Source organism: Saccostrea echinata, unplaced genomic scaffold (genome assembly GCF_033153115.1).
Source record: "Saccostrea echinata isolate AGI-Se365-2 ecotype Australia unplaced genomic scaffold, CSIRO_AGI_Sech_v1 ptg000002l, whole genome shotgun sequence".
Taxonomy (NCBI): Eukaryota; Metazoa; Mollusca; class Bivalvia; order Ostreida; family Ostreidae; genus Saccostrea; species Saccostrea echinata.
The window spans coordinates 31,015,969-31,088,057 of record NW_026889751.1 but is presented as its reverse complement, the minus strand read 5'-3'; the positions used below and the strand labels follow the sequence as shown (position 1 = coordinate 31,088,057).

The 72,089-nt window shown below is 33.3% G+C and overlaps 3 protein-coding genes across 6 annotated transcripts in view; 1 reads left to right on the top strand and 2 right to left on the bottom strand.

Annotated features, from left to right (window-relative positions):
• The first annotated feature begins 7,416 nt into the window (after positions 1-7,416).
• Positions 7,417-8,754, top strand: LOC133202633 (cholecystokinin receptor type A-like). The gene has a single exon (XM_061338489.1). The coding sequence runs from the start codon at positions 7,606-7,608 to the stop codon at positions 8,722-8,724; it is 1,119 nt and encodes a 372-aa protein (XP_061194473.1). The 5' UTR covers positions 7,417-7,605; the 3' UTR covers positions 8,725-8,754.
• Positions 8,755-33,088: 24,334 nt separating this feature from the next.
• LOC133177478 (solute carrier organic anion transporter family member 2B1-like) lies at positions 33,089-65,174 on the bottom strand. 4 transcript variants are annotated; one of them, XM_061312496.1, is made up of 10 exons: positions 65,117-65,174; positions 50,978-51,635; positions 50,240-50,326; positions 49,733-49,933; positions 41,241-41,405; positions 37,223-37,397; positions 36,882-37,032; positions 35,865-36,022; positions 35,031-35,095; positions 33,089-34,016 (listed from the first exon to the last, which is right to left on the bottom strand). In XM_061312496.1, the coding sequence occupies exons 2-10, from the start codon at positions 51,612-51,614 to the stop codon at positions 33,688-33,690; spliced, it is 1,968 nt and encodes a 655-aa protein (XP_061168480.1). In that variant the 5' UTR covers positions 51,615-51,635; positions 65,117-65,174; the 3' UTR covers positions 33,089-33,687. The 4 variants fall into 4 exon arrangements, with proteins under 4 accessions (XP_061168480.1, XP_061168479.1, XP_061168481.1 ...); XM_061312495.1 differs by lacking the exon at positions 65,117-65,174 and adding an exon at positions 60,218-60,283; XM_061312497.1 differs by lacking the exon at positions 65,117-65,174 and adding an exon at positions 60,050-60,138.
• A 5,268-nt stretch (positions 65,175-70,442) lies between these two features.
• The window catches only part of LOC133177524 (solute carrier organic anion transporter family member 2B1-like), an 8,576-nt gene continuing 6,929 nt past the window's right edge, over positions 70,443-72,089 (bottom strand). The window contains exons 9-10 of the mRNA XM_061312499.1: positions 71,632-71,696; positions 70,443-71,326 (exon numbers count right to left, since the gene is read on the bottom strand). Of these exons, the coding sequence (XP_061168483.1) occupies positions 70,998-71,326; positions 71,632-71,696 (394 nt within the window). The 3' untranslated portion in view covers positions 70,443-70,997. The remainder of the gene's footprint in view (positions 71,327-71,631; positions 71,697-72,089) is intronic.

Below are 72,089 nucleotides of genomic sequence, written 5' to 3'. Positions count from 1 at the left end.
TCATATTTTATATTTGATTGGTTACATTTAAGACAATACTTAGATATTGAGTCATTTGACAAAAAGAAAATCTGTAAATCGATACGGTATTTGATAAGTGTCATACTGCTACATCATCCCTACAAAGAACAAGCATAAGTCAACAGCTCTATTAAATTTTTTTGGTTTGATTTTTGGTTAAAACATTTTAAATGATGTATATCAAAAATACTCGTAGAAGTTACTTAAAACAAATATATGTTCCAAAGCAATATCCTTGCCTACCTTTGTTATGAATATTACGTGTGGAGCACTTTATCATTTTGAAACATAGGATAATCTTTTAATTAGGTTCTTTCTTTATTTTTCTGTATCCCTAATCTCATTTGCCTTATTGACATTGTTTTTCAGTACATTGTCTCTGGAAATGTCAAGAATTATAATTATTGATTTAGAGAAGATATTTGTGTTTGCCAAGTGGCAGTCAAGTTGTTTGGAGCACTGTCATTATGTAAAAGAGCACATAATTTTGTAGTGTTATAAGTGCTGGAATTTTTAAAAGCGGAATTAAACTGATGTTTGATATTTGAATTATATTAAATGCAGATTGAAATTTACATACATGATTGAACATTGAAAATGGCATGAGTGGTCTTGCACCTTCGACATCCGCTGTCTGAAATAGGTCAATCGTTTCCATCTTCCATTTTCTGAATCCCTAGTTACGTCTGCTCTGTTGACATTGCTTTTTTCATATCTCTGAAAATGTCAGGAGCTTAATTGATCGATTAGGTGCTTGTAAGTCACAGTCAAGTTTTTTTTAAAACATTTTTTATTATGAATGAAACACAATATCTTATGGGTGAATTAGAATGTTTTACTTATTTTTCATTGAAATCTCATATGAGAGAGGGACATTACAATATTTTTTTTTTTTAAACTATTTATATTTAGTTTAATGTTGCTTGTGAAACTAGGTAATCAAGTTTATAGAAGTCCATGATGTTCTTTCCCAAAGAAATCTTAAAAACCGTATGGTTCTAGATTTATGTAACAGTAATATGTACTTTATATAGACTAGTATTCCTTAAAGGCAACATTGTTATATTTTCTGAAAGCAATTCCAAGTTAAAATAATGAATTCCATACAAATATGAACTGTCGTCAAAAACTGGCTTTTGGAATCGCTAAATGTTAACAATGAGCGAGGAAATGAATGAAAATAATTTGAAAGTATTTCGTATGTATGAAGAAACAGGACATTTTATTCAAAGGAGTTGTTTTGTTACTATATTGAAGAAGAACTTATTCAGCAATGTACCTCTATCACCTGTATACGGGGTTTATATTTCTCAATTGATTCGATACACAAGAGCATGCTCTACGTATTACCAATTTCTAAAAAGAGGTAGGTTGTTGACGGACGAGTTGATGAAACAAGAATATAGTCGATACAATGACCTTGCCATCAAATAAAATCTTTCATTAAGTCAAATGCTGACTGAAGTTTTTCTTACTAATTGTTATGCATTTATTTACACACTGAATTGTCGACGGATTCTCCAGTTATTTCCCGATCATGACAAGGAGCACAAGACGGGTGTGATCAGTCGGCAGGAAATGCTCACTCCTCCATGGCAACTAATCCCATCTCTGAAGTTTTAGAGGTCCGTGTTTGCTTTGCTCTTATTTTGTAATAACCGTTTACGGTAGCCCAGTCGGTAGAGCGCTCGCTCCGTGATCGGGAGGTCGAAAGTTCTGATCTCGGCCGCGACTGACCTAAGTCGATAAAAAAAACTGTTCCTTCGCCATGCGCTCGGCACTTTGAAGTGAAAGTTGCGGGTCATTTGGATGAGACCTTAAAATCCGAGGCCTCGTGTCACGGTAGGTGTTGGCACGATAAAGATCCCTCACTGTTCAATGGCCCTGAGTGCTGAGTAAAGGTCAAAATTTGAAGCCCTTCACCGGTATATGGCGACGTCTCTATATGAGTGAAAAACTCTCGAATGGGACGTAAAACAACATACAATCAATCAATCAATATTTTGTAATGTTTAATTGACTTTTGAGCTTGAATACTGTTCGTTATTCCCATATATTTCATTTTCAAGATAACAAAACGATTATAACATTTTAAACTAGATCGTGATCTCTACACATTTCCTCATTCTTGACAACCATTATGTGATTTATTTGTTTGAGATAGTTCAACATCTCAGTGAGAACTCGTTTATGACCTTCTTAATATCAATAATGATTATGAATCAAATATGCTAAATTTGATATTGAACTCTAGATACCCCTGCTGCATATGGGAACAGTTGACAGGTTGTTTGATAAAGAAAAACAGGATTGAATGTGTTCCTTCATGGAAATGATAACAAATGATAACAATGCCTCATTAATCAAAGCAATTCCAAGTTTTTTCCCCTATGTTTTATGTCTGCGGACGGATTGCTTTTCAGGTAGAAAATTGAAGACAAACACACACACATACACACAAAATGTCCAGACATACAAACTCACAAGGTTTTTACATTTATCTTGATAGACTTATCGTTCTTATTTTAGATTCCTTTAAGGAGGGATTCTTCTCTAATTCTACTCATATTTCTTGTATTTAAAAATTAATGAAATTTTCATAGATTCAAGAAGACAATATGACTAAGTGATGGTATCAATTAGATTAAATTTGACCTTTTTATTTTAGAAAGAAGGTCAGGTCAAGGTCATTATCTTTTCCCTTGACATTTAGAGTAAAAAATTACTGTTGCTAATCATGTGATGCCTACTCCTATTTTAAAAGATAAATGTTTTTCTTTTTGCACAAAAAGATGTTACCATATCGGGTCTGTCAGATGATTCTACCAAATTAATTGACATTATCTAACTTAAATAGATATTGGCTTATCCGGATTTCCTCTGTTTTTCTTAATTTTTTAGGATATATTAGTTATTTTTATATACTTCTTACATTTAAATATTTCTTATTTTTACATATGGTAAAGTAGTTTTATAAATATACAAAATGATACAAAAACAAAAAGCTTTGACCGTTTAGTAAAAGAGAAAAACACTTTTTACTGATTTTTTGCTCAAATCTGTTTTAAGTTTGGAGGCCTTTAAAAGCTTACAAGATTGTAGTTTGTTTAGAAAATCATTTTTATTTGCTATGTTTAAAACTTTGGGGCATTATTATTAATTTTAGTTACATATCATAATTTTCTTCGAGTCTTTGATTGTTTAAAAATAATTAACCACATGTAATGTTCTGTAAGTGATTTTGATAGGCAGAAAAGGAGATATTTTCATACGCCGCAGTTGCGCCAAAAATATAGTCCTTTATGGATGTCAAACTCAGTTTACCATTTCTATTTAAAATTGTACAGTCATGATGAGTAAAGAAAAATATGATCTTTAAAATACATTACAGCTAAGTTTATAAGACATACAAGCAAATATACTTGGAATATTTCGTCTAGTCAGAAACCAGACAAGAATCCCTCATTAAAGTTCTGGGTGAAAGATTGATATTCTTATATATTATATATAGATCTACTATTAATTCTTCTACTTCCTCTAAGTGGCCTCCTTCTTCGAATTAAATATTCTGTCATATATGTGTGCGCATGTGAAAAATAATTTTTTAAAAAACATTTGTCTTTGTGAAATTAGTTCTTCCTGGTCACTTTAGATTTAAAGATCTCAAGTGATTTTGCGGCTGCAGTATCTCGTGGTAGGTTGTTACATTCTTTAATGGTGTTACAAAAGAATAACCACTTCCCTCAGTCTTTAGTTGCAGATAGTATGGCAAAAGAATGTTGTTTTGTGTACCACGATCTTCATACAGGCTTTTTGAAGTGGTCCTCTGGTCTGATGGCTACTTTGTTGATAATTATCTTATACATCATGATTAGTCGTGGATCTTTCCTTCTTCTTTTTAAGAATTCTATATGTTTAAACATTTCTCCCACGCGAAATTATATTTTTTTTTATATTTCTGTAATTTCCTATTACCAAACGTGCCTCACTAGCACATTAAGTTACTGAGAATACAGACTTGAACTGTTTATTTAGGATATTTGCCATTTTTGCAGGGTTGGCCTCAAGTTATCAATTTCGTTTTACTGACGAGACACCCCCTTTAGCTGTGCTGGCTTTTTCGTTTGGAGCGAGTATGCCCTTCATGTATGACCAATATGCTCTTCTGGATTGTCTCTAAATTTGGTATTTCAATTCTTTATATTTCTTGAAGCCGTCTTTATGGTATGTTTTCTTCTTTCGCTTGTAGGTCCTATCACGTCTCAAGATAACTCTATTCATATCCCCTGTTATCCATGGCAATTTATCCTTTTGTCTTGCTAATCTAGTTGGAATGTTTGTATCTATGGTTTTCTCTAAATCGCATCTTTTTCCATAACTTCCCTATACCTCCCCCTTTTCATCCTCATCTTTGATTTTTTCATAGAGGTCTTAGTTCCCTCTGCCATGATTGTCCTATTTGCCTTTTTATAGTATAGTATGGTATCTTTCTGGATATCTACTTCTTTTATCTATTCATTTTCATATCTGTATCTATTCCCATGTGTTGTTTCTATCTGATGAACCCTTTTTGAAATGTTTGTCTAAATAAGTGCAAAATTGCCTTTTGAATCCTTTATCATCCAGTATAACTACTAGATGGTTTTGATTTTTCGTAGGCTGTGTTCCAGATCTTAAAATTTTCCTTTCCAGTTCCATCCTGGGAAATTGAAATCAACCCCAATATAGGATCTGCAAGTTTGGGCTATAAGCACGTTGAACTGATGTTTAAAAAGCTGTTAAGTTTTCATATGTTTTGGGATTGTAGAATGCGTAAATTCTGACATCTTTCAGTCCACTTGCTCAATAATGGCCAATACAATCTCCCCATTTGTGTCCAATGCCGGCATCTCTAAGCTCAGGAATTTGTTATGAATAGCAATGTGCACACCTCTACCCACATGGTTCGTTCTATCTTTTCTATATATTATATATTTTGTAGGAAAAATGGCACATTTTTTACATTAAATTAAGTATAAAAACAAGGCCTAACAATTGGTATGAAACTCGGCAGCCAAAGTACGACCCATTGATAGGTTGTATTTGCTAACAAGGTCATTATAACGAGCATAGAATTTATGAAATGCTGACTTTAAAAGAGGTTGTTGAGATCCCTGTAACATTATTTTATCTGTCAGTAGCCTGTCTCGATTTAAAAATTGATTGTACTCAAAGCATGGTTTTGATTTAAGGAATAGCTGTCTTATTTTTTGGATTCATGATGTGATCAATCGAGTGGCTTGTGTGATAATTTGCATAAACGCCGAAGGCGTTTATGCATAAAATTATCACGCAAGCCAATCGATTGATCATCGTCATGAATCCAAAAAATAAGACAGTTATTCCTTATATTTACATGCTCCTGATTCTGCAAATTCCCGTGTTAATAACCCCGCTTCTGTCTCTATTTGTCCCGCCCCGCACGTGATTTTTTTTAACCGCACCTATCGATGAACCAGTAGATTTATATAGAAATAAAGTTTTTTTTACAATTTGTAATTTTATCTCGGACAAAGACATTGGAAATGTAAATATTATTGAATAAGTTCGGAGATGTTGATACCATATGCAGGTGATAGCGGAATGCAGCTGCATAAATAAGGAAAGTTGAAGACATCTAGTTTGTCATATAATTTAGTTGTTAGTTTGCCCTTATTGTCTTTTGTCATTTACAAATTCCAAATATGAAACAGATTGTGCGAGATAAAAATATACTTTTTACCATTTGATCTTATTTTAACAATGGGAGATACTGTAGCACTCATTCTGAATTAATCTATGTATCTACCCATGTAACTCTTACATGTAGATACACTTGTTTGTGACAAGCACAGCTATAACATTCATGATACATGTAGGTAAAAGGATGAATGTGTTACATTTTCCATTATATAAAGAAACCATTCATCCATGTTATCAAATTTAGAAGTAAGCATGCGAGTTTGGTGTGATTATGAGGGGAAAAAAGATGTTCACTTATTGTATTGATATATTGGGCTTTTGGTATCTGATTCGTTTCATGGACAAAATTACTACAAAATAGAATATATTTTAAAAAGAAGTATTAAAAAATGATTTCAGCAATTGTATTTAAAATGTTGTGTATAAGCTTAACTGGCTTTGAATATAGTTTAACCTTTAATTATGTCTTTATGAGTGTTTTTTTTTTTTTTTTTTTTTTTTTTTTTTTTTTTTTTTTTTTTTTTTTCCCCCAATTTTGGTTTGTGCCTTTAGTTTGTATATTAATATTCAGGTTTTGTTATTTATGATTGATTTATTCTCTGGTGTCTTTTTTATACCGTTATTTTGAAAATTCTTTGTAGTGATTTATTACACGATTATTTTTGCATGGATTTGTAGAACAATTAATTTAGTAAAGAGTTCATTTATAGTCATTTCAATAGAGATTCTTAACAGTAACTTTTTGTACAAATTTTAATGTACGTTATAAATTTATTTTGGTTGTAATTCATTTTCTTAGGTATATTAAATGCAAGTTTACAAAAGTAACTGATGGGTTACTGCATTTACATAGAACCTGAAGAAATACGCGAATAGTTATTTGCCAAGCTGAACCTCACGATCCACGTCGGCAACATTGACTACATCATACTTATGTACCTGGAAAAAGGGCGCATGTAAAACCAAGCTAGATGTTGGTGACATATGTTAGTACATTCATAAATCAGATAAAGTAATGTTAATGCTTCAATCACAAACTGTGTGTAAACATCCCATAAAAAGCAGTCACAATAGATAATATTTGTCTAAAGCAGTCGTAATTTGAGGATTTTATTTATATGACCATCAAATATGAATGAGTTAGATAATCTATTGATTCTTGTATTAAACCCAATCAAGGATTCATCGATTACGAAAATTTATTGATGAAATAGGATGATGAGACTTAGTTCTCTTATCGCTGGGCAATAAAATTTGAATGCCTCCTCTATAGCTGGAACAAGTAAACACGAGGGATAAAAATTAAATGATCAATCTGATCGATGAGAGTGTATTAACAGACAAGGCTTAACTTTTCAATTTTAATCATTTTCCATTGTTCAGAAAAATTGGTCGAGGAATTCGTGTGTTAGCAGCCTGTGATATTGATTTTTCCACTCAGAGTTTTGGGGTTACCAAAGGCCTCTCAGTAATAAAATCGGGCATTGGATGCATCAGCTGCAAGAGATATGGTACGGAAACTGCCAGTATGATATATTTCGCCCATGAAACGGTTTTAAGGATATGTTAATTTTGCAAAGTGGTGAGCTTTGGAGAACTTTATTTCAAAAAGGAGTTTGTAGTCTAAATATTGCTTTAATATTTGTGAGTGGAGGTGCTTTACTCCCGGAAGATATGTGTATCAATCATAAATGCCGTCTGTTTCCAAGTCGAGTTATTTATGCAAAAATGCATGTCATCTGTGGTGAAAATTAAAGGATATTTGTAATCAGTAAACAATTTCATCGTTTATTTTTTTGTGTGTGTGTGTGTGTATAGTGAATACCTCTGACATTTACCACTAAAAAAAAAAAAACTTTGAAAATGGCCGATAATGCTACGTCACCAGTGTCACTGGATTACGTCATCTACCACAAACTCATGGAAAACATTGCCGCAATTGTGTATACGTCTGTGCTTTTAGTGATAGGTGTTCCAGGAAACTGTTTCGTATGTTATATCTACTTTAGATGGAAAGAAAAGAATTCATCTAAAATTTTCATTTTATCTCTAGCTATAGTTGATCTTTTTAACTGCCTTATTACCATGCCAACAGAACTGGCAATGATGACAAACCCGATGAATTTTGATTTCAACATCATTTGTAAGCTTTCTCGGTTTTTCACTTATTTGTGTAACACAATTGCAGCCTTGATCATGATCGTTATCGCTGTGGACAGGTATCAAAGGATCTGCCACCCTAGCAAAACCAACATGACTATCCGCCACGCTAAAATAGCAGTAGGTGTTTGTTTCATTATTTCTGTGCTTACCACTTGGCCTGCTCTTGTCATGTATGGAACGTCATTAACTGTACTTGGATCAAATGCCTTCGCTAAAAATTGTTATGTAGAAAACGAATTCCTTTCTTCTCCATTTGTGCTATCTTATTTTGCATTCCATACTATTGCAACAATTACAATCTTCATTATAATTTCTGTCTTGTATATATTCATCGGATTGGCAGTTTACAAAAGATGGAAGTTTCGAAGGCAGTTTCTCTCTAGTTCTAAGAATCTTCTTGTGCGCATGTCAAGAACAAATAACTCTCGTGACGAACTCAACACTCCGGGTAGTATGACCTGCTTAGATTCTGTATCAGGGACAAGAAATACAGTAGTGAGGAGGAACGATTTCCGTTCGCCCAAAAAACAAAACATAAAACTAGAAAAAACGACCTTTATGTTATTTCTTGTGACCTTGACTTATATATTAAGCTTTATTCCTTTCTTAACCCTGGCTATCCATCGTTCAATTCATCCAGGGGAGTGGGAACACATCTCTCACGCGGGTGAAGTCGTGTATCAGGTATTCATTAGGTCGTACCTTCTTAATTCCTGTGTTAATCCAATTATTTATTCGTTCTTTAATTCTCTCTTTAGAAGAGAGTGCAAGAAAATGTGTTGCAAGAGGCTTCATGTTGTTTCATTTTCGTTGTCATGACAATGCGTAAAAATCTGATTGTTTATCTGAAATTGCTTTTATGTTTTTACGATTTTGTAAACTTTGATTTCATGTCAAATGTGTGTATTAAAAGTTAATAAATATATTCTTTTTAAACTGACGTCATTATCTTACTTGAAAAAAAAAAACTCATTCGGTAGTTTTCTTGTGTGTCATTGTGTCTTTTCAGGATTTAAATACGTAACTGATCCATTTTTTTATCATAAGTTTCTTTTCTTTCTTTTGCATGATAATAAAATTTTACTTTAGCTGCGATTTTCTAACTTTTCCATTAATTAATTTTATGTTCCGAATGGTTCAAATTATGAAACTGAAATTATTTTAAATACAAAAAGGAAAAATCACAATTGTTAACAAAATTAATTGTATCTTTGCCCCCCTTGTATAAATAATATCAAAAAGTGCTTGGGTGTTTCAAAAGTGAGTTGACACAGGACAGGATATGATGGTCCTCCATATGTCGTACTTTAAATGAGTGAAACAGGAACTTATTCAAATATAGTTTATTTTATTGAACGGCAACTTATAAATCATATGTTTCTGTAAATGTCCCCTCTGATTGATTTCTGGCGTTATCACTAATTACAATGGACAACCTCTCTGAGTTTAATATGTACATTTCCATATTGTGTTAAGAAATAACAAAATTTTCTTTGGTTTTTAAAAAGAAAACATTCTATATCATCCTTCTACTAGAGTACAAAGATTAAAATTTTCCCTCGTGACATGATAAATTAGACCAAGGTATGTGACAAATTATCATTTAAAAAAGTGTTATTTTCTTCACCCCAATAGCAAAATATAGGTATTTTGAATAATGATATTTTGATGTATTCCAATCTCAATCTGTAAAGGATTTCTTCAAACCACGATGTAGGAAAAAACTCAGGAAAGGTTATTCATTGCTACGCAAGAATTATTGCCAATGTAACAAAGAGTATAAAAAATAAAGAAATCTGAGACCAAGGCAGACACGATCCCCTTGAAACGCCAGGAGGGGGAATTGTTATGTAGGAGTAAGCATTCATATCTACTGGACACTCCCATAGTGGACCCTTTGAATGTCTGTACACACTGCCGTGGAAATATGTGAGAGTATTGTAAAAAAAAAATTGAAAAATGGACATGTCATTACCTAAAGTAGTGATGAATACAGGATCGATTTCATTCGTATATAATATATAAGTATATGATCTATGGCCACGCGACTTATGCAGCTTAAAAACGTAGATGACTTTGCTCTATCAATTTTGCAAACCCTGACCTGCGCAAAAATATATCATAAATTAATATGTTCAAATTTGTCCATCAGCTCATAACAATCTGCATGTACCAAAAAAACCATCGACATTCTGTTCAGAGAAGCTATAAAGTCATTGTTAACAAAATGATGGAAGAGTTCCCCTCAGGCAAGGAAGCCATCAACCATGCAACTCATGGAGAACTTCTGGGGATAAGATCTCACTACCTCCATTTTTTATCTAATTTCCCAGGAGTAATTGAGAAGTCCCACATCGATTCTTGAGGTTATATGTCAGTTAGAGGTCAACGCATTGAATTAATAAAACAGTAAAATGGATGTGCTAAGGCACATTGTATTTTCATACTTTTGCAAATTATTTCGATGTAGGTCAGTGTTTTCTTTTTTGCTTAATGTAACTTTAATAACTAATATGTATAATACATAATTTAAAGAAATTAGAAGCACTCATTATTTAAAGTTTTCAAGTAATTTTTTTTAAATTCATCTTTACAGATTCTAATTAAACAGATACAAGGCCAAATATGCAAAGTTTAGTTTAAGGTTTGAAATATTAATAATATTTGTAGCTATCCAAAAATCTACGGTAATGTCAACAATTTTTGTGGCCTAAAATTTTCGTGGTATGAAGAAAAAAAGTTCTTTGTGATTGAAAGAAAAACATTATACAATAGTCTGAAATAGCAACATGATACAGTAGATACAGTAGTCTGAAATAGCAACATGATACAGTAGATACAGTAATCTGAAATAGCAACATGATACAGTAAATACAGTAGTCTGAAATAGCAACATGATACAGTAGAAACAGTAGTCTGAAATTGCAACATGATACAGTAGATACAATAGTCTGAAATAGCAACATGATACAGTAGAAACAGTAGTCTGAAATAGCAACATAATATAGTAGTTACAATAGTCTGAAATGGCAACATGATACAGTAGATACAGTAGCCTGAAATAGCAACATGATACAGTAGTTACAATAGTCTGAAATAGCAACATGATACAGTAGTTACAATAGTCTGAAATGGCAACATTCCGCGGAAGACGTGAATTCGTCGGTCTTCATACCACGAAAACAACGAAAGCTAACGCACACAAAAATAAGCATTCTGAGAGTATTGCATTAGCAATACTAGTCCCCTACCGGCAAGTGTTATCTGGTTCACGTTAAAAATGTGAAAATTCCATAATTCCTTAAAAAAATCAATGAAGCGGAACAAAATGCAAACTTGATCTATAACTCATCAGGGTAAAGTAACATACCAAAAATCAGCTCAATATCTGCAAGCGTTTAGAAAAAAATTGCAGAAAACCCTGAAAATTTGAAAGGCCGTAATTCCGTCAAAAATCATTGAAGCGGAACGAAATGCAAACTTGATCTGTAACTCATCAAGATACACTCACATACCAAAAATCAGTTCAATATCTGAAAGCGTTAAGACAAAAATGCGGAAAACCAATCGGGACAGACTGACAGACAGACAGAGGGACAGACAGACAGACGGACAGACAGACAGACAGACTGACTGACTGATGGACACACTCAGAGGAAACCTATAGTCCCCTCCGGTTTCACAGGTAGGTGACTAATAAGTCAATTATCAGTAAATCAAATATGGACAGTGGAGTTTTCTGGAGTTACTAGTATGCCTTATTAAGGTATTGATAATGCATACATAATGCATACATACGTTTAAAATAACCATTGACTTTTGAAATATTTATGAAATACAAAAAAAAAGTATTCACCTGAATTTGAGAATTGTGTCGTTATCATTCAATTATTGATGATGAAGGTATATCTAAATATCGTCAACATTTTCATATTTCGCCTAGCTTATTATATTTCCTTAAAAAAAAATAATATGATTCAATATTGATTGAACAAAATTACAACTTAAATATTCTTTTCTTTTGTTCCATCAGTTTGCAAAAGAAAAGCTACATCTTATTCCATGTTTTCTCCGAGTTGCCATTATGAGTCATAAATATCCACAAAGTATGTAATCAAGAACTCAGACTAATCATTCAAATCAAATCTGTTATTATATAATATCAAAATTACTGACTGTGAAGATGTTTGCTATCAGAAGCAGTCATTTAGGAAAACATTCCGACGTTATGTCAGTGATGTGTATTCCTGATGGAAGACTAATAAACCATGATATATGGTGCATTTTAAAACAAGGAAAAGCAATTAAATATCAAGGGGAAAATGAATATTTACTCGTGCCTTACTTTTTATATAGTATAATATATAGTAAATTAGAATCGTGTCATTGATTTTATATTTTATCATTCTGATAATGACACTGTCAAATTTTGCAGATAAAGGACTATCTTACGTAATTTTCTTGCATTATAATTCATACCAATTGTTAGACCTTTGTTTTTATACTAAGTTTGACTACGGAATGTTCCTTCTACCCGATCAGTACATAGGGCTCATGGTGGGTGTGAGCGGTCGACGGGGATGCTTACCCCTCCAACCACGTTATCCAATCTCTGAAATTTCTGGGGGTCTGTTCTTTATGTTCTGTTCACAGATTGATATTGTTTAGGTTTTCTGAGATCTGTTACTGTTTGCTATCTTCACCTTTTACATTTTTCAGTATTTCATTTCATTTCATTTTACATTCTTTAAAAATATCTCTCTCTGTAAGCAGACAAACTAAATACATGGCCATGGTTAACATAAGTAAGGCTGTCTCTTACAAAAATTCTGAAATTCATGGCCTCTGGGTCAGGGACTTTGGTGTTGAGGTAGGGCTCTATTGATAATATAACGAAAAGGTATTAATTCTTTGAAAAAAAATCTTCTTCTCTGCATCTGGGTAGTAAGCAGAGAAACTAAATGTATGGTACATTTTTTTGTTTCGAAACAAATTTTAATTTTTAAGAAATATTATTAGACTTCTTTAAGGTAAAATTCACATTCACATTTATATTTTATTTTTTTGTGTGCAAGATCAATAGAGAATACAAGAAAGCCATTATAATAGCATGTTACACAATTTCGATTATAAATATTAATGATCGTTCTCTGCATTGTAATTAAGGGCATTGCAATATGTCTCCCCACGGATAACTATTGTTATAACAATGGAGACATTTGTCCATTATCAAGGAGAAAATTAATGTTGTTCCACGTAGGTTTTTATCAATAATTTTTCAACAATATCCCAAACGTTCTAATAGACGTTCTAATGAGATAGGAAATCATTAGGGGGTAATTGTACCTAAATCAAGAATGAAAATATTAGATCCCTTGTTAGAGGAAGAAAGATATTCAAACGATTCGAGAATATTTAATAAAATACAATCTCTGCACTTACATTATTAACAGTTATACGATATTTTCAACCATATTGTCTACTTTATTTATCAGGAAATCAGTAGATTTCTCCGAGTTGCTTATTTTTATCGAATTTTCATTTTTATGAGACTTCAAGGAACGCCATGATGATATACATGTATATTGACATTTTGTAATCATGCCATTGGACAAAAAAATTAAGTTTGTTTTTTCAATATGGCATGTAAATACTAAATCAAAAAAAAAAAAAAAAAAAAAAAAAAAAAAAAAAAAAAAAGAGGGAAAAAATGAATCAGTGTTTTACATATGTATGATACTCAAGCAGAGTAAACCTGAACTTCAATATTCTTTTATTGACGTCTAATAAGAATGCCCATGCGTTCGCTTGATAATGATTAACCGGTTAAGATCAATGAATACCCAAAATCTGGAGAAAGTGGGGGTCTGATCAGACTTTTTTGTTTTTTGCTAATTCTAGGTTCAAATTATTTTTAAATATGGTAACATTGATAATATACTTTGTACCTATTAACAGTCTAATCATTTATTATAGTTGATCAGTTATACCATTTTGTTGTTTCGTTTTCAATCTACCTTACTCAAGCAATAGATGTTGACATGATTTTTTCAAGCTAAATTTACACTTGGTTATTGGATTTTAAGTATTCCAGATCATAATTATTCAATATTAATAAAGCGCTGATAAGGACCTGTTTGAACGGTTCTCTTAATCGGTCATCCGCTTACGGCATTATGAAAAAAAAGATTATTATTAAGCAAATCATCAGATGAAAGATCGTTTACTTATTAAGACCTGATCATTGCTTAGACGTTGTGTTTACTTATTAAGATCTGATCATTGCTTAGACGTTTTGTTTACTTATTAAGACCAGGTCATTGCTTAGACGTTGTGTTTACTCATTGTTTAGACGTTGTGTTTACTCATTGCTTAGACGTTGTGTTTACTTATTAAGATCTGATCATTGCTTAGACGTTGTGTTTACTTATTAAGATCTGATCATTGCTTAGACGTTGTGTTTACTTATTAAGATCTGATCATTGCTTAGACGTTGTGTTTACTTATTAAGATCTGATCATTGCTTAGACGTTGTGTTTACTTATTAAGACCTGATCATTGCTTAGACGTTGTGTTTACTCATTGCTTAGACGTTGTGTTTACTTATTAAGATCTGATCATTGCTTAGTTGTTGTGTTTACTTACTAAGATCTGATCATTGCTTAGACGTTGTGTTTACTTATTAAGACCTGATCATTGCTTAGACGTTGTGTTTACTTATTAAGATCTGATCATTGCTTAGACGTTGTGTTTTCTCATTGTTTAGACGTTGTGTTTACTTACTAAGACCTGATCATTGCTTAGACGTTGTGTTTACTCATTGCTTAGACGTTGTGTTTACTTATTAAGATCTGATCATTGCTTAGACGTTGTGTTTACTTATTAAGACCTGATCATTGCTTAGACGTTGTGTTTACTTATTAAGACCTGATCATTGCTTAGACGTTGTGTTTACTTATTAAGACCTGGTCATTGCTTAGACGTTGTGTCATCTTCTATTTTGTTTTATACGCATTATATAACTATGAAGTGGTAGATAGTTACATGGACTATTTAAAGAATGGAGAATTGTATCTATACTGTCAATTAACATACATTTTCTTCATGCTTTTACATTATCTTCTATAGAATTTATTGGAACTTATTATATCAGTCTACTTTTGGTAATGAAACATCGAATTTCAAATCATCATGCCTCTTATCTCTCATTTTAATAAGAACACGTTAAGTCCATTTTAAGGTAACTGAATGCATGAAGTGATTCCACACATAAGGCTACCGGAATATTACAAACTTGTTCCATTTCCCAATTTCTGCATTTTTATATTGATTTTCATAATAGTGTCCTCATTTGGAGATGCATATACTATTTCCTAACATCAATATCGAATGAAATGTTTAAGTGTTAAAAATACTTTGACTTTGTGAAAACAATTCACCTTCTTTGTAAAATGAATGCAACATTGAATAACTGTAGATAAAAAAGGAACTGAAATTTTCAGCTCACGTGCTTCATGAAATATGCAGGCGTGAAGCGTCGGTTGTTCATGTCCACATCAATTCTCAAAAATTAAATTCAGTGGTAATATAATATTACGATAATTACTGTCATTCATTATTTATTAATCTAAATACATTCACTATAACCTAACAAGATTTACTATTAGATAGGGCAAATTAAAAGAAAAAAATACCGGATCGCATCAGGGGATGCTGTGGGATTCGAACCCATTTAATTAAGTACCCAAAACTCAATTTTCAACCAATGAAACGAAGTATCCCCTTGACTAAGCCGGCATAGACACTCTGTGTGTATAATAATATACATAACATACAGAAGAGTGACGTCAGAGGATAGGGTATTTAAATTCCTCTACTGAACAGGAAAGAATTAAATATAGACTGTTCCGGGTTACTTTTATCACTGTATCGCATTGATGCTTATTATTGACATAAATGACTGATCAAATAAGTATTATTTTATGTGGTGGATCTACTTGAAGTTCGTGAGTGGACAGCATCAGATTACCTGTGGTAACCTCTTATGTTCACACTACTCCTTTGTATCTATCATATACACACAACCTATCTTATTTATTGCACTGCCGTACACTGGTGTACTATGACTTCCATAATAAACGATGTCTATGCCTATAAATCTTCTGTAAAACCGACAAAGGCAAATCTGTATATTCAATAAAAATATGCTGACATTATGTTATAAGCGCCACAGTTAAGGCGCGCAATGGAAATTTTGGCGATTTTTTAAGGTAAAAAATACATTCTTTACAAGGATGGGTCATTCTTTCAGTACTTTACTAATATCGAAAAAGTGTAATATGGTTAAAAACTACATGTTGAGGTTAAAAACTACATGTTGATGACGATAAGGAATTTTTATTTAGACTCGTCAAATGATGTTGCAGTCAGGTGAATTTTAGCAAATTATACTTGCAGTATTGAGGTCATATTTAAACTCCAATATTGCGAGGGCATAACCAAGTTAAAAATTTAAGTTTAATTATATTCTCAACACTCTTCATAGTTATAGTTCATGAATTACTGCAAACCTATAAATATTTTCTAAAATTACGTTTGTAAGACTCCATACTTTGAATATTTTTCTGGTCAGCCGCATGAAATATAGAAAGAATGAATTCGTTTTCAAGATTGCATCAGGTTTGCAGCACTTTTCAAATATATTAATAATTTCTGAGTTTATGTGTTAACGCTTGACATGATCCATCGAGGGTTTTTAGAGGTCTTTTTAACCAGATTATTTTGCAAATGACCAATGACACGATATATACATTTGCAAGTTTTATTGTAAAAGCAGCTGGTTATGATTTCAAAAAGCCTGGACTTTAATTTATCAAGGGGAATGGTTGAATAAAGTGTTGAAAAGTCGTACGTTTTGATATTATTGATTTTGATAAAATTTTGTGATTTCAAAATTGTTTTAGAAGTTCCTTGCAGTTTATATGTATCCACACCTGATTAACACCACTTCTAGAATTATGTTGTATACCCTTGAAGTTTTTCCTTTTTTCTGTTCATATTTTAGTTAGGAGTAAATAAAGAGGCTTGGTAAAACATTTACTGGAATCCTCTTGCTTTCTTTGCTATTTATGTTGTTTAGGTATCCATATAAGTATGAAAATTCAAATTAAATTTGTGTGTTGGGAATATCAAAATATTTAAAACTGACATACGATTTTGAAGAATTCCCTTCTTAGAAAGTGATCTCTGAGTGTAAGTTGGATTACCACTTACAGAAATAATTCAAATTCCTCTAGTCGCCTGCGTGGCGCAGTGGTTAGATCGTCTGCTCTAGAGTCGCGAGGTAAGGAGTTGATCCTTACGTCGCGGGTTCGAATCCCACTGTGGGACGTGGAGACCGGTCCTTCGGATGAGACCGTATAAACCGAGGTCCCGTGTCGCAGTAGGTGTTGGCACGAAAAAGACCCCTCACCGCTCAATGGCCGTAAGTGCCGAGCATAGGACAAAATTTGCAGCTCTCCACCGGCAAGTGGTGGCGTCTCCATATGAGTGAAAAATTCTCGAGAGGGACGTTAAACAACAAACAAACAAACAAAAAACCAAATTCCTCTAAAATACAATATTAGAATAATGAGTCTTATAAAGAGAGGCACTGCTGTTACCTGCTTCGTCAGAAGGGACAGTACATACTGATTGTGTTACATAATTCTCGTTTTTACTTCTGAATTACTAAGGACAGAATGATAGATAGATGGTTTTCATATCGCTCCGCAATCGTTTAATGTTCAACATCTATATGATACATTTAATTATATCAGTTTTCAACTTCTACATATGAAATTGCAATCAAATGTGTCATTTTCTTTATGTTGTCAAGTGTTTCTCACTTCTGTCTCTTAAACAATAATTTCAAAGAAAAGAACAACTTGCTTGTTACATTGTGTTATATAGTTATCTAAAAATATCTTTATTTAGCATCAAATTAGTTTCAAGGCTTTGACACAGTATAATCATATAGATTTAATTTTACAAATACATATATGGAAGAGTCAAAATCAATAACTAAATGTCTGTTTTCATTCCCCTGGAGTGCAATTTATCAACATTGAATTCATTATATTCAGTTCAAAAGTTCAACATCGAAGGAAAGTCAAATTTTTTCATTAAATAATGATTACGGTTTATATTGATAAGGTTTTCATGTTCACTCCTGTGGGTTCTGCCGTAAAACAGTTGGCAGATGGCAGATGATATGTCATGCAGCCAGAAAATGAGACCTTTGAGGCTCTTTTGTTGGTTAGCGATAGGGATCTTTGAGGCTTTTTTGTAGGTTTGCGTTAAGAAAATTTAGTGATGAGTATACTCGTCTGGTATATAACTTACTTTGAAAACTAACAATATGTATGCCGTTAGAATTTTTAAAAACATTCAAATTTCAAATTATTTTTATTATAGATTCAATAATATAGTATTGTCTTTGAATAGTGACTTTCTGGTAAATCATTGTTAGACAAACATTTTTATTTTCAATGTCAACTTTTATGTCTAGTAAACATGGAACAACTTGTAATATATTAGTCCGATAAATAGTGACTTTATTTCATTTCTTAAAATACTCGCGAAAATGTTTGTCTTTCGAGGAAGATATTTACTCAGGATATCTAGAACAATTAATTTTAATTTGAACAGATCCTTGTTATTTCTTTATTTTTTACTTCTTGTGAAGAATCTTGACGTTAGCCCTTCACAGAGAGGCTGATATGACAATTCTGCATAGCGGATTAGAGATAACCATGTCATGTGGTGTTAGAGATTAGAGATATATATCCATGTCATGTGGTGTCAGAGATTAGAGATAAGAATATCACCTGGTGTTAGAGATTAGAGATAACCATATCACCTGATGTTAGAGATTAGAGATACTGTAAATCAACTTTTATTCTCGTGCGAGAAATTTTCTCGAGGTTCGCAAGAGCCTTGTCATCGCGAAAATTTCTTGCCGCGAAACGATCCTTAAAGTATCTCTTTCTATCAAAAAAAGATTTTTAAAAAAGGCTTGATCGCGAAAATTAATCGTCGCGAACTAGTTTATCCCAGGTAAATCGCGAAATAAAGTCGTCGCGAATAAAAGTTGGTTTACAGTAACTTTATCACCTGGTGTTAGAGATTAGAGATAATCATATTACCTTGTGTTAGAGATTAGTGATAACTTTATCATCTGGTGTTAGAGATTAGTGATAACCATATCAGCTGGTGTTAGAGATTAGAGATAACCATATCACCTGGTGTTGGACATTAAAGGTAACTTTATCACCTGGTGTTAGACATTAAAGATAACTTTATTACCTGGTGTTAGAGATTTGAGATACAGTACAGGCAATGCGGATCCCGTATTAGACCGCGTCCAATCGGCGGTGTGTTAATCCTTTCCGCGTTACACCGTCGCGGTACTACCTGCGATCGTGTTTACACCGCGGCGGGGCCAGCTACCGTTTTTCTTCAGCTTAGAGTTGTTACCTGTAAAGTATTTTCGATTTTTAATCGCGACGAAAAAAAAAGGGGGGGGGTAATTTATTAAACATCATGGCCTACATTATAGCATGAATACCATTAAATGAATTTTTTATTTAATCTTAAGTAATAACAAATTGTATAATAATTATTTATTTCTTATGTTTTTTATCAATAGTCTCTCAAAATTAGTTATTTCTCCAATTTAAAAAAAAAAAAAGCATATATAGCTAGTGCGTGCGGTAAAATTGGATGAAATATCGTCTGCTCATTTACCGTATATATTTATTTAAAATCAATAATTCCAACATAAATTATCTTGAAATTGCTAAATAATCCACCTTATAACAGTAGCATTAGATTTTTTTAATGCCATCGTTTCCTAATGCATTAAAATGCGGGATCCACGATTAGCCTGTGCAGTTGCGTTCTCAGTTACATGTAGCTAATGCGTTTATTTTTCTGCGAGATTCGATCACAGTCTTTGGTTTCTTTAAAAAAATATGCATTTGTATATATATATATATATATATATATATATATATATATATATATATATATATATATATATATATATATATATATATATATATATATATATATATATATATATATATCGGATATTATTAGAATGAAAAACGATGATAGAGATGCTAACAGTATTAAACACGTGTACATTTAGGAATATGTTGCACCATTAACCAGTTAACTGCTAATATTATGCGCTAAACATGTAAGACTGTAAATTAAAGTAATATCAATATATCATTTTTTTTTATTGTTTTTATTGTTGTTTACAAAATCATAACATCCTATCTATTCAGGATAATTTCATAGATAGTTTTTCCATTTTCTTTCTTTTTGAAATTAATATGATCATGCTCATCAGTATTTTCATTTACACGCATCGTCAAATCGGAAAGACCCTCTTTTATCAGCTGATTTGGGGCCCTAAAATAATTTGAACATACAACACACAAGAAAACATTTAGCATTTTCAGAGACAAAATGTGTCATAGCGATAGGCTACGAATTTTCAGGTGTCTGTGTAACTGGCCAATACCCTAACGAGATACCTGTAATACCTTCATATTGCGTAATCTTACATCGCGAAGCAATATTGGCGATCTAATAAATGTCTTGGAAGCAGTTAGTTTAGTAAAATAGTGTCTGTGGCTGTCACTATTTCAGTGTTTTTCAGAAACTCGATCGAAGAATTAGTCAAAGTCCACAATGGACAAACAACTGATAAATCGGCTACAGTATATTATCTGTTCACAGAAACGACATATTGAAACTGAAAAAAAAATAATCCAGAAGCAATTCATTTCATTGAAATTCTATCATGAAAATTTTGTTATAATCGATGGACTCGATAAATCAATAAACTGACTGAAGGAAAAACGATGCACGTGCCGCAACATTCTGTACGGGGTTTTTTTAATTTTACATTCTACTTGCATAATACATGTACATGCCAGGGATGGGGTAATTGAAAAAAGTAATTGTAATTGACCGTAATTAATTACATTTTTTGAAGTAATTGGAAGTAATTTGTAATTGAACATTTTTTCAATTACTTGTAATTGTAATTTAATTAATTACACTGAAAAAATACCATGTAATTTCAATTACTTTTTCAATTACATTCAATTACTTTATATAATACACATTCATGATATATTGTCACCACTTCCTCCCCATTTTACAGTCTTTTATTTTATTGTAAAACATATTCTCAGTCCTTCAATTATACAAAATCTTAAGTTAATGTTTACAAGCAAATAAATGATTGGCTTGATAATAATAATCTAGTTTCCTTTAAATCATTATGTAAAATTTGAATTTTTTATTTTATGTTTGTCAAATTTTGTATCCCCCTTCTTAGGTCAGCTATTCAGCTATGAAACACACATTTATTATATTTCAATATTTGTTGTTGGTCGGTAATAAAGAAAAAGAATGTGTGTGTCATTAAGTAAGTTCTCTTTTGTTGGAAAAGATAATTGCCGTCCAAATTACAGCTATAAATTGCAATCAAAACAAATCAACTCCTCTAAAGAGGTATTCATTCCGTGATTTAGAAGACAAAGCCATTGGAGATAATTATTTCAATTAAAACTGCTCCGCTAGCTTTAGAAAAGAAAATCTTGCAATTTGTTAATTATTTGAACGTCTAAACAGATTTTTAGTGAATAAATTTTGTATCTGAAAAAGTTATGTTCTGTACAAGTATTATTTATGAAGTAAAAATTTTCACCATTAATAGCAATTTAGGATGTTCGGGTTAATTTCAAAAGAAATATTTAATTAGAGGGGTTCCAGTTGCGACTCATTTTACTCTATTAAAATACCCACTTTTAATCAAATATCATAAGCCATGCAATTAATGTACATGTAGGTTTTGTGTGGAGGAAACTGCATCAAACTGATCTTGGATAGCTCTTTAATGTTTTGTAAATAAACCACAAAGATAAACAATGCCTATATAGCATATTATTTCTTGTATTGTTTGTGCAGAGGCTGAGTTTATATACAATGGATGATGTTCCGTATATTCATTGACAAGGATTATAAAAATTTCAAAAAAATTAAAAATGTAATTTGTAATTTAATTAATTACTTTTGCAAAGTAATTGTAATTTAATTAATTACACATCTTAGAAAGCCTGTAATTTAATTGTAATTTAATTGGAGAAAAAGTCAAAGTAATTGTAATTTAATTAATTACTTTTTAAAGTAATTGACCCCGTCCCTGGTACATGCACATGTACATATATATATTAAACAGAAACATAAATACCAAGCCCGTCGGCATTTAAAAAAAAAAATAGTAATAAAACATAATTTGGTTTGATTTATTTTATTTCATTTAAACTCTATTAATTTGTTTTAAAAGTATTATTTATCTTTTTCCTTTTAATATCCACTCAGCGTAAAAATAAAAAAAAATAGCAAGTATATATTGACTCGCATAACTTTCATGGTTGTAGTTTCATTTGAAAATGAAGAAATAATGAAACATTAAATGGACTGGTGTGTTGTATGGCTAGACAACGCCTTGCACATGCAGAGAAATTTACCCCAGGTACTCTAGGACAGGTGTGAAACCCCTAGGGCACGCCGTTTCCTGCTCTTGCTCTGCTAATCCCTATACACAGGAAATGATCGCGACTAATACTCAATACACAAAGAAACAGAATATATTCAAGTAAACTTGGCATTTGATTTTTTATCTTGAGTATTATTGAGAACAATAAGTTTTAGTGATATACCCCCCCCCCCCTCCGTTTTAATTGTTTTGTGAAGTTCATCACCATGCAAATTCCATCTTCTGTAATTGGAAAATTGATTATATTAAAAACAAACCACTGTTTACAAAAGAAGTAAATATCGAGGGGAAAAAATTGTTATATTTTATTGATATCTTTTATAACGTTCACGCGCCCACTCACTGCAAACGCTCACCATCGAATATTACAGCTTTCCGGTCATTCGACAAGGGAAAGGAATCAGGGAAATGCACATTAATACAGTAAAGTGAAATTATTTAAATGAATTATACTCTTTTAAATTTGGTAAAAATACAAAAACATGAACAGTATATAGATGTATTTTTTTCCTGGAATGCTGAAAACTGTTAATCGGAACTCGCACTGACTATTGTTTAGCACGTGTATGTGACATTGCAGTTCGCATATAATTTGAAAAGAGAAGTTATTAGAACTTATATTCCCGACATTAAAATTTGTCACGTTAAACTCTCAAATGACACAGCTTATAAATAGTTTTCTTGATACTATTTAAAACAAAAGATTTAGTATTGATATATAACTTAACAAAAATAAATAATAATAAATAAAATAAAAACGATTAAATATATTCTGCTTTACAATTTTTTTTTTTTTTTTTTTTTTTTTTTTTTTTTTTTTTTTTTAAATATACATGTATTTATTTTCAATATCATACAACAAAATATCGAGGCAAAACTTCCGCAGAAGCCCTCTGTATATACCTCACCTGGGGTGCCAGGAGCTCCCTGGATCGGTATTTTTTCAATATTTAATATACAAAATTATAAATATTAGATCAAGAAAAATATATGTATATATATCATTTTTAACATTTCATTTCTATACATATGTTTTTGTAAATAAAATGAATATTGTAGATGAAACATCTATATTGTACAAAACACAAAGAAAATCATATTTGGTCAGCTAACTTTTTTTTTTTAAAGAAGGTAATTTGATTTAACCTTTGCTAATAAATAATACTGATATAATGATGATTTAAAAAAAAAAGACAATGCATATACATTTACATTTTCATTTTATAATCTACATTTCATTTCATACTTGTATATTTTGTAACCTACAATTGATATGAAATTATTATTATTATTTTTTTTTTATAGTGACATAATATTTATATAGATAGATATTTATACATGTATGTTGCAAGGGGAACACTTAAAGTATTGTCCAACACACCCCTTAGCAACATGTATATATAGAGGGCCAGTTCACCCTCTTATACTTCATACAAAGATTATATTATAATGTATATAAATATAAATACATATGTATATATCAAAAATGGGAAAAAAGAATGGCAATTATTACAAGTTTAATGCTAAGGATTGCATAATATGAAAATTGCATGTGATACTTCGAGATCGTTTGGTCACTAGAAAAAAATTCATAAGAGCATTTTTCAAAAAAATAAGCATGTCTTCATTTGTAATGTTATTTTGCAGAATTCTACATTTTATATTTAAACATTTTACAAGCAATAAAGGATATGACATTATTCAAAACGAAAGTATTTTGGTTAATCCCATGACTGAAACCCACAACAATATTTCTCCAACTAATATCTATACCTATGACTTCAGAGACTCTGTTCCATATTGATTTAACTTGTCTGCAATCAAAGATCAAGTGCTTAGAATTCTCTTCACAACGACATACAGAACAGTATTTATCAATATCTTTATTCCATTTACTAAGATAGAGATTATTTGGTAACAAGTTATGTAATAATTTGTAATTAAACTCGGCAACATTTTTATCAAGAATTTTTTTTAATTTTTTCATCATATACTTTTTGCCATTGATTTGAAAAGTTAATATCAGATTCTTTTGACTTTTGTTGTAATAAAATTTTGTAGAAGAATTTTGATGTTTTTTCTTCAATATTTTCTTTTTTATTTTGAAATTTAAAGGAAAATGAATTCCATGCGTTGTTAATATTGATATATGGAATATTACACGAATTAATATCATGCCATTTACTAAAGATTGTTTTAATAACTAAGTACTCACAAAGATAGTTTTGCGTTTTATTAAGTTTTTTCTGAATTTCTGTGAGAGGTTTGAGACCGTTTTCATCAAAAAGATCTTTTACATATTTGTATCCACTTTCGATCCAATTCTTAAAAAAAAAATCATTTTACCTTTATATTTAAAGTCCTTGTTAAACCATATATTTTCACGTAAGAATTGGTCTGATACATTTATTTCATTTCGTGTTTTACACTGATTAAACGCACAAAGAACTTCCTTGTAAAAGCGAGGTAACTTATAAAGTATATTAAAGTCTGCAATATCAGTAATATTTGATCGCACTAAGTAGGGTATATCAAGTCCTTGTTGCGCTAAACATGCATTTAAAAGTTCTTTCAAGCTACTTTCATTATTTATAATTTTGGAAACCGCTTTTAATGCCTTTACTTTCGTTTCAAAGTCAATACTTCCTATTCCTCCATTATTAACTTCGCGAATGAGTGTATTTCGTTTAATACGTTCACGATTTCCCCAAAGAAATGAAAATATCAATCTGTTTAATTTTTTAAGAAAATTTCCATCAGGATTATCTAAAACACTAGCTGTGTATATGAGTTTTGATAAAATTAATGAATTTATTATCTGACATTTTCCAAAAATAGTAAGTTTTCGGTTTCTCCAAGAGTCTAGTATCTTTTCAAACTCTTTAAGTTTACTCAGCCAATTCTTTTCATTACAATCAATTTGATCGTTTCCAATATATATGCCTAAGCATCTAATTGTTTGACTGTTAATTTTGGTTTTACAAATGTATGATTCCTGTTTAAATCTTTCTTTCAGTCGTCCTAAAACGATGCATTCAGTTTTTGATATGTTCAGTTTTGTACCAGAAACTTTACCAAAATTTTCTATTATTTTTAATGCATTTTCTAGCGACGCTTTATCTCGTAGAGGAAATGTGCTGTCGTCAGCATGTTGAATACATTTGATTTCATTTTCAAGTGAGTCGATACTAAAACCTTTTACTTCTTCCGTAGAGTTAATTTTCAAAGAAAGCACTTCCATAACAAAGAGGAATAGCAGTGCTGAAACAGGACAGCCCTGTCTAATTCCTCTTTTCATTGAACATTGTCTGGAGAGCCATCCATTGTTTTTTATGTAAAATTATGGATTTTTATATAATATTTTAATCCATGTTATGAAATTGTGTCCAAAGTTATATTTTTTAAGAGTATTAAATAAAAAATCCCATTCCATTGAATCAAATGCCTTTTGAAAGTCTGCAAAAAGTAGAATTCCTTCCTTATTATTATTTTCACAATATTCTAAAATATCTAATATCAGTCTAGCATTAGCGCCGATGAACCGACCTTTAATGTATCCTGTCTGATTTTTGTTTATCAAGTTATCTATAACAAGTTTTAATCTTTCCGCAAACACAAAAGCTATAATTTTGTAATCGGTATTAGTAAGACTAATTGGTCGATAATTTTCAAGTTTATCTAAAGCATCTTTTTTATGTATTAGAGAAAGTACAGAGCATTTCTGTGTTTTTGATAGTTCACCTTTTTCGAAAGATGCTATTAAAGCATTATAAAAATACTTATTTACGTGTTTCCAAAACATTTTGTAAAATTCTACTGGTAAACCGTCGATTCCGGGAGATTTATTTTGTTTCATTCGATATACTGCTTCTGTGCATTCTTTTAGAGATGGAAATTGGTCGCAATTAATTTTTTCCTCCTCTGTAATTCTGTTTACAAAGTCAATATTATTTAAGTAACTATCAATGTCTTCATTTGAAATATCCACACTTGAGAAAAGATTTTCATAAAATAAACAAAGTTGATTTAATATGTCATCAGTTTTATTGTAAATCTGGTCGCCTTTTCTTATTGTATTAATAACATTATGTGATTGATGCTTATTTTCAAGCCTGAGAAAATAAGAGGTATTCTTTTCACCTTCATCAATCCATTTAGCCCTCGATCGTATTTGTGCACCTTTAGATTTATATTCATACAGTTTGTCTAATTCGTCTTCTAAATCTTTTTTATGAATCATGTTGATTTGTGTATAGTGACTATTTTCTATCCTTTCGATATCCTTTTCAATACTTTGTATTCTGTTTTTCAAAGATTTATTTTTTTGGGTGCATAATTGAATACTCATATTCTTTATACGGTGTTTTATTAATTCCCATTTAGTGTGGGCGTTATTCTCATTTTCTATATCTTTGGGAAGTTGGGTGAAAAAGTCATTTATCAAAGAACAGTAATCAGGGTCTTGTAGAACAGAGGTATTTAATTTCCAAAAGCCCTTTCCCCTCTCATTAGATGATACGGGACATTTAAAAATTAATGAAAGATGATCGCTCATTCTACATTTAGATACACTTGGTGCTTTACGTAAATATATATTCTTAGGAGTAAAACAAAAAATTTTACTAATAAAAACATAATCTATTCTACTTTTAGGCAAGTCGCTACCGTCACACCACGTTAAACCTGCTTTATCTGATTTCAAGTCTGACCACAAATCATACATATTGAATCTCTGTATTAAATCTTTAAAAACTTTCACACTTCTATCTTTTTCATTACAAACTTTACAGTTAAGGTCTCCAACAAGCATGATATTTTCATCATTTAATGTGTATTGGGAAACCCACTTCATAACTTTTTTGAAAAATTCTTCTCTTTGATTTTCTGAGTTTGGAGCATATACATTAATAAGAGAGATAACTCTTTTCTCATATTCAATATTCAGCAGTAAAATTCTGCTATCAGCAGATTTATGAACATTAAGAATTTTAAACGAAAATTTTTTACTAAATAATATTGAGACACCTTTACTATGTGACGAATCTGAAAAATTATGATAAGAGGAGCCATGCCACCTTGAGTCATATATATTAATTCGATCTTTAACAAAATGGGTTTCTTGTAAAAAAATAATATTACATTTAATATCATTAAGCCATTCATATAATATTAATCTTTTATCATAATTATTCAAACCTCTACAGTTAAATGATAGGAGCTTAATGTTTGCCATTATCTGGATAGTTACCTCTTAAGGTAGCTGTCTAGACCTTGTTGACTTGATTTATTGGTGGAGCCTGCTCTCCTTGGGCGAGACCATGTGCGTCCTGGAGCTTTACGTAGCTTTTCAGCAACTTTAAGCATGATCTTACCCATATTATTTTGACCTGGCCATGCCTCTGGTTTAGTGTGATGGGTCTGAGTGGCGTTTAAACCGGTTCCCCAGAATTGATCGTACACAGAATGGGCATAGATAGTATCTGCAGTGGAGGAAGTGAGAAGATCCTTCATTTCATTACATTGTTGTAACTTTTCTACAATAATTTCCTCCATGACGGAGGGGGCATCCTTCTGCCACGAATCAGATGTACGAATAGCTTTTCCAATAAACTTACATTCTAGTGGAGACTTAGCCTGGCGAATACGTTCCGCTGCCACAAGATCACCGGAACGCATTGCCTTAGTGAGTTGGAAAGCCTGCTCAGCTGATTTGAAATGCTCTCCAAATACTTTCAGGTCACAGGGGTAGAAGTTAGAAAGGATATTTTGTTCCCCATCGAAGGCTGCCACTTTTGAGTTGTTTTCAATGAACTGCGGGCAAACCTCATCGCCTGGTTTGTGGCCTTCATTTTTACAGACTGAGCACCGGGGTCCATTTTGGCACGCCTTGAAAAAATGACCGGTTTCCCAACAGTTTGTACAAGTAGAAGGCGGTTTTTCTACGAATTGCCCACGGTGGAAAATCTTGCACTTGAGACCTGCACAATAGCTGAAGCGTGGAAGAGCTTTGTTGGGTCCCAGAGGTTCTATATATACAAATCTGTTGCCATTGAGGACGCTTGTCATTTTGTTATTTTTAGGGTTCCTAATTTTTTCATATTTAAGATCACTTTTAGGATGGGCCCCAAGCTTATGAAGCATTTCATAGATGGCAGTGTCATCTACAGATAGCGGAACACCGCAAATAGTAATTTTTAATGTTTCGCTTTCTGGATCCTCTAGCCCCGCGGAATATGGGTTTGAGTCATAAACTTGAATGTGCTGATTATTTAAATCAAAGCCTTCTATGAGTACTTTGTCTCTGCTTTCCTTATCACTGACATAAATTCTCCATAGGTCACGGTCTAATTGTACGCATTTGACCATGTCGCCTACACAATGCATGACTGCTTCTAATAAATCAAAATTTGTAATTCTTTCATTGGATAATTTTGGCAATTCACTGTCTTTAGGATATACAGGTTTCAGTAGTTGTGCCATTTTTTCTAACTCAGGGTGCTGCACAAGGTATTACCGTTACAATACCCCGAATGCTTAGTGAAGCTAAGTGAATAGGTACTCACTGATCAGATATTCACAATAGTCAGGATCCATGCTTTACAATTTTTGTTTGTTTGTTCATTATTTTCACCTTACTGTTGCAAAATAAAATAAAATACTTTCATAAATATACATACACTGCGGGTTTTGAATTTTTTTTTTTAAAGAGGGAATTTCGCAAAATTCCTGTTCGGGGAGACAACTCCCGTTTGTTTACAATATGATTTAACGGCGGCGGGGATAGGTAGGTGATGAATTTCCCGCGGAGGGAACGCGGTTTACCTGTCTCACCTGCAGGCCAAATCCCGCGTTGTGTTTATACCGCGACGGGGCGCGGGAAATACGGGATCCGCGTTGCCTGTACTGTAACCATATCACCTGGTGTTAAAGATTAGAGATAACCATATCACCTGGTGTTAGAGATTAGAGATAACCATATCACCTGGTGTTATGGGGACCTCCTGTATTTCTTTGTGAAGACTGATAACTCCTGCACAGCTATCTTCTTCATTATAATAATACAATATGTCGTAAGATTTAAAAAAATGAAGCATGTTACATGTTTATTTATTTGAATAAAAATAATATCAATTATATTGTTGTATGTGTCCATGTACAGTTCAGTATTATAGCGCTTATTTGGATTTTTCAGGTTTTTAGCATACAATTTTCACCTGAAAATCGTTTAGTAATACTGAAATGAGTGAAATATGTGGAGATAACGAACAGTATTCGAGCTAAAAAGTCCATTAAACATTACAAAATAGAAGCAGAGCAAACACGGAACTCTGAGACTTCAGAGGTTGGATCAGGTGCCATGGAGGAGTGAGCATCCCCTGACGACCGGTTACACCCGACGTGTGCTCCTTATCTTGATCGGGAAATAACGGAAAAATCCGTCGACAAATCAGTGTGTAAACAATGGCCTAACAATTAGTATGAAAAAAGTCAGTCAGCATTTGACTTCATGAAACATTGTATTTGCTGACAAGGTCATTGTATCGACCATTGAACTTATTAAATGATGACTTTAGACGAGACTGCTGATATTATTGTTTCATCAACTTGTTTGTCAATAATTTACCTCGTTTTAGAAATTGTTCATACGTAGAGCATGCTCTTGCATATCGAATCAACTGAGAGATATAAACCCCGTATGTAGGTGATAAGGGTATATTGCTTCATAAGTAAGGGAAGTTGGCGATTGAAAAGTTAAAGTCATTACGTTTATCATAAAGCTTTGTTGTTAGATTACAATTAACGTCTTTTTCTTTATAAAGTTTGACTTTCTAACAAACTTTGGTTGGTCACATATGGTGGCCAAAATTCCTGACTGGTAATACCCCCAAGAGGATTCAGGATTGCTAGTTTTTAGGAGACGATATAACTCATCGTATTTGAACCAGCCTTGACATCTAGTGTCAGCTTTTCTGATTTTTTGCATATATTTTAAAATTTTATTTGGGCCCTTGATCGGTACTTCTCAAACATAATACTCATGTAAATCATGAAAGTATTGGTTCATTTTTCGATTGTCAGGTATGAACCATTACTGAAATTTGAACTGAAAATTCAGAACTTCTATCTCTGATTTCAAGCTCGCCTTCACCCCTCCCCCAACTATTGTTAATTTCTTTTGCTGATTTCAACAACAAACCTAAATAAACAAATTGACCATCCCAAACTTTTTGCTTTAGTTTCAAAGCCATATACTGACCTACATTATCGAAGCAACTAACTTCTGGTTCAGGAGTTAACTTTAAAAAGATTTACATCTGAATAAAAATCTGAGCGTTCAAATTTACCAATGTTGGCTGACCTAAACTCCCCCAAGTCCTGCACAGCATCAATCTCGCTCTCAGAGGGTTTCTGGGCATGGAGGAGGGAGGTGACCAACTCTTACGTCAGCTCCTCCAGACCTTTGCTGTCTGGTGTAATGGCAAGTCTTTTTTATGTCCTCTGCCCCTGGCTGGAAATACCCTTCCCCTTGGCATCTCTCTTTCTCTTTGTTGGCATTGGATCAGTATAGATCGTATACCTGCTGTTATTGTTTCCACTTCAGTGGGATATAAGGAGGAGGAGGAAGTTGCAGTACTAGTTAACTCCTCCTGATGCTGACTTCCTTAAAACTAGTTAGCTTAAACAAAGTTGAGTTCTTTTGTATAATTTTTCACTTAATTAAATGAAATTATCTCACATTCATTTCAATTATCTATTTTATTTGCTATTTCACAATCTACGAGGTAGCCCGGTAGAATCGTGGACAACGCATTTTAAAAGGAAATAAATAGACGCACTTAGCTATAATTTTCAGCAAATGTTTATATGTCATATTTGAGTACCACATTCTTTTTTATTTTAGAAAATGTAGACAAAAATAAAAATTTTATTATACTTATCTGATTTTATAGCTTAATTATATACTGCTGTCAAAAAGTTAAGGTTATCTAGTGCTTACGTGTGAAAATGCAAGTGATATAAAGAAAATGTGAAAGCCCGGACTTCTACTTCGAAACCTTTTACATTGAAAGCAACCGAGAATCATCTGTTAATTCCATCACAAGAATTTCCTTTTTTGTTCTGTTATACTTTTGTATTTAATATATATTATGCATTTTCATTTAATATCATTTACGCATTCGTGAATTTCATTAAACCATGTTACCGGGAATCATATGATAGTGACGTGAATCCTGTTTTATCTTCACAATTGTTTTTTCCTCTTTACTAAAAGATTAGAATTAGCATATTTTAAAATAGTGAAAAAAAAATTTAAAGCAGTTTTCACAAAATTTTACCAAAATCAACAATATAAAAACTTACAACTATTCAACTTTGTATACAAATATTCCCCACGATAAATTTAAGTCCAGGTTTTCTGACATCGTTGACAGCTGCTTTTTCAATAAAAATAGAACTCGAAAATTTATAATTACTTACCTTGTCATTGTTCATTTGCAAAATTACTTTGTTAAAAAAACAATCTAATTGTACACACAAGAACTCTTAAGTTGACATTAAAACGATGCTCGAGTTTCTGATTGACAATATCTATGTGGTTTTTGGAGACCAGGTCTTCCAACAATCTATTGGAATTCCCATGGGTACCATAGCAGACATATTTTTGTATTCATATGAAGCAGAATTTGTTCAAAACCTTTTACGTGAAAAGGGGAAAACACTTGTGGCCTTCAACTCGACATTTAGATATATCGACGACGTATTGTCAATTTACAATGGTTATTTCCATACTTATGTCAACACGATATGTCCCGGTGAGCTTGAGATAAAAGATACCACAGAGTCTGACACATCTGTTTATATTTGGATATTTTACTAGAAAAAGACATTAATGGCAATCTTACAACAAAGCTTTATGATAAATGTGATGACTTTTACTTTTCAATCGTCAACTTCCCTTAATTATGCAGCAATATACCCTTATCACCTACATATGGGATTTATATCTCTCAGTTAATTCGATACGCCAGAGCATGCTCTACATATGAACAATTTCTAGAACGATGTAAGTTATTGACAAACAAGTTGATGAAACAAGAATATCAGCAGTCTCGTTTAAAGTCATCATTTCGTAAGTTCTATGGTCGATACAATGACCTTGTCAGCAAATACAATTTATCATTAAGTCAAATGCTGACTGACGTTTTTCATACAAATTGTTATGCCATTATTTACACACTGGATTGTTGACGGATTTTTCCGTTATTTCCCGATCTTGACAAGGAGTACACGGCGGGTGTGACCGGTCGTCAGGGGATGCTCACTCCTCCATGGCCCTGATTCCACCTCTGAGGTCTTAGAGGTCTGTGTTTGCTCTGCTCCTATTTTGTAGTGTTTAATGGACTTTTGAGCTCGAATACTGTTCGTTATCTCCACATATTTCATTTATGTAACAAACTTTTTTTTTATTTTCCACATTGTCCCTAGTCTGATGAATGTAAACAGAAAAACTAGTTTTTTTTGTTTAATAATTGTTTATAAAAATAACCATTTGTAAAATAAATAATTATTAATAATAATACTTATATGTTTCTGATATAGTCTATTCAAGTATAAAAATACAAACATGTGCGCGATGAATTACACATTAAAAGAGTCTCTAATTCTAACATTGAATAATTACATATGCATAGATTTTCTTCACCATATTGTTAATAGTATGCTTTTATAACTGATTATTGAATATCGAAGAAAAGGTATTATAACATTTTCTTTGATTTGATATTTTAGTATATAAACATTTTAACATACTCTCTAAACGCTAAGAATTTTCTCATACAAAATACTAATAAATGAAAAAAAGAAATGATAAAATTCCGAAAATGCGTTTGCAAATATTAATCTCCCAACAAATGATGACAATTCACAACAGCAGGTTAGAGAAGTCTTCTTCACGTTTAATTACTAAGTAATTACAATAATATTTATAATGTTATATATATTCTCCTGTCAATTTATTTTTTAGTGTTTGGTTATCTCTTGATAAAAAAGTTCGTTTTGATAAACATATAAGGCTACATGTATACCACCTCAATAAATGCATATTGTTCTAGAAAAAATGAAGTTTTAAACTGACCAAAGTAAGAAACGAAATATTCCTATGATTTTCTATTTTTCACGATGGGATCACTTATTTCGAATTTCGCCTGAGCTTTTTCTGCCCCGACCATCAGTTCCTCTTTCTCCGGAATGAAATTTTTCTCGTCATCCTCCGTACTCCAGTCTGTTCTGTTTCTAGAAATCCATATAGCAGCCCCAATCAGCACAACCACAACACATTTAACGATGATTTCAACAGTATATTTTTTATAACGAAAATCTTCTATGTCGTACAAAGCGCATGCGCCCTTTCCATAACAATTCGAGCTCCAGAGTTTGCAGCAAGTATCGATGATTTTACCGGTTATCATTGGCCCTATCATCCATCCTTAAATGAAATGGGATGCGAAAACAAATTTTACCATATTATCACCACAGTTAAATGAATAAGATGAATTGCTAATGATTGCATTGTTTTAAATTACAATACCTCGATTTCTTGAAAGTTCATTAGCAATATACATAGTTGTACTTTTTCAGATATTAACCACTTAAACTTTTTTGGCACAAATGTTCACCGATTTTGAAGAAACATTACTATTATTTGGTGACCACCATATTTCTTATACAAAAATGTTGCCTTGTTTGATTGTGTTCATGAATATATTTTACAAACTAAGAGGTTTTATAGATGATGTGAACTCAAGTAATGTAATGAATTAAATACACATCACACATTGTATTTCATTTTTTATTCTTGCTATATATCCTGCGTACTACTTTTCCCCGTCAGTTTTGTCTGTAAAAATTGATCTTCGGTTGCATAGAAATGTGCTCTTTAAAAAGATAGGATCAGATTAAAATATACAGAGAGTAAATTTGAAATCCCTTTGCGGTATTAATACCATAGCAACCATTGCCAACCAATAAGATTGATTGATTGATTGTTTATTGCTTAACGCCGAGTCGGCAATATTTCAGCCATATTTCGGCGGCCAACCAATAAAAACAAAAAGTATCAGATTTCGTCCTTGGTATGTGTTACAAGGAACTTTATTATTTAGTAGCATTTAAACCTATAATTGCTTTTATTTTATTAAAGTGTATGACTTTATAAAAATGAATGAATAAATTATTTCTTTTGAATACTTTGTTTCCATTAAACATGGAACGCTGAGAATGTTTAAAAATGCCATTTTGCAAACTTTTCAAACTTTGGGGCCTGTTGCCATGGTAACCATGACACAACAATCAATTTTTGCCTGAATTTGAATTTACACTATCGAAAACCTTTATCAGAGAGAGTTTGGAGAAATTCTGATGCTATGCATGTTACATTACAGAGAATGGCTCTTAACATTGTCAGTATATGTTAAATGCGACATAATCACGAAGTCCTTACCAAGAATAGTCTGGAAAAGAGAGGACACAGCTACAGCGACGGATTTATCCTCATCAGACACACATCTATAGCAAGAGCAGAAAAAAAGATCATCGTACACCTGTGTCAAGAATAGAAAAAAAAAAACCAAAGACACATTTAATTAACAACCGAAAAAAAGAATGTTTTCGTTTGATCAGATGAATTTCAAAATATAAGATTTTTTTTTCAAATTCTCACCAAGTATGGCGCAGTTTGATAAATTAGAATATAAGACTCTTTGTGCAATGTGGATTCGAGATGTTTTCAAGAAAAGGGGATGACATGTCTAAAAATAGTAACGGCGCTACCACTTTGCTGAACAGTGAAGGGACTGGTATTACATAGGTTTTACATGTACGAGGGTTGTCCAAAAAGCATGTGGACACATGCTATTTTTGTTTACGTTACCGACACTGCCAAGTGTTTGCGGTAATATTAATAAATGGACCATGATTGAGTAAATATATTAAAAGCAATGCATAATAAAGTACGAACGTTATCAGCATAAATATTTTGTATATAAAAATCGCACGATCCAGTCCGACGTTAAGTCAAATTCATAAACGTCATGATTTTCATCACAAAACGATGGTCTTCCACATCTTGCAACGTTTACATGGACGACACTGCCAGGTGTGCGATAATACTACTATTTTATCAATTTGATATAGACGATGATGAGGAAACATATAAAAATCATTACAATACACAATAATTACGAATGTTATACTATATGTATATATTAGACCATTAAAATATGACGAAAACAAGTTTTGGGACAGCTCTCGTACTTGTTATGGAAGATCCACGCACCTGACACTGAACATGATGCTGGGAACAATGCAGATGGAGACAAATAAACAGTAGACGGCGCTCAGAATCAGGAAAGGCCAAAACATTTCACAGTCCGTCTTACACAGCCCGGGGGTCGCCGTTCCAACTCCCTCGATGCACGTGCAGTTCGTGTAGGCCTAGAAAGAATTTTTTCGAAATCCGAGTGCTTAGATATTTACTTAAGTTTATAATATTATTTTAAGAGATAAAAGATTAGAAACTTTTAGGACAAAAGTATCCATTTTATTTTTGCGTATTTGAAATAAAATAGTGTACAGATCTAGATACGCTTACTTTTTGGATAAAAAAAGTAAAGCAAAAGTAAAAAAAAAGTAAAGGGGATTCCCCTCCCACTTTTGTCCCAATGCTTTAAATGTACATGTACTTTTACCGATGTCGATTTTTAAAGTAAGAAACACTTTGATGTAAAAATAGTTTATGTACATCCAGCCTTTGAAATAATATTTCAATATTCCTCCCACCGGTCACGGTAGCCTAATAGAGGGCGTTCGCTTCTGATCGGGAGGCTCGGGTTCGATTCTCGTTCGCCGCGCCGCGTCAGACCTAAGGCGTAAACATAGGTAGTGACCGTTCCTTCGCTAAGCGCATGGTATTAGAAGTAAAAGTCACGGGTCTTTCGGATGAGACATTGAAAACCGAGGTCCAGTGTCACGGTAGGCGTTGGCAATAAAAAACCCTCACTGCTCAATGGCCCTGAGTGCTGAGTATAGGTCTAAATTTGAAGCCCTTCACTGGTATATGCTGACGTCTCTATATGATTGAAAAATTCTCAATGGGATGTAAAACAACATACAATCAATCAATCAATCAATATTCCTCTGAGATTATAATAATTTTGTTTTTAATTTATGTTTTACCCCCTAGCATTTACCCATTTAAGAAGGTTTCTTGTCCTGTAAATACGTTTATTTCAAATTTTTATGTTTAATTTTAAATAATTTTAATTATTATATTTTTTTCATTTGGAAGACCTACAATGCCCTCTGGTCCTGAAATACTGTTTCCACATCCAGCATGACAGGGCGTCAAGTAATTCCTATTATCTGAACCACACACGGGAAGGTATACCGTACTATCACAGTTACAGGCATTCAAACAAGTTGAATTAGCTACTGTATTATCCAGCCTGCAACATGACGATTTCTACTTCAGTAATATTAAATCAAGCAAAAATAGAAGACATGTGCACTTTACTAAATAAACAGATGACTGCCCTTGCAACTCCCTCGAATAAAAAAAAAAAATTAGACTTTACCAGATTTTGTAGAATGTGACGAGAATGATTTAATTAGTGGATAGAAAAGACATGTACGTACCCAATAATGCGAGGGTTCTGACATCCAAGAACGAATCCCAGTCCGTGAAAGATGATGGAGAATAGATCAAAGGATCCTACCAACTTGATACATGTGTAGGGGTGGAGTTTTTTAAACGTGGTCAAGAGACCTCCTACTAAACTCCCACAAAACGTTGTCACAAGTATTATCACACCTGAAAGAGAAGAGACATTGAAATAAAACACGGCTATCATCTTACAACAGCTGGACAAAAGTACCTTCACACCTGAAATGAAGAGACGCCATATTTTCAAAAAGGCAAGTCTAAAACAAGCTATGATCTACAGTTCTTCACAACTGAAAGACGTAAATTTTATTTAAAAGAAATAGTAATGTCTCATAAGAGCTGGACACAATTGAAAGAGAATCCTAACATAAAAACAAAGATAACAAACATAACTAGTGTCCCACCCAAATTATTCGGGAACAAATATTATTAATAGTACCTGAAAGACAGGCCAGAAATTCACTAGAGGGGTCAATAAGTTTCATTGCAGCGGTAAAAGAAACTAGAGATGGTGTAACAATCACTATAATTATACTTGTAGATAGTATTTGTATTTCCCGCGCTTTGTTCCTATGCCCTATCTACCCATAAGCCCTTGCAAAATAGCTTGGCCGACCAGAACAATTGAGGCCTGGTCATTCCCGTCAGAGAAGCGTAGCTGCAGACACGTTTCTACAATAGAAGCAGCTAGTGTACATGCAAATAGCAGCCATACAATCAGTATCTTGACTTTGGCACGGAGACAGGTCCGTGGTAAGTATTTACTTATAAAATTATTAATATTCGTTATGTATATAGTTTTTTTTTGGTAAATTTATTATTGAATACGTATTCGTTCTTATTTTTGAACTTGACCAGCTCTCACCATTTTACCTGTTGTTCAGTCAGGTGTGACGGTTAGCGAGAGTGTTCGAATGGCTTTTGTATTATATCGATAGAGTTTAAAGGTGTTATTGTACGCATTTTTTTTTGTATTCAAATTTGTTACATTATGTGAAATATTTTGTCCATTTAAATTTTGGTTTAAATGTCTGGGCGGAAGTGAATGACCGGAATTCGAAAGTAAGGTGCGCCATGTTGGCAATAATTTGTTATATGTTTACTGGTAACCATTATAATTTATACGTATTGATTTATTTATTTATGAGAATGAATCGCCAAACATAGTAGTGTTGCCAAACATTATTTAGTGAAACATGTGACTTAAAAATATTCGTCATTGTAGCGTCAAGGACACTGGTATGACATGTGCTGGACACATGCGCTAAGCTGAGGGGATCGTCGAGACACAGCGAAAGGTTTCAGGACTAAGGCCCGGAAGGATGCTGTGTGTGGGTCAAGATTCAGTGATGGTGGACAGATACAGATAAGTCAATCCACGTAACATTGTGTAGCTCGATATAGGAACACTTACTATTGGCAAACCTTACATGGTTTTCGTGCATAAGATGATGCAGATGATGGTGATGATGACAATGATAATCATAGATAAGGAGATGACGACTCAAGTGGGATATGTTTGGCATTGATACTTTACGTGAAATCTATACCCGGGGTTAATTGGTTAATAGGTTAACTGGTTAATTGTTGGATTATTGGTTACCAATTGCTATTATTTTTTATTTGTTTAATAGTGTGGAAGAGTGTGTGGATCAGAGTGTGGTTGTTTGTTTGAAATCTTCTTTATTATTATTTTTTTTGTAAATAAATTTGTTAAAACTTATTTGAATTTGTGTGATTTTTGGAGATAGCCAGCTTGACCACGTGACAGATGGAAAGAAAAAAGAAAAGGTTAATGTCCCATCCAAAATTGGTGAACAAAACAATCACCACACCGTATTTACATATGAAATAGCAACAAGATTCTTCAGACAAGAACCATGTTGGATTATTGACCTCGTAAGTATAAAAAAACCGTCAGCAGCTGATTGAAAAGGCAGTAAACACACGTACTTATCTAAATACAGAGAAGTGAAATAAACGATCTGATGTTCTTTTTCATATATTGTATACATGTGCAGCTCACCAAATTTTGCATAATCAATTTAAAAATTGAAATAATTTTTGAAAAATATGCCAAATATAAAACTGATGATAATTTATAAAATATAGTCATAACCGTGAATTTTACGAGTTCGAGTGATTGTTAAAGTATATTTAAGAATAAGGAAAAGGGGTATTGAATTTAAGAGCCATTCTCTGTAATCACTTGAACTTTTATATAGGAGCTGTGGCACGCATAGTCTCAGAATTTCTCCATACTCTCTATGATAAAAGTCTTTGATACCGTAAATTCAAATCAGGCAAAAACTGGTTGCTACGTGTCATGGTTACCATAGCAACATGTCGTAAAGTTTGAAAAATGGCATTTTTCAACATGTTCAGAGTCCCACAGTTAACGTTTGCAGCAAAGCAAACAAGTGGCAATGACTGTTTCTGAAAGTTGAAGGTCTGATGTCTTAAATGCATGATAAACATGTTTGGTAAATCAACTATAACATACATTACTATGGAAACAAAGTATTCAAAAGTAATAATTTTGTTCATTTAATTTTATAAAGTCATACACTTAAGAATAAAAACAATTATAGGTTGAAATGCAAGCAAATAATAGACAAGAGATCCTTGTAACATATACCAAGGACAAAATATGATATTTCTTATAGGTTGGCAATGGTTGCCATGGTTTTAATACCATGAAGGGATTTTAAATTTACTCTCTTAGTGTTTAAATCTTATCCTATCTTTTTAAAAAGCATATTTCTATATAACTGATGATCAATTTTTAAAGGCCTAGGTGTGACCCTAATTTTCACATTTCAAAAAATTCAATTTCAGTTCTTTAAATAGTGCGTTGCTATGGACATAAGGCGAAAAAACATGCATAAAAATCTGAAAAATACTCTGTTTCCTTGGATACGTGCCCTTGTATGTAGATTCCCAAAACTTTTATGATTGATATATGTGAACAACTAACCTGACTTTCAATTTTGACTACCACCCAATCTCTAACTGGATGCAAAAAGCTGGCACATAGGGTCTAATATTGACATAAAATTAATCAAATCGAACATTTTCTCTTCTTGGTTACCATAGCAACAGCATTGTATTTTTCAACAACCTTTATCAATATATGATATTCAACTTTAGTTCTATGAGATAAGTACTATTCAAGGTGATTCAAATAATATGTTTCTTGATTAAAAGGTTAGTAAATTCCTAAGGCAGCAAAAAAATATCACTTTAAACAACTAGTACTTTGTTTCCATGGTTACACTGCAAAGTAACAATTAATCTCAATTTTTCTTATGTTGTCGGTGTTGCAAGGTCCTAAGGATGTATATGTGCCAGTCATGAATTTTATTGTTTTTCCTCAAGATAGTAGCATTAATCCAATCATAGCAACAGATTTTGCATGGTGACACTGTGTTACCATGGCAACCATGAGAGTTATTTTTAGAATAATACTGGCAATACCTAATTACATAAGGAAAATATTTTTCATTGCTTTTCTTAGGTTTTTGATTGAGTTTGATCATGTAACATCTATCATTTGTGAAAATTGAACGTTTTTCAGCATTTTTCAGCATCTAAAATGTATTCCAAATGTACCCATGGTTACCACTTACTTAGAGATAAATTCTAGATAGTTTCTTTATAGCATAAGTGGTAACAAGGTGTCATGTTTTTGGGAGAATAAGTGTGTTTGTTTTTCTTAGTCTTTATTAAGACTTAATAAAGATTTAAAGTAGCTGAAAATCTCATTTTTTTCAACTTTTCTGGTTGTTACCATGGCAACCAAGACACATAGCAACGAAATTTTATTTGATATATGTTTCTGGTGTCAAGTTGTAATAATGGGCAAAGTTTCATCAAAATCGGTGGCCATGCGTGGCAAAGAAGTTTAAGTGGTTACAGAGAATCGCTATTAAATCTTCTTTGTGTGTGCCTAAAGTATGATTACTCTTGGAATAATTTCTTGATACTCACCTAGTAAAGCATTGGCGTAGTACACTGGAACAGAAAATTGAGTCTCCAAGTATTTTGGTGTAAAGGCAATGAAACCCCCGACAAGAAATAGAACCAGGCAAGAAGCAAACATATTAAGCGTAAACCGGGCGTTAGATAGGATCCGGATTATCTTCCGTATCAGGTCTGAATAATAAAAACATTAGAAGTACTCAAAATTACTGATTTGAAAAGTTGCAACAGTCCATTCCATATAATCATTATAAACATTATTCTGGCAGTTATAATTATTGTTTTTAAAGAATGATTTTTGATTTCCTGGAGTGTTATGGAAGCCTCAAAGTGCCTATATAGAATAAAAGTTATCTTGTAGCCACAAATATTAATTCTATGTTGATAATCAGTTGTTTATCTAACAAATGTCAATTGATTATATCTACCATGTACCCATTCTTGCCATCCAATAATTTTGGTAAAGTATATGATCTTTTAAGCTGCGGTACTTATTTAATTCCTTTTATTTTAATTTGTTCGCTATCATGTATAATTTTGGTAACCGATTTCATCTCTACCATCAGTTTCTCGGCATCATGCCGCCATCATTGTTGCATGGTTTCTTTCTCAAAAATCCGAGGTATTTCTGCTTGCCAATATGAATAACTATAAACATAGTATGCATTAGAAATAATTTTGAAACAAAGTTGAGCCTGCATTAGAATTTTTTTTTATTACGTAACGTATAGTTTAGTCGGGGCTGTTCAGGTCCGCTTAGCTAGCCTGCGTGCTAACATGCAGTTGTTATAACATTAAATATAATTAGTCGTACAACTTCTTAGGGAATATTGCGGTGTAGTAAACGTACATCAAAGTCCCCATACGCCAGGCCAATCAAGACCCCAGCCGAAAGGGCCATTGCTACACCCACCATGGTGGTCCAGACTTCACAACTGGCACAAGTCCCGCAATCAGCTAACCAGATTACTCATCCATTTGTTGCTGCCCTCGACCCTCATTCCATAGGGGACCAGATATCTCAAGTCCAACAAGCAATAAGGCAGCCCATATGCACAACACAATCTGAAATACAGCAAGCTACTAGTCATCCACAAACTCAGCAGACCTCAGCCGGTAACCAAGATGTCGCAACACAGGAGCAATCCATAGCAATCACTACACCGCGTATGCCACCAACTAACTCAGGTGAAACTCCATTAATATGTATTTCTGATGAGCTTGGGGTTCATGTCCCCTAGGCCATCCCCAAAAAATATGGTCTAAACAATACATTGATTTGGCCAAAGTTCTTTTATTCAGAAACGGACCTGCATAACTTTTCCATTGTAGAAGGTCAATTGGTAATCGAATCCCCCCCAAAAACTAAACAAAATCACCACTATTCAAAGTTGGGTAGATGCTTTTTTGATATATTCCAGCATATACCTTGCTAGGAACCCCTCAGATATTCAGGGCATATTGAAATACATGCACACGGTACGCCTAGGCTACAGCCGAAACACTAATGGTAATTGGCTCGAATACGACAGACAGTTCCATCTTAAAATGTCCAAAAACACACCCATTTCCTTCGGATCGGTTGACGCAGAGTTATGGTCAATATACATGCAGTCGCAACCTAATTATACTGCTCAACAACCAAAAGCATCACTTAAATGTTTTGATAACAATCTCAAAGGCTCATGCTCCAAACCCCAGTGTTTCTACCAACATGCATGCATACATTGTAACAAGTCCCATCCGCGCATACACTGTTGGTCTTTCCAGTCGTCTCAAACTCAGTTTGCGAAATCTAATCCCACCCATCCAATATCGGGCCAGCAAAATTATACCCAACAACCCAAAATTAATTTTCGACCCTATCGCCCAAGGCAATACCAGTCACCAAGACCAAGATTTAACACACCTAGGTTCTACGCCAATTAAGCTCCCAGTACCTCAGAAATACCTAGATCAGTATCCTTAAATTCATGATGCTCAACTGTTACTTAATGGATTCACATCTGGTTTTTATCTGAATTACGGAGGTCCAAGAGACTACCGGTATTTACAACCAAAAAACATGAAGTCTGCTAGGGAACATGTGTACAGTACCAACCAGACCCAACCTGACACCTAAGCAGTCCCAGAAAGCAGTCCCCGGGACTGCTCTGGGACCGCTGTGGGACTGCTCTGGGACCGCTGTGGGACTGCTCTGGGACTGCTCTAGAAAGCAGACCCAGCAGTCCCTGGGACTGCTTTCTGGGACTGCTTTGTTCACTCATGCATGAAAAAGGTTCTGAGTGACATGATAGCTCCGCCCCTTGTGTATTCTGAATTTGCAGGCTCCCTGTTGTTATTTTGTTTACTTTCAGCAGAGAGGTGTTTAAGATAAAGAATAAAAAAAACAAGGATTTTTTACATTTTAATAAGTAAAGATAGATATACATGTAATTACTTAATGTCTTCAGGGGCTGTAAATTTACACAATTGTAGTCTAGAATTAATTTTAAAAAAATGAAAGTAGTTAAAAGGGAAGTCAGGAGATGACTTTTATCCTTTAAATTAAACTTTAATACTGACAGGTGTTTGAAAAAAAATATATCTAGGCCTATTTAATTAATTAATGCTAATTAAAACTTTAATACAGGTGTTTGAAAAAAAATATCGAGGCCTATTTAATTAATTAATGCTCTCAAGTTACGGAATGTACTCAAAGTTTGCATTAGCACTATTTAAAAACAAACAAACAAACAAAAAACAAACAAACTTGTCATTACAATAAGACATTCAGAGGGACGTACTTCACTGGATTTTTTTTTTTAATTGAAAAAGCTAAAACCATATGCATGCTAAAAAAGAGCATTCCATGCTATTTTTTACCGCCCTCAAATAAAACCTAATAGTTTATTAAATGACCATGAAATAAAATTATTCTACCATTCTTCAGTCATTTAAAATATTATATTTGTGAATGTTTGTTGGGGGATTTAGTTATGAATTTGTTTTTGATTTATAAACAAGTAATTAAAAGAGTAAATTTATAAACATTTTAACTTATTTCTTATTTGTTTTGTTTGTGTATTCCTGGCCGATTAATAAAAAGCAATACAAATGTATAAAATGGTGTCAACACCTGAAGTTTCAATCGCCTTCGGGCATGATTAGCAGAAAGTCAATGCATGTTATTTGGGTATCAGTGTTACACATCACTGAACATGCTGGTCAACAATGACACTAATTTCAATCTATGTACTGCAAAAAATCTTCGTTTCAATAAATGTGTATAAATTTATTTTGGGATTAATTAATTTTGAACATAATCTGAGGGTTCCATTCGCGTGATTTACAGATGTACACTCAAACGTTTATCTAATAAAAGTATTATTGTTTTCTGTTACATAGATAATTTAACGATAATTAAATTGGCAAGTCAGTGAAAATAATCATGACTGAAATATAATACACAAAGAATTTTTCAAAACCTCCAGTACTTAAGAAAACTGCATTCAGAGTATAGTATGGAAATCGGCCTTGCTTTATAATTATAAGGCCTATGTAAAGCTAGTTTTGATAGAAAATAAATAACTCAAGCTTAATTATCTATAAAAAAAAAAATAAATAAAAAATAAATAAATATGGAAACCAATATCAATCACAGTAATTTAGAAATTGATTTATTTTGGTGAAAAATTAATATACCACAAAACTGTGTTTAAATATACATGTTATTTATAGGTGTGAACGTCTTCTTTGTTCAATATTTATTATTTGTTTCTATACGTGTAGTGTGATTTTCTTATAATAACAGTTAAAAAATGACTGTCGCATGAGAATTGATACTGCTCAGAAAGAAATGGATCATCAATTTCAACTGCCTTTTATAGTTACATTGTTTATTGGTAATCTTATTTCTGAGTAAGCTCCGCCCATTAAATTAATTAACCCCGCCCACTGGGACTGCTGGGACTGCTTTCTGGGACCGCTGGGACTGCTCTGGGACCGCTGTGGGACTGCTCTGGGACCGCTGAGGGACTGCTCTGGGACTGCTTTAGCAGTCCCAGAAAGCAGTCCCCGGGACTGCTCTGGGACTGCTTTGTGTCAGGTTGGGTCTGGTTGGTACTGTACGAATTATTGACAATTATCAAAAAAGAAATAAAATTAGGTCGCATGGCATGCCCCTTTCCTAGCCCCCCTTTTCACAATCTTAGGTGTAACCCAATTGGCGTATTGCCTAAAAAAAGATGGTGGATTGAGGTTGATTTCATCCCTGTCAGCACCTATAGGCAATGGAATCAATAAGCATATTGACCCAATTTTATGTTCAGTCTCCTACAGTTTCTTTGACCAGGCAATTTCTATGATTAAAAAAAATGGCAGAGGGGCATTACTCTGTAAGATGGATTTGTCTAGTGCATTTAGACTTTTCCAATTAACCCAACAGATTTTTCATTGTTATTTATGTGTATTCAAGACAAATATTATTTTAACATCCGCATGCCTTTTGGTTGTTCCATAGCTTGTTCAACATTTGAAAAATTCTCATAATTCCTGCACTGGCTAGTAGCGCAAAAGGCCCAAAAATCAAAATATCATTCATTATCTAGATGATTTCTTGTTTGCTGGGAGACAAAATACTTCACAATGTTATGAATTTGCCAAAACATTTCAGTTAACTTGTAGTGAGTTAGGCATCCCAATAAATGATAAAAAAACTCAAGGCCCCTGTATAAGATTTCTAGGTTTTCTACCTTTAGGGATTGACACTGTGGAACAGGTAATCTTTATCCCCGACAACAAGGTTATAGAATTTCATTATAAGCTTACATCGCTCGTTTCTTCCAAAAAGTAACCCTCAAAGAAATGGAATCACTGTTGATTCCAAAACTTTTTTTTTGTTAAAGCCATCCTAGGTAGCAGGACATTTAATCGTAGGTTTTACAATATAACAATTGGCATTAAGGTTGATCGATTGTTGTTTTACGTCCCATTCGAGAATTTTTCACTCATATAGAGACGTCACCATTTGAAGCCCGGTGAAGGGCTTCAAATTTAGACCTATACTCTGCACTCAGGACCATTGAGCAGTGAGGGTTCTTTATCGTACCAATGCCTACCGTGACACGGGACCTCGGTTTTCAAGGTCTCATTCGATAGACCCGTGACTTTCACTTCTAGTGCCGGGCGCTTGACGAAGGAACAGTCACTACCTATGTTTACGTCTTAGGTTTGACGCGGCGCGGCGAACGAGAATCGAACCCGAGCCTCCCGATGTCGAAGTGAACGCCCTACCACTAGGCTACCGTGGCCGATTTGGCATTAAGAAATATTACTGCTTGATAAAGGTTACACAAGCTGTTAAAGAGGATGCTAGGGTTCGGCTTACATTCCTCAAAGAATACAATGGGTGTTCACCATTCCCTGAACTATCTTGGTCATGTAATGAGTCCCTTAACCTTTTCACTGATAGTTGTGGTTCCTGCGGTGGAGGTGCAATTTTTCAGTATCACTGGGCAGTCATTTCCTGGCCAGCATCATGGGGTCCAGATATTCGTAGAGATATCACCTTTTTGGAACTGGTGCCTATTCTCTTAGCTATTTGGGTTTGGGCTGATCATTTTACTGCAAAGAAATTATTGTTAAATACTGACAACTTTGCATTGGTTCATATATTAATTCCCAGATCAGCAAGTCTCAGAGAGTCATGACACTTTTAAGGCCATTAATATTGTTATGCATCAGGCATAAGATTCAGATTAAAACTATTTATTCCAGGTAATCAAAATTCTACTGCATATTTAATTTCTCGATTTCAGTGGGAAAGATTCAGTCTTGGCTCCTCGAGCAGACAAGAATCCAGCCAGTATACCTCCGGCATTAATGTCTCTCTTAGACCCTATGTAGAAAGTTTGCTTGAAGCAGCAATATCAAAAAACACTGCTTCAACTTACCAAAAAAGCATCAACTCTTTCGAAACCTTTCGTTCAAAATATGATTTTGACTTGTTTTGGCATCCACCAGTCCACAAGATCATTGACTACATCGCATACCTCCGTGCAAATCAAGTATCGTATTCAACAGATGTTACTTAAGCGGTATTAGTTACAAAATCCAGTTAGAGGGGGGTATTTACAACACTAAAACCTTTATAGTTAATAGAATGGTAGGTTTCCTTAGGCTAATTCCGGCAAAAGCCTTACGATCCCAAGTTTTCCTACAAATGCTGCATTGGATGATATCTATTTTACCTACAGTGCGCTCAAATAAGTAAGAAGCTGCAATGTTTTTAACTGCCTTTCAATTGGCATTTTTTGCACTACTGCGCATTAGCGAATTTACATTCACCAGTAACTTCACACCTGTGCTCTCCTTCCAAGATGTCGCCATTGATGAAGTAAAAATTTCTTTGTGTATCAAAGGTTCAAAAACTGATCAATATCGCAGGGATTTTAAATTACATTAAATTCTCAAACTGAATCCTTATTCAAGTACATGCACAATTATTTGTCAATTAGACCTCAAATACAATGTCCCTTTTTCTGCCACCTCAGTGCTAAAGCTCTCACCAAATATCAATTCCCATCACTGCTACAAAAAGCTGTCAAAGAACAAGGTACGGTTTCAGTACAAATCTTGCCCTGTGATTTTCTTAAAAATAAAAGTGATGTAAAAAATTAAAACTCATGCTTTTTGAATTATTGAAATTCCATGCAGAAAGATCATACAAATCTTTTTTCTCACAGGACCTTCCAAATGCTAATTGTGACGTCATTGTGACGTCATAAACTTGTGCATTTTCCCGTATTTTCTTAAAAAGTTGCAGAAGACATCAATTTTCAATGGAATTTTCTTTCAGATAATATTGTCCACAGGCATCGCCCACAAAGATTTTGAGATATGTGATTTTTCAAAGAATTTTACACAACATATCTAAAAATTAACGTGGGCGACGGCTGTGGACACTCATTTTGAGCCCTTTTCTGTTTAAAATAGAGAAATGCATCAAATTAATGACGTCATATATCCAGAATGGTACTCCATCCTGCTATATTCTTTCCCGATTTATTACAGTCATATACTCAACTAATACTTAAGCCAGTTTCAAAACTTTTTGAAAACATTAAATTCTTCTTTATTGGTTTAGAACATCTAGATTTAAATCACATTCATTCAGAATAGGAGGGGCTACTCATTTGTACTTGCAAGGAGTTTCTGATGATGACGTTATGTCTAAAGGAAGATGAAAATCTAACGCATTCAATTCTTATATTAGATTTTAATGGTATTGCTTATGCCTGCAACATTATCGTATTCTAACTGAATACTAAGTTTGCAGGTCATACAACTGTTTGAATTATCGGATCCTCCACAATTCATTATGCTGCCCTTTACGCTGACAACCAATTTGGAAACCCTCATTTAGAGCTCCAACAGCACAATATAACAGTATATTGGTCTGGTAAGAGTGGCATGGTTTGGGAGGATATAGAGCCTACAGTTAATCATCTTGTTGGCCAAAAAGGGCATCACGATTTTGTACTGATACACTGTGGGGGCAATAGCATAGGCACAATGCCATTGCGTAGACTTCAAAAGTATATGAAATTAACTATTGTAAACTTACAAGTCCTTCTGCCATACACATGCTTTATATGGTCCCAAACACTCCCAAGAAATTACTGTAGACACATACTCTCAAACATTGCAACTGAGAAAGCCCGGATAAGAATTAACAAATCCTTAGCACCTTTCATAGTAGCACGTAATGGTGCATATATGAAATACCCAGATCTCAAGCAATGAGCTTCAAATTTATTTCCTGATGGAACACATTTGTCCAATACCGTTCAGGTTATATATTTGAACATTATCCGTCAGGGATTACTCTGCATTGTACGTAGTAACGCCAAAGTTTATCCTCAACCTTCCTCCGTGTAAATACACAGTCCCCCTGTCACGGCATTGGGGCAAAATTTTGTCCGCTTGTGGCGGATGTCTTCATGTATCATATTTTATTTATCATACATGAAGACATATGGCCGAATTTTGCTTAAGCCTGCCTTGGATTCTGTTTTCTCCAGGTCCATGGCAAATAATTGGGCTTATTTTAATTGACACATTGATGGAATACATTGAGTGATTGAAAACATTGATGCACTAATTGATTGTCATATGGACTAAATGAAACATTCATTGATTGAAAACATTGATTCATATGTTGTTTGTTGTTTTTTGATTGAAGTATTGTTTATTTGAAATATTGATCGATTGATCAATTTATCGAGTGTTGATCTTAGATCATAACTAACCAAAGTCGATGTAGATCACGCATTTTAGTTTTATGACATATTACATAATACAATAATATAGTGGATTGATATAGTGATTGTCAAATCTAAATTAAACTTGTATTACTAAAGTAAAAACATAACAAAGACTGCCAATACTGTGTTGTTGATCTATTCTATTGATATAATATGAGTTCAGTGTCTTAACGAATTTCTTTGTCAAAGCCCTACCCTTGGCGCCCGCCATAAAACCACTTTTTGTGGATGACTCAGCTTCCGCTTTCTTTGGTAACTCCTTCTTTTTTCTTCCCGGCATCCTTTTCGGGAAACACATTAAAGGAAAAGATACGACAACAGCTAGCGCCCCAAACACAATGAACCCCAACCACCACGCCCCAATCCACCGAGGGTCCCGTACATTGATCTGAACCTCTATAAACCATGATAGCTTTTATGAATATCAAAACGAAAAGAATTGTTCATAATTACTATGATAGTTTAAGATTTAAATTTCGAATGATCATCTATACTTTTTCAAAATTTGCAATAAACAATATATGACTTTTGTTTAAGGAAATATAAGGATTTATCAAGCCAAAGAAGCATAATATCAAATGAACCGACTGAGACACCTTTAGCGGTATTTTCAGTTTCACTGCTTCAACTGTTCGTCGTTTAAAACAATTCATCATTTTGAAACCAAATTTAGACGTTAAAAAGTTTGTATTTTACTTTTACCTTCCAGGGTAAAATACATTTGACTGAAAACAGCACCTAGACCAAAGCCCAGCCCGGGCCCAAACATTCCCACAGCCGTGATTATACCTAAAATGTAGGACACCATTTACAGGTCCATAGGACATGTATGTATGTACACTATGACACAATGTAAATAAAAATACAATATACAGAATTTAAACAATAAACTTCCATAAATAAGTAAAGTAGACAAGTGTGATTATAGCCCCAATCTTGGTGAAAATGTCATTCGTTAAAATAAATAAATAAATAAATAAATAAAAATCCCCACATGCTGCATGCATGCGCCTATAACCTTACCTAATTCAGTTAAGATATTAGTAATTTTCCAGTATCCCTCACTTATGAGGACTTTGAAATCGAAATAGTGTAGTGCAAAAAATCGATTATCCAAAGTAAAGAAGTTTTAAAAAATTCGAATATATCCTATAATACTAATAATTTTACTAGCAATACTATCTCATTATCTACGTTTCTATAACCAGTGCCTAAAAAGTTCATGATTTGAGTCCTTTTATATCGTGACTAAGGAAAAAATAAACGATATTGTAATAAAGTGCTGATTCAAATCGACACTACTGGCGCCAAAACTACTGAACTACTAAACGATTTAAAAGAAATGTTACCAGAATCATGACTGCATTTTTTTTATTTTGTGCCCACGAATTAATGAGGGAAAAAATTACTATATGTACGAACAAAATAAATATTCCCTACCTAAATAGCAGGCGGTGTTCCGTTTGGGTATATTATCGTCTATGTAGGTGATAATGTAGGGTTGTCTAGGGGCTTTCCCAAACCCCTGCGCCATCATGCAAACAGCAATGATAACAATAGCAACAGTAGTAAACTCTGTTGGTGCACCGATCTTGACCACTTTGGGATCACAGCTTTCTGCGGGAGTATTGTTCAATTGGGAGCACAGCTGATGGTGAAAATTTTGAAACAAATCAGTCTTCTCAGAGGAAGAATTGGAACCAAGATTTTGTTCTTTATGATTGTCAGGTGCGAGGAAATATGCTAGAGAGCAAAAGATCCCGGAGAGCCCGAATAAAAATGTGGAAAAGAAAAGGGATCTGGGAATGTGCACATTTCTTGCAAGATGGGCGACGAAGATCGTTATAAGTAGAAAACCGATGTCGTTACAGCTCATGAGGAATCCGCTCTGAGTGCTATTGAAGCCAAACTGTTTCTCCAGGGTGGTGATTTGGGACGACATGTAGACGGTAATGGCAGAGGTACAGAGATGTACTGGGCTATAGAGTGCTACAAAAACCCCGACCCTCGCGCAGCGCTGTAGGAAGGCGGGTCTGAAACAACCAAGCCCACACTGTTCATCAGTGTCTGCAGACATCGTCACGATCAAATGGAATGCCTAAAATGAATTGCAAAGTTTTTCACAAGATTTGAGATTCGATATGTATGTATGTATAAACCTGCATATTCCTGAAAATTGACTACCGTGGAAAACCTATAATGGGGGTTTCCAAATAACTTGTTAACTATAGTAAATACTTTTATACTTTGATATACTATGAAACTTTACTTAAAAACTTTTTTTTTAAATGAAGGGCCTTAATAAGTTTCCAATTACTGTAGACGTACATTTTTCCGTGTTGGATTAATTTTCGCTATGTACGCGGTCACAAATTCTCTGAGGAAATTTATCACAAGGTATTTAAAGTAAAGTGGCAATTCAAGGAATCTACATAATTTTTAACCAGCGTATTGCCCAGAAATTGTGAATCCGCGGAATTAAAACCCCGTGAAAACAGTACATTAACAATACACACCAATGATGTAAACTTTAGAAATAATATGTGATATACCAGTAGTATTTCTTTTTAATATAATAAAATTGCATCTAAGACTTGATGAAAAAAATATAACAGTTTGAAATTCATAGTACAAATACAGTACGGTACTTTGATTTACTATAGTAAAAACTTTAATATTATAGTAAACTTCAGTTAACTATAGTAAAGTATATTTACTATAATATTTAATATTTTTCTTTAGGGTGGGGGGGGGGGGGTCGAGTACCTGTTGGAAAAACCAGATTTTCTTATAAGACTATTGAAAAAAGGCTGAACCAGAAAAAAGCAGGACTCCGTGCAGCCCGTGGAGGGGGCGTTGTGTGTACAACATTGAATTTAAGTCAAGGCCATTACACACTCTGGATGATATATTTATCATCTTTTCAGTGAAATGCAAATGCATGCAATTTTTTCTATTACAAAATTATAGACCTTTGTGTTTGTTTGTTTTAATGTTGTTTAACGTCCCTCTCGAGAATTTTTCAATCATATGGAGACGCCACCATTTGCCGATGGAGATCTGCAAATTTGGACCCACGGCACTCATGGCCATTGAGCATTGGAGGAGCAAATAAGCATTGTCTAGAAGAACACTTAGTTATTTATCACCATACCAAAAATATATCTCATAGGAATATAAACAGAGATTCAGTCCGTTGACTTCAGTGAGGAAGGTTGGATCAATTATATCGTTTATATGGAGAAAAAAATATTGAGTGGATGTAGAAAAGGGTCATTGTCATGATTGTCAAAATAAGATTGAAACCATGGTTAAAATCAGTAAGTACAACAGTTCCGGAGAACGTGTCACAACGTATTGGGGTTGCAATGTTTTTGAGAGCCCGATATCTCACCGGTATGCCAGGGATCCCGCTTCTCTCCACTGTTGTGGTTGTGATCGGGTTATAAAATGTTTCCTATGTCGAGGTGGGAGTGAAAATCTCATGCCACGTTTGGCCAATATATCCAAGAACATAAACATGTACAGACGTCCTACAGGTTTGTTGGAGAACACGGAGGGAAAGTGGACAGTGTAAAGTTATTTTCATAATGTGTGTGTAAGGGGGGGGAGGTATATACATAAGGGACAGTTTGTGACTGTGATAATATATTTTATTGTACACATCATTGTACATTTTGTATTGTTCTTGTATTCCACCTTATTTCAAATTGAAGACTACACCCTGTATTTCCTACAAATATGCATCGACTATTGCTTCCAAACTTTTTAATTACAAGAAAAATATATAGAACCTGGATATTGAGCATCTGAAACATAATCCTCCATCGTGTAATTGTTCTTCTTCACCCTACAACTATAGTCTTGCTGGGCACGTTATTACTGGTGACGTAAATAAGGTAATAATGAGGACCTTAAATCACTTTTTAAAAGGGCCAAAATTTAGGGAACCTCGATCCTTCAACTGGAATCATAATTTCATAAATATTATGAATTCTGTGGAAGATTACTCCAGGCGATGGGACAGACGTGAAAAGAAGACCTTGACACTTTCTCAGAATGGATTAAATGTATCAGATGTATGTTAAAATCTCGCATTAAACGATTGAGGGGCAATATGAAAACCGTCTATCCTTCTGTGTTCAATAATTCAGAAGTGAAAAAAGAATTTGATAGACTACACGATCAGTACGTACTGGTCCCAGCTGACAAAGCAGTTAACAACATTGTCTTAAGTTTGTTTGTAAGGCTCATTATTTTAATTGTATTTTAGAGGAGCTGGGATTTAATTCTACAAGTGGTAATCCAAATAATTCTAAGGAGGAAATTCTTCAAAATCATATGTCAGTTTTTAATATTCCCAACAACCAAAATGAATTTGAATTACCATATTTATATTGGATTTCGAAACTTCATAAAAATCCCTACAAACAAAGATACATAGCGGGTTCCAGTAAATGTTCTACCAAGCCTCTTTCTTTGCTCCTCACTAAAATATTAACAGCAGTGAAGGAGAAACTTCAGGAGTACTATGCAACAATATATTTGAGAAGTGGTGTAAATCAGATTTGAATACTTAAAAATTCCAAGGAACTTTTGGAAAATTTGAAATCACAAATTTTGCCAAAATCAATTACATCAAAACTTACGACTTTTCAACTCTATATACAACCATTCCCCACGGTAAATTAAAGTGGAACTCGTAAATTTACTTACCTTGTCATTTGTCATTTGCAAAATTATTTTGTTAAAAAACATTCTGATTGTACACACAAGTACTCTGAAGTTAATATTAAAAAGATGCTCGAGTTTCTGATTGACAATATTTATGTGGTTTTTGGAGACCAGGTTTTCCAACAATCTGTTGGAATTCCCATGGGTTCCAATTACGCCCCCTTATTAGCAGACCTATTTTGTATTCATATGAAGCAGAATTTATTCAAAATCTTATGCATGAGAAAAAGAAAACTCATGCTGTGGTCTTCAACTCGATATTTAGATATATCGACTACGTATTATCAATTAACAATAGTTATTTCCATTCATATGTCGACACGATATATCCCAGTGAGCTTGAAATAAAAGATACCACAGAGTCTGACACATCTGTTTCATATTTGGATATTTTACTAGAAAAAGATGTTAATGGTAATCTAACAACCAAGCTTTATGATAAACGTGATGACTTTAACTTTTCAATCGTCAACTTCCCTTACTTATGCAGCAATATACCCTCATCACCTGCATATGGGGTATATATCTCTCAGTTGATTCGATACGCAAGAGCATGCTCTACGTATGAACAATTTCTAAAACGAGGTAAGCTATTGACAAACAAGTTGATGGAACAAGAAAATCAACAGTCTCTTTTAAAATCATCATTTCTTAAGTTCTATGGTCGATACAATGACCTTGTCAGCAAATACATGTACAATCTATCATTGAGGCAAATGCTGACTGACGTTTTTCATACTAATTGTTAGGCCATTATTTAACCACTGAATTGTCGACGGATTTTCCCGTTATTTCCCGATCATGACAAGGAGCACACGGTGGGTGTGACTGGTCGGCAGGGGGTGCTCACTCCTCCATGGCACATGATTCCACCTCTGATGTTTTTGAGGCCTGTGTTTGCTCTGTCCTGATTTGTATTGTTTAATAACTTTTGAGCTTAAATACTGTTCGTTATCTCCATATATTTCATTCGTAAAAGAATTAAACAGAGCCTAGCTCTCTTATTTTATCCCTGTCCTCTTAGAAAACTGTAAGATTGCTGCATTCTCTACTACATATCTCAGTTGCTGTAACCATGTTTTTAGATGTAAACAACATTCCGTGTCACCGAGAGCAAGCGCTTGACTGAAGCTGAACGCAGCCAAACGACAAAATAAAAATAAAAATGTTTCGACAAGTTGTGTATAAAACAGTCCTAGAAAACAGCAAGATCCTTGCTACAAATGTAGTCAGACTGGACATTGGTCGACGAATGCCAAGAAGACATTCAGGATTTTGTAAGCGAGGCATAGAAAACTGACAAAACAGAACAGTCAAAGGAGTAAAAAATAAGGAAAATTTTATACACAGGACCGTGGAGGATGTGATGAAACCAAAAAAACAGAGAAAGATCCTCCCAGTAAACTGTCTTAGTCCCTGAAATTACAGAAGAAATGGTATTTTAACATTTTGATTTATTGTTTTGATGTTGTGATTAAAATTCATGTGAATAAAGTGTAGAAAAGCAAAATATGTCTTATTCTTTAAGGGTGGTAAAAACAGGTGTAAAAATGGATCTCTGCCAAGTGTTTAGACAGTAAGCTAGGCTGTGATTTGAATTCGTGCCAAGTTTGACGTCACAAAAATGTGCATTTGCTTTGTACAGTGTGTGTATTGAGAGTGTGTGTTATACTGACTCGGCGGATTTTCTTTTGCACAGGTACATGTATATCCCCCCCCCCCTCGTTATTTCAGGTTTTGCACACGACCCCCACCTCCAAGCACCGAGTCATATTTTCTCTCCTGATTCAGTCTTTTTTCAATAGTCTTATCAGAAAATCTTATTTTTCCAATATGTACTCTACCTCCCCAGACCCCCATTATGGGTTTCTCGCAGTTGGCCCTAAACGTGCACTCAGTTGACCAACACAGCGAGGCTGCTAATACTACTGACAAAGTGCGCTGGATGAAACTATGCCATTCAGTTAACTGAAACGTGACTGAAAGTCTACTGACAGGCGACTGAGTGGCAGAGTTCTGCCATTTACTCACCTTTCCAGACCTTTCAGTGAACATTTAGTTCACTGAAAGGCACAGTTTGGTCCTTTGGTATCTTCTATCTAAGATTGATCCTTCGACACTCGACAGTGCAATGTACAGAAAAAGAATTCCAAACTGAAATTAATTGTCAGTTAGATGGAGGTAGTTTTTTTTAAAGTATTTTGAAAAAGTCAATATAACCGTATTAAAAAGAAAACAAAACACACATATGCTTTTTATTTATTACACTGAAAGAATTTTAAAAAACTATTTTTTTTTTTTCTCTGTAAATGTAAACCCTCTGATTTATATTTCAGAGGAAGGGAATGCCGATTTTTTCATTAAAAAAAAAGAACCAACTGCAACATTAAAAAACTTTAAGACTAGATTGAAAAGACTCATAGTAATATGACCACGTAATTTGAATGTAATGTAATATATAGAGGGAATGCTGGCAAGGAAATGAGTGGCGCTGTGGATTGGAATTAGTATAGCCCTATTCCGTAGACTCTTCCCAAAATACATAAGTTCAAAGTAAAGAAGGAAATGGTTTCCAAATTTATAAACAAAAAAAATTAACGATGGACAAGTTTTAAAATTAAAAAGGCAAATGCAGGTACGAGGCGAATTTGGCCGGTAATAGCTTTCGAATTGACTGAAACATTTAAGAAAAGGGTGTTTGATAGAACTTGTAGACAATAATTAGAAAAATGAATGATCAAATGACATGCATATTAGTCTAAAAAATTTTGCGTTATTATAAGAGGTTATGCAGTGTTAATGGCCTTAACTAACATTTGCCCTTTTGTAGTTCTCATCAATTATCCAATTACGTATACATTTCAGTTATCCATAATCGAAGAATAGAGGCCACTACCCGATCGTAACGGCAAGACAATGCCTTTTTTCAATGTCGTTATTCGACAGATTCTTATTTTTCGCTGAAAAGGCACATTCAAAGCAACATAAGGCTCAAAACCGTAGACTCTGGTGACAAGTAATGTGCTTAGTTCTGGGTTTTATTTCCCGTTGACTCTTTTTCGCCAAAACGTGACGTGATGCTAACATGAAAATCCTTATTTCATAATTCAGAGGGATACATTCCGTGGTAATCGAGTTAATGATTTGGATTGCCATCTACCACAATTAAACAATCTTTAATTTTGGTTGAATCCACATTTTATGTACACCCTTAAAACACAGCATATGATATGCACGTTTTTAAGCAAATGAAATACATACATGTTGACATAAAAATATTTACATTTAAGTGCGTATCTGAGATGCAATTTACATGCATTCTCATTTGATTATTGTAAGGAAAAGTCTTCTTTAAAAAGTCATTTTTTCACGTTTTGTGAACCTTTAACAGTCCAAAATCTGTCGTTGTAAGTATCTTTAATAAGGAAGAATACAGCATGGTCCGGGTGATGCCTGGACCCAATCGGATTTTCAGTGTTATTAAATAAAATCAAAATGGCTACAAGTTTGGCTTTCCAGAAAGCCTGAAATGTCATCTCTTTGGCTCCAAGAATGTCACAGAATAAACAGTGGAATGTTACATTTTTTCTCAGCTATAACAGGCAGCAGTATCGCTTTTGAAAAAAAATGGGGGGGGGGGGGGGAGGGGGATGACGACTTACCCGAACAATCTTTGACAAGGGAAAAAAGGGGGTGTCAAAACTCAAAATTTTTATTTCTTGAAGGGGGAGGGATTACAACTTTTCCGACAAACACTTTTAATTAAAACATTCCCACGGGACAATTTGACATATACTATACTGCAACAGAAGGTGGGGGTGGGGGATGGGGGGGGGGCAAGGGTGCGCCTATCAATGAACATTTTCAACAGTAAAAAGTTATATTTGGGAAAAATGTAGAAGGGGGCGATCCTCCTTATGCTACGTCCTGTATTATTTTATCTGTTGTAAATATGATTTATTCATTTTAAATATTTTTTTGTACAATTTCTTTGAATAAAAAATTCTAACCACTGGGATATATTCGTAAAAACTAGTTAACAATTAATCTGCAAAAAGATGGATAAAACCTTAGCGTTCCTTTTGACTTTATTTCACAACCGCTTACTCTGACAGCTGCCAAGAAGTTTTAAAGCGCTAACTTAAATTAGTCAGAACCTGAATTAATTTCCGAATTTTTTTCTTAATCGTATCCTCCGAAGTGACTTGGCCATCGAGCCACTGGGAATATCAAGGTAAAAATGAGACACTCCTGCATCATACCCTTCTGCTGGCCAGATTCTCATTTTAATGTTATATTGTGTATAACATAAGTACGTGTATACAATCCTGGGAAAAAAAGCATGGTATAGAAAAGTGAAAGTTAAAGGCCATCAAATTAACTTTTCTTGCATTGCAAATATAGCCACTTTTAAACATGTAGCGTATCCAAAGAAATAACGCTCACGTGCACTTTAATAGAGGTAAATAATAAAGTTGAAACGTTACCATTTAAAATTATTTGCACACTCCAATCTACCAACACCGATTTTGAAGGCTGCTTCAGGAGACACACATTTTATATTATAATTTTGGCTTTATTTCTAGAATACGAGGAGAGATTTTATGAGTTTTTCCCATTAGCAAAAAATGCAAATTAGAATTGCATAAAGAAAATGATAACAGGTGCTTTATTTTAAAATCCGAGCCAGGTAAAGAAAATTGTGTCTTTTTGAATTCCTAAAACTTTTATGCAGGGGCATTTAGATCACATTCAAATAAAAGAAGAATAGTGCAGACATCCGAGAAAATAATCATTCTTTATTATCTTTATTCCAATGCCTGCAGCACTGAGTTACTTAAATCAGAGATATTTATGTTTCTGCCTAAATTGTGCTTTTAGGTAAATTTTCTTTTCTTCGAAATACATTTGTCAAATAAGTTCTGTTTTATTTTACATACGACAGTAATTATCGAATATTAAAGTACACATAAAAGTAAAGTATTTTGCCATTGTATTTATGCATTTAATGTGAGTTTCTTAAAAATGTTTTCACTATGTTTTATTCGTCTATAGATTCTTGGATCCACGCCTTGGCTAATACATTCAATATGCCATGTTTTGTGTATTTTGATCCCCGCGCGCTTACCATCGTTTTATGCAATAGCCTAGATATGTGTATTTTGAAGACTCACCACCACCCAAGTGATCCTACCTCTATTACCCTTAATGAACCCTGTATAGTTTTATTTTAAGATTGCCCATTTTGTTTAATGATAATAAGACAGAACGCTTACTAGTATTGTTGTTTACATCTCTATATTTAGAAATCGTGTCATCATCAGGTCATTTGCCAGACCACTAGCTTATCGATGGCAGCTTACACTAGATCTTCACTTCCGGCTTTCAAACTTAATGTGTCATCTCCCGAGGGAGATAACAATGAACCCTTCCCGATCTAAATATGAAAATTTCGAAAGATCTCTAAAAGTAGCTTTTTGAACCCAAAACTGCCAATTCACCCCCTACCCCAATGTATCGAAATGAGATCTTCGCTATAGCCACTTCTTTTTCTTGTTATATAATTTTTCTCCTTATTTTTTCTTGTCAGAAAATATAAATATAATTTGTGATAGAAATATATGACCAGCAGTTAACCCCTCTCATCCAAGGAAAATTTCCTCCCCCATTTGAAAAGTAAAATTTTATTGTATTAATCGATTTCGAAACAAGAGGGAGAGGGGGTAAATGTGAACTATAAGAAAATGTCCAAACAATGAATGATTTAAATCGATTTACCTTTCTTCAGAAAAAATAAGGAACCATCTTCATTGAATTTGAAGCACTATTAACTTTTTCTGAAGTCTTAAGTTTTATAGTTCAGTTGTACCGGCATTAACAATATATGTAACAAAACAATCATATGTAACTTTTCCTACGCGTAGACAAGAAATCTAATTTCCTCACCTGTATTAACGTGTCTTCTATCTTTGGACAGGTATTCGGCAGCTATTTGAAGGTTCCAGTTAGCTGAGAATAAATCTAGAATTACCTACGACACAACAATCAGCGTGTTATGAAATAAGATGATAATGGTTTTAAGTTATTTTTTTTTTACAATTATACATGTACTTAATTTCTGAACTCGGGGAAAGCGAGACGGAATGGAATTTGTTCTTATCCCTGCACACTATGCAATGCTACAAGACGAAATTGGTGCAATGCATCAGATTGGATGAAAAAAAAAATAGCATTTGGAAGTTTTCACAAGAAAGAATCTAAGATCAACACACACCATTTTTATTTTAAAGTAGAAAGGGTATAAACATTTCCACAGTTGCAAGATAAACAGAAATAGTATAACTTAATCTACAGTGCTATTTTTTTTTTTTTTTTTTTTTTTTTTTTTTTTTTTTTTTGAGCAAGATGAATTATTTCCTGGTTAGAAGAATCAGGATAGAAATGTATTACATGTATAATCAACTTAAATTTTCCGATATCCAGATCTATCTCTATTCGGGTTTAATCGTTTGCGGTTTTAATCGTGCGCGATCGTGCAGTTAAAAGTTTTACTTTGCCTAATAAATCCATGTACCTGTACGAGTCCATATGCTTGTATGTTTTGTTTTGCTTTTAAGTGCTAAGGCCAACTTTAAAATAATGTTTGTTTGCCCTCTCCCGACTCAGGATGAAAAAATTGGGTCGGTATGTAGGTGAAGAAATTTTTTCTCAAAAAATTTCAATTTCAATGCTAAATTTCAATGCTAAATTTAAAAAATCTATTGTCCAGAATACATAAAAAATTGCTTCCATGAGGTTAAAAAAGTTTTTAGTCGGGCTATTTTTAGCCCGTCGGCAGGGAGAGGGCAACTAAACAAGTTTTTAAAGATGGCCTAATTTTATATCCAATATCAGACAAAGACAATAATATAAGAATGGTACTAATGAGATGTTTTTATCTATACACTACAGAGTCATATTAAGGATTTTGTAGCTTTTGTGAAATTCCTATATAGAAAGCCTGGCAAGCATCAAATATACATGTTTATTAAACAATATACGCTTAAAGCATACATCTCTTTTTAAATTGCGCCTGAATGAAATTAATTAATTAATGATAATAATAATAATAATGCTTTATTTAGAGAAGGTAACCCGATTAGTACAAAGTACTATTCTTCCCCGGGGCCTTCTACAATTCAAACAATATACATTAAACGGTACAATCAAGCATATACACTGTACATGAAAAAGATAAGCTCATTATTTGTACAAATTAATGAAATTATAGGACAATAAAAAAGTCAATATAAATAACTTAGTAGAAGTGGTTTACAATAATAACAACAATGACATTTATAATAATAATAAAAAAAAATACAGACATTGGCTAATTATAATCTTTTCCAAATTCTTTCTAAAGACAGGTAAAGATGGTGATAATTTAACATGTAATGGTAGGCTATTCCGTAAATGTACTCCTGAATATTGAAGTGAGTTTGTAAATAGAAGTGTTCGATGTTTTGGTAATCGAAGATTATAATTTAATTGCGAACGCAATGAATAGGAATCGGAGCTATGAAAAATAAAAATAACTCGGAGATATTCAGGGCTAATACCATAAAAAGTTTTATACAATAAAATACACTTATGAAATGTAACTAACTCAAATACATTTAACCATCCTAATTTTTCAAACAAAGGCTTAGATGGTTGGTCAGGTGCTGCATCAAGAATAATTCTAGCAGCCCGTTTCTGAAGTTTATGAATTCTTTCAATGTTAGACTTGGACGCATTACCCAGGGCATAAGACAATAGTTTATTGAAGGCAAATGTATGCATTATAGAAGAGTTTTCTGGTACTTAATGGAAGAAATTTCTTAATTTTGCTGAGCGTAAATAATTTGTATCTTATTTAAGGATTTACAAACTGAATCAACATGACAATTATACTGAAGAGTGTGATCTATCTGAATACCTAAGAGTTTTTCAACTTCAACGTTTTCAAGTTTTTTGCCATAAATTTTTTGCATCAAGTACTGGGTTATTTAACCTTGATCTCTTTTGTTGTGCACACATAATCATACAATTTGATTTGTCTGTATTCAGAATCATTTGATTCTGTAAACACCATTTTTCAATTTCACATAAATCAGAATTTAAATATGTTTCAATATTATGTACATTGCTGCTAGGTAAATGCAGAGTTGCATCGTCTACAAACATATCAATATTAGAATAATTAACACATAAAGGAAGATCATTTATATACAATAAAAATAGGAGTGGACCTAAAATAGATCCCTGTGGCACCCCTGCTGTGATAGGTAAAACATCGGAAGAACATGCGCCAATTTTTACATTTTGGGTTCTTTCGTTTAAATAAGACTGAAACCACTTAACTGTAAGTGAATCAAAGTTATAATGTCTTAATTTCTGTATTAGGATATCATGACTGACTAAATCAAATGCCTTACTGAAATCTAGAAAAGCTATGCCAATGAGATTCCCTTGGTCCATTGCATGCAACCAGTTATCAGTAAGTTTGGTTAGAGCTGTTTGGCAAGAATGGAACTCCCTAAAACCAGACTGTGAGCTCATAATGAGGTCAAAAGCTCTGGTGAATTCACGTACTTGATTAGCAATGTGCTTTTCAAAATTTTTTGACAAAGTTGGTAAGATAGATATTGGTCGGTAGTTACTTGGATCACTTCTTTCACCCTTCTTATATATAGGGGTGACTTTAGCATGATTCAGCTGGGAAGGAAAGATGCCATTAGTAATGCTAGTATTAATAAAATGGGTAATGGACTTAGAAATTACATTTGCAGAAAGTTTTAAGAGACGGGAACCAATGAAGTACTACTCCTGCTGATTTATTAATGTCAAGTGTGCGTAGCATTGTTAAGACTTCGTCCTGGCTTATAGGAAGTAAGCTAAACACATTTTCATCACCAAGTTTGGACTTAGTGAATTCTTTTAACTTTTGAAAGTTAAAGCTGTGGATTGGTGTTTTAGTTAGTAATTGCCAGAAATTTTTGTGAAGTGCTCATTAAAAACATTCACAATGCCTAGTATATCGTCAACTTGTGATCCGTTGTCCTTAATAAGAGTGGGAGAAAAAATTTTTGACTTAGAGGCTAAATGATTGAGATAGCTCCATATTTCTTTTGGATTGGAGCTCTCCTCAATTGCTGATTTATAATAAGTACATTTCGTATTATTAATCAAGAGTGTAACTTTATTCCTCCAATGTCGAACATTTTCAAAGTCTTTATGTTGATGATAGTAATCTCGTATTTGTCTAGCATCATTAATTTCTTGCGTAAACCATTTTGGACGAGACTCAGTTTTTACACATTTAGTTTTTACCTTAGCGTGCTTATTGAGAATAGTATTAAACATATTGTATAAGTTTTCCAGTATATCATTAGGGTTGTGTAGATTTGTTTGAACATTAAAATTGGCACTTTGTAAATCAGAGATAAAGTCTTTTTCATTAAAATTCTTAAAGTCCCTGTATTGAATTTCAGTATGTTTTCCCTTACGCTGCATGCTGTTAGATCTACTCGTTGCACAAACAGGGTAATGGTCAGAGATAGCTATGGATGGTATTTGTATTTCGCAGATGTTGTCAGGTTGGGTAGTGTAAAAATGATCAATAAGGGTACATGAGGTGTTAGTAATTCTATATTTCGTGGTAATGGAGTTACGGATTTAGATTGCCATCAACCACATTTATATAATCCTTAATATTGATTGATTGCACACTTTATGTATACCCCCTGAAACACAGCATATGATGCACACGTTTCTAGGCAAATGAATTCCATACATGTTGTAATGAAATTTACATTGAAGTGCGTATCTGATATGCAATTTACTTGTATTTTCATTAGATTATTGTAAGGAATACTATTAGTCTTCTTTAAATAATCATTTTTGCACGTTTTGTGAACTTACAACAGTCTAAAATCTGTCAATGTAAGCATCTTTAACATGGGAGAATACAGCATGGTCCGGAAATGCTTGGAACTAATCGGATTTTCAGTGTTATTAGATAAAATTAAAATGGCTACCGACCCTTACCGATTTAATGAACAAGGTGAAGGTAATGTACAGTGATTGATCTAAAAAATATATCAACAATACAAATCTGTGAAGAGGGCATAAAAAACGGACCTGTGGAAATTCCAGAGGTGGGATCAGGTGCCTAAGATGAATAAGCATCCTCTATTGACCGGTCAATTCCAGAGGTTGGACCTAGGAGGAGTACACATTCCCCTAGACTGGTCACACCCGCCATGAGCCCTATTTATTGAACCGGAAGAAGGAATATTCCGTAATCAAATTCAGTATAAAAACAAAGGCCTAACAATTGCTATGAAACAAGTCAGCCAAAATACGACCCAATGATAGGTTATGTTTGCTATCAAGGTCATTATAACGACAAAAGAACTTACAAAATGCTGAAATTGAAATGTGAATATTCCGACAGATCTTAAAAAAGGAAAGTTTCTGAACCCAAACCACCAATTCACGTCCACCCAAAATGCAACAAAATGAGATCTTCGCTATAGTCACGTCTTTTTCTTGCTTTAGCGTTTTTCTCTTTTTGTTTCTTGTTAGAAAATATAAATATAATTTGTGATAGAAGTATATTATCAGCAGTTCACCCCTCTTCTAAGGAAAAATTTCTTCTCCCATTTGAAAAAAAAATTATTTTATTAATCGAATTCGAAGCAAGAGGCGGGAGTTGTAGAAAAATGAACTATTAGAAAACGCCCAAACAATGAAAGATTTAAATCGATTACCTTTTTTCAGAAAAATATTCCTATATGCAGACAAGAAATTAAATTTCCTCACCTGTATTTACGTGTCCTATACCTTTTGACAGGTATTCGGTACCTGTTGCAAAGTTGCAGTTAAATGCAAATATATCTAGAATTACCTACAAGACAACAATCAGCATGTTATGAAATAGGTTTAGAATGGTTTTATGTTATTTTTTACAATTTTTCTGAACTCCGAGAAGGCAAGACGGTATGGAAATAATTTGCTCTTATCCCTGCACACTACGCAATGCTACAAGATAACAATGCATCAAATACATGGTACTTTGGTATTTTTGGTATCATGACTGATATTCAGATTATGCCCATTTAGATGTGTAACATATATTATGAAACACCCTGTATGATGAAAAATAGCATTTTGAAGTTTCACAACAAAGAATCTAAAGACTACACACAACATATTTATTTTAAATCGAGAGATTATAAACATTTACAAAAATTGTAAAATAAACAGAAATAGTATAACTTCATCAATTTGTTTGAGCAAAATAAATCATTTCCTGGTTAGAAGAATCATCAACATAAATTTTCCGATAACTCGAGTCTATGTCAAGTGATCATGCCGATGATTTTCGAAACTATCCAAATGTGCTGATACACAAAAATGTAAAGTGTCCAAAAAATGTTTTCTCACCCTAGATCATGAAAAAAGTCTTTTATATATTTAATACTTTAATTACAGAAGCTGCAACGTCATTGTTGTCAAATGTAGACTCTTTTCTGTTACGCTTGAGATCGTGCATGTTTCGGGGTTTTATCGTTTGTGATTTTAATAATTCGCGATCATGTGATTAAAACCATGCAAAGAGCTAGGTGCACTTTATGCATAAAAAGGCCCTGTCCTTATATCAATTAATTGACTATCACCCTCTGTCCCATTTCATATATCAAAATAAAGTAGAGACTTAGTGCTTCCATTTCCTATAACAAAATTTCTTTTTGAGAATTCAGGTATTGGAAAACAGGCTTTGAGAAAATGCAATGTTCTTGAATTTTGCAGAAAACATGCGTATTTGACTACCTTGAGCAAAGAATTAAAATATGAGCACAGCCCACGATCCAAAAATTAAAACAATGTCATGTTATGTGATCTTCATTAACAGATCTTTCATTATGTAATTGCATATTTTGGATCAGAGGTTGTGCTCTATATGAAATATTGAAAAAATACCTCAACTTTTGGTCATTTTAAAGAGAATTTACAGGATATGGGGAAAATGACGCATTTTATGACGTCATAATGCATTGATTAGAGAGAAAATTACGTCATGTTCAATAGATACACGGTCACCAAGTGCCCAAGTTATAAATACTGCATTTTCAACCAAAACTGAGCAGTTTCGATTTTTCAGAAATTCTCAGGGCCAAAAAAGGCCCTAAATGGCCTTGCTCTTTCGTTTTGTCAGTTTTTATAGAAATGTATGAATAATTCCACAGAATTTCTTGTTTATTTACAAAAAATGATCAGGTTATAAAAGAAACACATATGCATTCTATGTTTTAGAATATATAATAATTTATATAATCATTTTCCCCCTTATTTTTATGAGTGAATTCTCGCAGTCTATAGGATTATAGGAAATGGCAAGCTTTATTTTACCTGTATCTTTCGAAGTTCTAATAATAGTTCGTGATAGAAAATATTTATAAACTCCCTATTCTTATCTTAAATGAATATCTATCTTTCGTGCCAACATACGTTTCTGTGTTTTGTTTTGCTTTTAATTGTTAATTATATATCCAATATCAGATTTTGACAATAATACAAGAGTGGTACTAAAGGGATATCTTATATTCATACTTTTTTTTAGAATATTCAAAATATTTTTTAATATTTAAGAATATCCAATATCAGAAAAAGACAATAATACAAAACTGGTGCTAATGAGATATTTTTATATACATACATTTTTAATTACAGATAGATTACAAAATAACATTAGCAAGTTTGTAGCTTTTGTGGAATTCCTGTATAGATAAACCTGCCAAACATTAAATATGTTAATGTACACGGGTTGTCCCAGAAAAACGCGAGCATTTTCAACATTTTTTTTGTTCACTAATAATATAGAGCTAAAATTGGCATGTACGATAATCATTTTTTTTAAAGTACACAGAAAATTCAAGAAAACATCTCTGTTAATAATTAATAAGATTTTTCTGTCTGATACAAATACAAATAGCTGTCGGCACAACACCGACGACGCCGAGACGCAGGTTGTGGCGTTTGTTAAATTGTTCAGGAATCATTCGAAGCATGAATTCGATACTGCATTTTATTTTTCTTCCAGTTACCAAGTCATTCATTTCACACATATTGCACTTAAGAAAAGGCCAGGGAATTAATTCTTTTAAAAGACAATTTCCAATCCCGATCATAACCCTAAATGCTCGAATAGTTATCGAAGGTCTCTGCGTATGACGTTCAATTTGTCGTCATTTTAAACCAGTGTTCGGTACATGTGTAAACCAGTGTTTGGAACATGTGTTTGGGTTTGGGTTAGGGTTGTCGTTCAACTGTTCCCAACTCTTTCCCCATATGAACAGTAGTCATACCCCGCTCAACTCAGCACTTAATGATAATTTTATGTGCCGCATTATAGCCCGACGTCGCCTATTTTGACAATATATAACTAATAGTCTTAGTGCACATAATGTATTTTCGTTATGTATGTCGAAATAAATTAATATTTTTTTATACTTGAGCACTCTAAATCAAACAGTTTCTATGGATGTACGTTTTGCCACATTTCATTTCCATATTGCTAAGTAAGTAAGAAAACATCACTGACAATGCTATTTTTGAAAGTCAAAATTGCAGTGCTCCGGCCACAGATATTTAATACCCTTCAAACGCATAATTTCGAAATGCATATGACATTACAACCTCATAGTAATTTGTCAAAATGATTAAAGTATCATTCCCAAACATTATGCAAAAAATGAATCATTTTCGTTCGGTTGTCTCTGAAATATTTATAAAGTTCGCGGTTATCTGGGACAACCCTCGTATATTACACAATACAGTAAAAAGTAAACATCTCTTTTTGAACTGCGCTTGAATAAAATTAATGATTTAATGTCATTCAGCTAATCATAATTATGGATGAAAATTATCGTTACTTTTATTTCACTGTGAAAATCCTATCTTGAACGCTCTTTGAAATATTTGGAGATAACGAACATTATTCAAGCTCAAAAGTCCATTAAACATTACAAAATAGGAGCAGAGCAAAGACGGACCTCTAAGACATCAGAGGTGGGATCAGGGATTGAAAACTGCCTGAAGGCTGAGAACAGCACATTATCGGGGGTTGTAGTAGATTTGATAGTGTCATGAGGGATCTAATTTTATTTTGTACGATTAATACATCTTTGTGAAAAGGCCAATCAGAAAATTAAAACAAAATAAGTAAATAAAGGAATAAGGAAATAATTAAATGTTCATCAAAAAATAAATAATCAATTCCATTCAAAGTTCATTAAAAACATAAATTAATTATATTTGTTCATTGCCTGAAATATATCATAGGTATAAGTACTACAAATTGATCAAAGACAGAAAATAATACGGAGAAAGCTGCAGATTTTTTTTTTTTAATCGTACATATAAATTGTAATATTTATTTTTTAACAATTTTAGCATATTATGTTCATTATTAATCGTGGTCGAGTCATTTTATATCAATTCATTTGAAGGAATTGTCTTTGCAGAGAAAGTGAAAAGTATTTTTATTCAATAAATTAAGTTGGCGAATCGAAAAGTATGGAGTCCCCAACACTATTTTGAAGTATTGATAGTGCATTGTATGCATGACACCATTTAGAAAGATTCATATTGCACTGCATACATAATGACCGGAGTCACTGTTGTTCTCAAGACATAACTATTTGATTAGATTTGCAAATCAAGCATTTAAGAAATAGCTTTTTAAAATTTAGCTGATTTTACCGACACACAAATATTAACAAGGAAATACACGTTTTTGTTATGATCATTATTTTTTTTTTAAATTTAACCCATCCCATGGAGAATCGTGCATTTGCATCATCGAATCGTGATCGTTCGTGTAACGTTTAGAATCGATGCGTGAAGTATCATTCGTGTATGGAGGTCAATCGTGCGTTAATCGAGTGGAATTGCTTTTGTAACGTGAATGTTCCTGTATCTTGTCAACAATAACGTTGCAGTCACTGGAATACCCGGAAGGCCTTAACGAGTTACTTTCATATCTTACACGCGCACACTTCTACTCCTTTGCTAGATCTTATAAGTAGTATAAGCGGCCTCGTTGAGGGTCAACTGAGTGTACTTATTAGGGTCAACGGTGGGAACAACCATAATGGGGGCCTGTAGTTGGTTGAGGACACACTGGAAAACTAGATTACCTTCTAGGACTATTGAAATAAAAGCTGAATCAGGAAAAATCTATCGTCTGCAGGTAGCGCGTAAAGTGGGTGTCGTGTGCAAAACCTGGAGAAACCAGGGGTAGAAGAAATTATCAATGCAAAAAAAATACCCGCTGAGTCAGTTTAATACATACTGTTCTGAAAACACAAACAGTACAAAGCGTATTCTGATGTCAAATTTGCACAGATTCAAATCACGGCTTAGGCAAAAGTCACTTGTGCATTGTGAAGTCATCGACTAGATAAATATCGTATTCACTGAGTTCCTAGCACATCTGATTGTTAGATCGTTCCCTGTCAATATGGATCTCGACACTCTTAAATGAAATATATGGAGATAACGAACAGTATTCAAGCTCAGAAGTCCATTAAACATTACAAAATAGGTGCAGGGCAAACTCGGACCTCCAAAACATCAGAGGTGGTATCAGGTGCCATGGAGGAGTGAGCATCCACTGCCGAAAGTGTGATCCTTGTCATGACCGGGGAATAACGGAAAATAATACAAGTGTTTGAAGACTAAAAAGAAGGGGAAAAGAATAAGACAGTATTATTTATCCACAAAGGAAAAGAGAAATAGCACAACATAAAGAAAATGAAAGGCCTTTACAAAGATCACTTTTATTCAATCAGTATTTCACTGTTAAAAATGTAATGAAATGTTTTATTATTGTTTTTTATGTGAAAATATTCCTTTTGAAGGATAAATAACACTATTTCATTCTTCCAAAATTCAAATATCTTTGCTTGAATAGGTGCATCCATCAAAAAGAAGCGATACCTTTTTAGTTAAACAACTTTATTTTTGAACAAACCACTTTTATGTGGTGAAAAGTTGGAAAATGTAACTTTACAGTTCAATCTAATACATGTATTTTAAACGTTTTAGAAATATATGAAGTTTTGTTTAAGTTTCTTGGAACATTTTCAAGAGTCTGTTTTTACATTTTTCACAATTAAAATTTCCTAACTGATTTCCATTAAAAGAAATATTGTTAAAAAAAAAAAAAAAAAAAGCAATGTTAATCATCTGGAAGGTAAGACAATTTGATCGTGGTATGTATTTAAAAGTACAGAAATACAGCATGTGCATTATTATGTAAATAAACAAAGATTCTGTAACATTGCATGACAAAATAATATGCATTCAATTCCTTAAACATGTCATTAATTATACTGGATATCGATTGCGTACTCTATTATTACCGAATCTCGAAGAATAAAATGTTTTCTCCATATACACCAAGTTTCTAGGAGTTACATATTCATACATTTAATTCTTTTTTTTTTTAGTTTTATTATTATGTAAATGCAAAAGTATTTATATCTTAAATATACTCCAAACTATTTTTCCCTACAAGTCTAGTAATCTCATCTCTAGCTCACTTATAAGGTCATTCTCCTACAATGTTTACATGTGGATGTATTTTCAATAATAAAAATGAAATATGTAAAACACGAGACTTCCTATACAAGCCAAATTATGATTTTTTGCTTTTCACGATGGGATCACTTATTTCGAATTCCGCTTTCGTTTTGTCTGACCTGACCATCAATTCCTCTTTCTCTGGAAGGTCATTTTTCTCTTCATCTTCCGTACTCCAGTCTGTTCGGTTTCTAGAAATCCATATAATAATTCCATAAAGCACAACCACCACACACTTAGTGATGATTTCTACAGTGTACCTTTTAAAGCGAAAATCTTCTATGTCGTATAATGCGCATGCGCCCTTTCCATAACAACTTGAGCTCCAGAGTTTGCAGCAGGTGTCGATGATTTTACCAGTTATCACTGGTCCTATCATCCATCCTTAAATGAAATGGGATGCGAGAACATATATTTTAATGGCGAAATATCAAAATAGTTTTGCTTTCTTAAACAATTATTCATGAATTATCTGAAATTGTTATTTAAACAGAAAAACATACGTGAAAAATGAAAAATGTTTTTTTTAAAACAACGAATTTTCTTGTACTTTGTTTCAAATTCCTGAAAATTTATTACCTACATTGTACATGTACATGTGTATACATGTACAGGCATTATTTCAGATAACATAAATTTCAGTTTTACGTTTGTCTTTATTTTTGACGAAGTAACGAAGAAGAGTTTACCAAAAGCTGTCTGAAAAAAAGAGGACACACCCACGGCGACCGATTTATCCTCATCAGACACGCACCTGTACCAAGCCAGGAAAAGAAAATTACATGTATTTTACACCCGAAAAACAATGTCTTAGTTCGGATGGTTGAATTTCAAGACATAGAATTTTTTTCAAGATAATGGCGAACAAATTCAACAGAAAAAAGAAGAAATATAAATGTATACATGCATTTTTAAACATTTCTTAAACATGAAAATAGTGCTATAATTAGTCAAATCTTACCTAGTAACAATGACGGTCATAACAATCGTAATTTACAGTAAAGTGACAGTCTTACACAGTGACAATGACGATCACAGCAATCGTGATTTACAGTAAAGTGACAGTCTTACACAGTGACAATGACGGTCACAGCAATCGTGATTTACAGTAAAGTGACAGTCTTACCCAATGACAATGACGGTCACA

Bases quoted from the DNA above. Each gene is read 5' to 3' on its own strand.
- LOC133177478 (XM_061312496.1), bottom strand. From the start codon at position 51,614: ATGTCTGCAGACACTGATGAACAGTGTGGGCTTGGTTGTTTCAGACCC. The intron at 50,327-50,977 runs GTAGGGAATATT...CCTACATTTTAG, and splicing joins GAACACCGCCTGCTATTTAG to GTATAATCACGGCTGTGGGA. The intron at 34,017-35,030 runs GTAAGGACTTCG...ATTTCATTTAAG, and splicing joins TCTTTTCCAGACTATTCTTG to GATGGATGATAGGGCCAATG.
- LOC133202633 (XM_061338489.1), top strand. From the start codon at position 7,606: ATGGCCGATAATGCTACGTCACCAGTGTCACTGGATTACGTCATCTAC.